The 72,089-nt window shown below is 41.4% G+C and overlaps 1 protein-coding gene across 4 annotated transcripts; it reads left to right on the forward strand.

The window, feature by feature from the left end:
* The first annotated feature begins 8,450 nt into the window (after positions 1–8,450).
* On the forward strand, positions 8,451–23,448 carry LOC109906823 (cytosolic phospholipase A2 zeta). 4 transcript variants are annotated; one of them, XM_031791915.1, is made up of 15 exons: positions 8,451–8,522; positions 8,929–9,014; positions 9,543–9,650; positions 9,928–10,070; positions 10,313–10,508; positions 10,721–10,826; positions 11,227–11,367; positions 11,555–11,632; positions 15,711–15,893; positions 15,976–16,143; positions 17,682–17,753; positions 17,921–18,004; positions 19,287–19,441; positions 20,048–20,222; positions 22,697–23,448. In XM_031791915.1, exons 2-15 carry the CDS (start codon positions 8,988–8,990, stop codon positions 22,879–22,881), a joined length of 1,821 nt encoding a protein of 606 aa, XP_031647775.1. In that variant the 5' UTR covers positions 8,451–8,522; positions 8,929–8,987; the 3' UTR covers positions 22,882–23,448. The 4 variants fall into 4 exon arrangements, with proteins under 4 accessions (XP_031647775.1, XP_031647777.1, XP_031647778.1 ...); XM_031791917.1 differs by having other exon boundaries at positions 8,451–8,550; positions 22,697–23,277; XM_031791918.1 differs by having other exon boundaries at positions 8,451–8,550; positions 8,959–9,014; positions 22,697–23,277.
* The last annotated feature ends 48,641 nt before the right edge of the window (positions 23,449–72,089 follow it).

Here is a 72,089-nt window from a genome sequence, read left to right on the forward strand (position 1 = left end):
GCAGGAGACAGCTCAGAGCATTCTAGAGAGCTGAGTGCATTCTGGAGAGAGACCGCCAATGGCCTATCTTTGCCACACACCCCTCCCCTTCTTCTCTTCTTCCCCTTCTTCTCTCAACATTTCAAAATACTAAAAAACACTATCTTCACACGTATTTAAGATGCATTTCTTTTCACTGACAGCCGTTTCTCAGTAATCAGCTGGGCCTATTGCCAAGTGCTCCGCCCAAATTGCGGGCTTCCCAAATAAGCATATAGACCTACATGCTTGTGATTTGAAACAATCCACAGCTTTGAAAGAAGCTAATGATCCTCTGTGTCTGAGTCTTACTCTCTGGTGATGTTTTTTTAAATGATTGTATTTATTTCTGTATAGAAAGGAGTAGACTAATGTATTTATATTTACTTTAGGCTGCAGTGACTAAGCTACTGTTACCGAATCTAATCCTATTCTTACTCATATCAAATACTGTTGTGTGCCTGGTGTATAAGTGAGGATATTGACTCTTCTACTTGAGCATGCCTTTGTGTCTATTTCCGCGGGGCTACGGGCCAGAAGGTTGAGGGTTCACGCCTGTCATTACAATCCAGTGCTTTTTATTCTCATAGGACACGAGGGCAAATCTATGGTTCATATAAAATAACATCTAGGCCTATTTATTTTTAATGAGAACCAATGCTTGTGGACAGCAAAGGATAACCATGTACCTTTTATAATGATTGTTCACACACTTGGCCACTCCATATATGGGTTAGCTGAAAACGTCACGATACCGATGCTTGGCCAGATAGCTACCAACAATGACAAGAAACTGTCATGTGGGGAATCGTAAGTGACTGGTTTCAGCTACTTTATGCCTCCTTCAAATGTTCACATACTAACCGGAACTAGGAAACGCTGACATTACCGACTTGCTAATTCATTGAACGTGGTGGCCTTTACAGTACAGACAGTATTAGCAGCATCCCCACACCCAAACAGCTACCGGCGGCTGTACCAATATGGCTCAAATTCGCTAGCTAGCTAACCAACAACTGTAACGATGTATTTGAGACAAGTGCTGATTGTGCAAATGTATTTATGTTTTCAATAAACATAGTTAACATGTTATCAACAATCTAAGCGAACCCCGTCTGTTTTGTCTCATAGTTGCACACGCGTTGGATTTTATGCTAAACAACTATATCGGTTTAAAGTTTAGTCACGGCTGACCTGATAGCGGGGTCGAGGATGGTTTTGAATTACACTGCGATCCATATAGATCACAGAACCATAACACGTTCCCGTTGCATGCCATCGAATAGAAGTTTCATAGTACTTAAGTTGTTACGAGTGTAATGATATTAGTAGGACACGTGTCATCCCATCAGCTTTGAGAAAAAAAGTGGGATCAGAGTTACTACTATTATTATGACTGAGTGGGATCAGAGTTACTACTATTATTATGACTGAGTGGGATCAGACTTACTACTATTATTATGACTGAGTGGGATCAGAGTTACTACTATTATTATGACTGAGTGGGATCAGAGTTACTACTATTATTATGACTGAGTGGGATCAGAGTTACAATTATTATTATGACTGAGTGGGATCAGAGTTATTACTATTATTGTGACTGAGTGGGATCAGACTTACTACTATTATTATGACTGAGTGGGATCAGAGTTACTACTATTATTATTACTGAGTGGGATCAGAGTTACTACTATTATTATGACTGAGTGGGATCAGAGTTACTACTATTATTATGACTGAGTGGGATCAGAGTTACTACTATTATTATTACTGAGTGGGATCAGAGTTACTACTATTATTATGACTGAGTGGGATCAGAGTTACTACTATTATTATTACTGAGTGGGATCAGAGTTACTACTATTATTGTGACTGAGTGGGATCAGACTTACTACTATTATTATGACTGAGTGGGATCAGAGTTACTACTATTATTATTACTGAGTGGGATCAGAGTTACTACTATTATTATGGAGGGAGGAAGAAATACAACAGAGATATTGTGTGATGATAAGGTAGAGCATTGGGACAGTAACTGAAAGGTTGCTGGTTCAAATCCCTGAGCAGTCAAGGTTGAAAAATCTGCTGTTCTGCTGTTGAGCGGGGCAGATAACCCCCAACAACATCTACACTGTGGATGTCGATTTAGGTTGCAGCCTGCAGCTCTCTGATTCAGATGGTCTGGGTTAAATGCAGAAGACACATTTTGGTTGTGAAACTGACTAGTTATGCCCTTTGCCTTTTAGAAGAGTTCTCTGGAAGAGGGAGGAGGAAGAAATGAAACTGAGGTGTGTGTTGATAAGGGAGAAGGGTTCTCTGGAAAGGGGAAGAGGAGGAGGAGGGAGGAAGAAATTAAGCAGAGGCGTGTGCTGCTAAGGTAAAAGGGTTCTCTGGAAAAGGGAAGAGGAGGAGATACAACAGTGTTGTGTGTCTGTTAATGTGTATTCATATCTGAACTTAAAGGAAAACAAGTTTTACCTGGAGCCAACAAGCATGTCCCTTCAAGTCGAGCACAGATACAACAGTTAGAGGTGTTGTGTGTCTGTTAATGTGTATTCATATCTAAACTTAAAGGAAAACAGGTTTTTACCTTGAGCCAAAAAGCATGTCCCTTCAAGCCGAGTACAGATACAACAGCCAAGACAAGATGCAAGGGTTTTTGACAGTTTTAGAAAGTCATTTTATTGATCTGAACTACCCAGTTTCAGAACGTCTCCTGTCGGCTGTTGGCGACTCCAAAATTCAATGTGTAAAACCTTAGCTTTTAGTCTGAAGCAATTCTGTTCAGTGTTGAAACTACAATCCCACTCCGCCCTTAGACAAATTCAACTGAGTATTAGTGTATCTCAAGAACAGTTGATCATTACTTGTATCAGTTCAAGGGGGCCTGAAAAAGGCAGATCAACCTTATCAAACAGGCTAAACACAGCTAGGTGATGTTATCTAAGCCCAAGCAATAAGGATTTGACAGTTTAGGTGGCATCCTCAGAGTCAAGGCCTCAACTTTCACTGGGTACGGGGGCGACATGTCCTCCCCACATTTTGTAAAGTGATATAAAAAGAGGCAGCGGTGTGCTTTAGGACCATGCGGACGCCTCCGATCGGTCAGGTAGGCTGTTTGGAGTGTTTATCTGACTGGATAAGAAAATAAATAATGATAACAATAATCATGTTCCCCCCACTTCTAAAAACCAAAGTCGAGCCCTTACTCAGAGTCTAGGTATGGTACCTCACTCTATCTCAACCTAACAAGCTTCCTGCTGTCCGGGTCAGCACTTCCACCATAGACATTTTAATGATAATCTCTCCTGGATTAAATCCTTTCCCTGCTCCTACTAATGCAATAGTACAATAGGCTGGGTCTAGGTTACTTTAATGCAGAAACACAGATTTTTATCAGTTTAGAAGCAGTTTCATTTGGTAAAATGATCAAATTCCCCCATGGGTGGAATGTAATTTATATTGTTCATCAATTCATAATTAATAAAAATTATTTCAAAAAACCTGTTGAAGATCTGGTGTTTCTATTTCAAATGGTTTTGTTATATTTCAGTCTTCTGTGATGTATACAGTGTAATATTGGGATGCAATCTCAATAATGAATACATTTCAACTCTATACCTGACAGGACACAGGTGTCTTGTTTTGTTTAAAGCCCATAACCATGTGTGTGAGGTGTCTACTTTTGTTTCAAAGTAGTTACCAAGAAACACTCTGGGTGGCCCTGATTCAGCCCACTGCAGTAAAAGGCTAACTAGATGCTAAAAATCCTCAATCAATTAACCTAATTAAGGACCTTAAGTAAAACAACTGATGAAAAGAGTCCGGAAAAACGACACAGAGATTAATCGAAATTCCCAAACGGCCATAAAAGTCTGGATTTTACCGCAAAAATCACACATGCATGATACATGTAGATACGGTGCCTTCAGAAAGTATTCAGACCCCTTGACCTTTGACACATTTTGTCACGTTACAGCCTTATTTTAAAATGTATTAAATAAATACAAATCCTCAGCAATCTACACACAATAGCCGATAATGACAAAGCAAAAACAGGTTTGTAGAAATAACAGAAATACTATATTTACATAAGTATTCAGACCCTTTGCTATGAGACTAATAATTGAGCTCAGGTGCATCCTGTTTCCATTGATCATCCTTGATATGGAGTCCACCTGTGGTCATTTCAATTGATTGTACATGATTTGGAAAGGCACAAACCTGTCTATATAATGTCCCACAGTTGACCGTGCATGTCAGAGCAAAAACAAAGCCATGAGGTCGAAGGAATTGTCCATAGAGCTCCGTAACAGGATTGTGTTGAGACACAGATCTGGGGAAGGGCACCAAAACGTCTCTGCAGCATTGAAGGTCCCCAAGAACACAGTGGCCTCCATCATTCTTAAATGGAAGACGTTTAGAAGACTCTTCCGAGAGCTTTCCGCCCGGCCAAACTGAGCAATCGGGGGAGAAGGGCCTTGGTCAGGGAGGTGACCAAGACCCTGATGGTCACTCTGACAGAGCACTAGAGTTACTCTGTGGAGATGGGAGAACCTTCCAGAAGGACAATCAGGCCTTTACGTTAGAGTGGCCAGACGGAAGCCACTCCTCAGTAAAAGGCACATGAGAAACCACTTAGAGTTTGCCAAAAAAGTCAGCTAAAGACTCTCGGACCATGAGAAACAAGATTCTTTGATTGGATGAAACCAAGATTGAAGTCGTTGGCCTGAATGCCAAGCATCACATCCGGAGGAAACCTGGCACCATCCCTACGGTGATGCACGGTGGTGGAAGAATCATGCTGTAGGATGTTTTTCAGCAGCAGGGACTGGGAGAATACTCAGGATCGAGGCAAAGATGAACAGAGAAAAGTACAGAGAGATCCTTGATGAAAACCTGCTCCAGTGCTCTCAGGACCTCAGACCAGGGTGAAGGTTCTCCTTCCAACAGTACAACGACCCTAAGCACACAGACAAGACAACGCAGGAGTGGCTTTTGGACAAGTCTATGAGTGTCCCAGGCAAAGGCGGGACTTAAACCTGATCGAACATCTCTGGACTTGAAAAAAGCTGTGCAGCGATGCTCCTCATACAACCTGACAGAGCTTGAGAGGATCTGCAGAGAAGAATGGGAGAAACTTCCCAAATACAGGTGTTCCAAGCTTGTAATGTCATACCGAAGAAGACTCGAGGCTGTAATCACATCCTAAGGTGCATCAACGGAAACAAAGGATCTGAATAATTATATAAATGTAATATTTCAGTTTTTTATTTTTTATAAATTAGGATACATTTATTTTTGCTTTGTCATTTTGGTTATTGTGTGTAGATTGATGAGGAAATAAAACTATTTAAAGCAAGTTTAGAATAAGGCTGTAACATATCAAAATGTGGAAAAAGTCAACTGGTCTGAATACTTTCTGAAGTTAATGTTTTCATGATACGTTTAGCGCCTTTAACTCACATTCTTATAGGACTACCAATAAACTGTTTAAAAAAAATTAAAGATGGTGTCTAAACAAGAAAAACACTTGAGACGATGTTCATTTCATTCACTGGAGAATCCCAAAAATGTCTATCACTTTTGAGTTATACTTTGCTTTCATACCTTATATTTGTATTTTTCTGTTGAAGCATCTAAGCCCTAAAAAATAGCACCACTCCAGTTTCCCAAGGAAGTGTCACTGATAAGATGGCGTCGGAGAAGAAGGCTGACGTTTTACGTATTCCCATCCAATTGTGTTTTTTGTTTGTTTCTTTGCGTTGTATGTAACAAATTTTTTTAAACTTATTTTGTACATAATGTTGCCGCTATCGTCTCTTTTGACCGTAAATAACTTCTGGACATCAGAACTGTGATTACTCACCACGGACTGGCAGAATCCTTTTTTTCCTTTAACGATTCCAACTAGCCCGACATGAATGATATACTGCTTTCCCGGGAACAGGCCCAGATCCCCGTCATCTGCGTAAAGAGAAGGCAGAGAAAAGGGGGCCGGAGGGCAGGCTGCCTTCTGAGAATTTGTAGGCTATCGAATAAACCCCCACTTCCTTCCATTCTGCTAGCAAACGTGTAATCTTTGGAAAATAAAATCGATGACCTACGCAGAAGATTAAACTACCAACGGGACATTCAAAACTCTAATATCTTATCCTTCCCGGAGTCATGGCTGAACGACGACATTATCAACATACAGCTGGCTGGTTATACGCTGTACCGGCAGGATAGAACACAGTGTCTGGTAAGATCAAGGGGCGGCGGACTATGTATTTTTGTAAATAACAGCTGGTGCAGGATATCTAAGGAATTTTGGAGCTTTTGCTCGCCTGAAGTAGAGTATCTCATGATAAGCTGTAGACCACACTATCTACCTAGAGAGTTGTCATCTGTATTTTTTCGTAGCTGTCTACATACCACCACAGACTGATGCTGGCACTAAGACCGTATTGAATGAGCTGTATTCCGCCATAAGCAAACAATAAATCGCTCACCCAGAGGTGGCGCTCCTAGTAACCGGGGACTTAAATCCGTCTGACCAAATTTCTATCAGCATGTTACATGTTCAACCAGAGGGAAAAAAAACTCTGGACCACCTTTACTCCACACACAGAGATGCATACAAAGCTCGCCCTCACCCTCCATTTGGCAAATCTGATCATAATTCTATCCTCCTGATTCCTGCTTACAAGCAAAAATTAAAGCAGGAATACCAGTGACTCAATCAATAAAATAGTGGTCAGATGAAGCAGTCCCTGTGCCCAAGAACACTAAGGTAACCTGCCTAAATGACTACCGACCCATAGCGCTCACATCAACACCATTATCCCAGAAAACCCTAGACCCACTCCAATTTGCATACAGCCCCATCAGATCCACAGACGATGCAATCTCTACTGCACTCCACACTGCCATTTCCTACCTGGACAAAAGGAACACCTATGTTAGAATGCTATTGATTGACAACAGCTCAGAGTTCAACACTATAGTTCTCTCATAGCTCATAAATAAGCTAAGGACCCTGGGACTAAACACCTCCCTCTGCAACTGGATCCTGTACTTTTTGACAGGCCGCTCCCAGGTGGTGAGGGCAGGTAACAACACATCCGCCACACTGATCCTCAACACAGGAGCCCCTCAGAGGTGCGTGCTCAATCCCCTCCTGTACTCCCTGTTCACTCATGACTGCCAGGCACAACTCCAACACTATCATTAAATTTGCGGATGACACAACAGTGGTAGCACTGATCACGGACAACGAAGAGACAGCCTATAGGGAGGAGGTCAGAGACCTGGTCGTGTGGTGCCAGGACAATAACCTCTCCATCAACGTGATCAAGACAAAGGAGATGATTGTGCACTACAGGAAAAAGAGGACTGAGCACACCCTCATTCTCATTGACGGGACTGCAGTGGAGCAGGTTGAGAGCTTCAGGTTCCTTGGCGTCCACATCACCAACAAACTAACATGGTCAAAGCACCACAAGACAGTCATGAAGAGGGTACGACAAAACCTATTCCCCCTCATGAGGCTGAAAAGATTTGGCATGAGTTCTCAGGTCCTCAAAATGATCTACAGCTGCACGATCGGGAGCATCCTGACTGGTTCCATCACTGCCTGGTATGGAAACTGCTCGACCTCCGACCGCAAGGCGCAATAGAGGGTAGTGCGTACGGCCCAGTACATCACTGGGGCCAAGCATCCTGCCATCCATGAGCTTTATACCAGGCAGTGTCAGAGGAAGGCCCTAAACATCGTCAAAGACTCCAGCCACCCTAGTTATAGACGGTTCTCTCTGCTACAGCATGGTAAGTGGTAACGGAACGCCAAGTCGAGGTCCAAGAAGCTTCTAAACAGCTTCTACCCCCAAGTCATAAGATTCCTGAACATGTAATCAAATGGCTACCAAGACTATTTGCATTGCCACCCCCCCCTATCATCTACATATTACCTCAACAAACCGGTGCCCCCGCACATTGACTCTGTACCGGTACCCCACTGTATATAGTCTCGCTTTTGTTATTTTACTGCTGCTCTTTAATTACTTGTTAATGTTATTTCTTAATCTTATCCATCTTTTTTTTAAACTGCCATGTTGGTTTGGGGCTTGTAAGTAAGCATTTCCCTGTAAGGCCTGTTGTATTCTGCACATGTGACTAATAGAATTTGATCTGATAACAAAGAAATACTCACTACCATAGAAAAGGGCCATGTTAAGTGTTTCCTGCATTATTCTATGTAACTGTCAACCTTAAGGGTGTGTGTGTGTGTGTGTGTGTGTGTGTGTGTGTGTGTGTGTGTGTGTGTGTGTGTGTGTGTGTGTGTGTGTGTGTGTGTGTGTGTGTGTGTGTGTGTGTGTGTGTGTGTGTGTGTGTGTGTGTGTGTGCGTGTAATTGGGCCTATATAAGATGACAGAGGATGGGACTAGAGTGTGGAGATCAAGAGGAGATCAACTGGAGGTGAAGATTAAGACTGGACTAGTCTGCTGTACTGTACATCTCTGGTAAGACTTCTCTGTCTAAACACTGCAGGTAGACTTTGTGTGTTTTATTGTTTATATATATTATATTGTTCATGTTGTAAAACACTGTGACAATCTGTCTTTGTAAAAAGTGCTGTATCAATAAATATTGTTGATTGTTGTGTAATAGAATGATGCAGGTGATCTTTATTCCAATCAGTCTAGAGTCTTTGGCATCTAGTTTTGCAGTCACATTGATAGATGTGTTTAGGACACAAAAACTATTATATTAGAATGTCTTTGGGTTTCAACTGAGCCCTATATCTCCTTAGACCCAAATCTGAGAGTTTAGGGAGTAATTGACCTTCACAGTACTGTTATCAGTATTATAATATTTTTTTACGCAAATAACATCTTATTGAGAGTTTTCTGACCCTATGACATGCAGAAAAACCAAGGCATTGGTTTGTGTTTAAAGGACCTGTTTTAGTGGACTCAGAGAGAACAATGTTGAAACAAACAGATACTCCTGAGGTAAGAAACTCATCATCACAATATAGTAGGACATTTGTCTGAAATAAACCACACAATATTATGTTTGGTTCTCGTCAAATACTTTGCTACTGCGTTGCTGATATCGTTCAAATATACATTGAACACAACCCCTTTCTGTTGCTGTCAATACTAAGCTCACCAAATTAAATCATAATGAAAGGAAACTTACTTCATTATGTTGATGTTTACACAATATAACGATGACATTTGTCTGCAACATACCAAACTGTACTGTAATACATATATATGAATATGCATCCAGAATTAAGTAATATAATATACTTTCCTGACTAAGTGAGAGTATAATATGTCAGAATTATGTTTTATTTATCTTACAATAACTTTTTATGAAATGCCATGTTACTTTAGAAGTGTTATGGCTCAATTAAAGACATTGAATAAAATAGTTTTTCTTACCTATCAACACTTCAGTTCACCAAACTATATCATTATGAAATAATATCCTGTACACATACATTTTTCTGTCTCTTTCATTCATTCTGTCAGACTGTGCGTCTGTCTCACTCCATCAATGATGAAGAGATAAAGTATGTGAAGGAGAGGAAGACTCTGATTAAGAAGTGGCTGAAAGGTCAGGGTATCGACTGTGAACTGGTGGGTAGTCCTGTCTTCTCTATCGATCACTATCTCTGGTACTCATGCTCTTTCTCTAACTCCTCCCTCTCTCCACAGCCAACTACATACGGAGCCCACTCCCATGTCTCCAGCTGCCTGTTGTTAGCCCAACCCCCCCTTCTTTCTTATTTAAAATATGATGGGACACTGATGAGAAATTCTGTAGATTTGATCTTCTTTTTAATTCTATCTCTCTCTGTCACTGTCTGTCTGTCTCTGTCTGTTTCTCTCTGTCATCTCTCTCCCCATATCTCAGGAGGATGTTCCTAACATAGCGTTTCTGGGGTCAGGTGGAGGAGAGAGGGCAGCAGTGGGCATGCTGGGATCTCTGCATCAGCTGGGACAGGACAACCTGCTGGGCAGCCTCCTCTACATGTGTGGGGTGTCAGGCACCACCTGGTATACACACACACACTTACTATTGTTCTTAGCAGGAAAGTTCATTTTGAATGACCTAAAACAAATAATTTTTCTCTATCTCTCTCCCTCCCTCAAAATCACTCACCCAATCACTGACACACACACACATGCACACATGCACACACACACACACACACACACACACACACACACACACACACACACACACACACACACACACACACACACACACACACACACACACACACACACACACACAGGTGCATGTCATCCCTGTACAGTGATCCAGATTGGTCATTGAATAAGCGTTGTGATGAGGTGATAAAGATGCTGAAGGGTCCTACAGTGGACTTGAGCAAGACTGTGGAGTGGCTGAAATCGAGGAAAGCACTAAACCAGGAATTCAACCTCACTGACTTCTGGGGTGCCTTCACTGCCTCCTATTTCATGAAAGAGGTCAGTGTATGGTTGTGTGTGTTTTTCCGTGTCTGTCTGTCTGTCTGTCTGTCTGCCAGCCAGTGTGTGTGGACGTCAGTGTATGGTTTATGTATGTGTCCATCTGTCTTTCTCTCTTTCTCTCCCTCTGTTGAGCTGATTACTCCCCCACCCTTCTCTCCCCCATCTTTCCCCCCCATCTCTTCCATTTTGTTCTCTGTCTCCTGTATCAGATGAACACTCGCTGTCTCTCTGAAGAAGCTCACAGGAACAGCACCAACCCCTACCCCATCTACAGCGCCATAGAACTGGAGCACAACCAAATGGGCTGCACTAAAGGTGACTGTTATGAGACGTTCATTCAAACTTCAGAGTAAAAATTTATGTTATTTGAGTAAAGCTCCTATTGCTTGATTCTGATACTCGGGTAGCATCTTTGTAAAACAAGGTTCCAAGTCGAACGTTTCAGAGTTCCGAGTGCACTGTGAACGCAGCATCAATCAATACAATGTATTTGTATTGAGCTTTTTACAAAGACAATTGTTTCAAAGTGTTTTACAACCAGAACAACAAAAATAATATAAACATTTAATACAATATGAACAAACACTCTACTGTAGATGCCCCAAAAGCAAGCCAGGCATTAGTCTGAGTCCCAGTTGGGCTTTGTTTAGAAGTAGTGCACTATATAGTGAATAGGGCGTCATTTCAGATCATTTTCCCACACTGTTGTCTGTAGGGGTGTGGTTTGAGATGACCCCCCACGAGAGTGGCTTCTCCGGATTGGGAGCTTTCGTCTCCACTTCCTTTCTTGGGAGCCAGTTTGAAGGCGGGACTCTGACAGAGAAGAGGAAGGAAATGGACATGGTTCTGCTGCAAGGTGGGGCACGCACAGACACACACAGAAGCACATGCACACAACCACACACGCACGCAAACATACCCCCCCACACGCACACACACACACACACAAACACACACAACTTTGTCCCCAGTGTTGATATCATAGTTTTCTTTCAAAACTCTTATAGATTATTAATTGCTGTTTGTTTGTTGTTGCTGGGCAGGTATCTGTGGGAGTGCCATTGCAGATGAGCAGAGGAACATTGCGGAGGTAATACAATGGATCTGGGACTTACTGGGAGGTAAGCTTCAACGCAGCATGCTAGTTAGCCTGCAAGGCTAGTGTGTAAGATTGTAATTTTGGGGGGGGGGTCATTAAAACAATGTTCCCTTTGCATTCATTTGTGATAAATATCTTAAATGTTTTTAATTAGGTAAGACTTCTTGCAATACGGTAGTCTTTCACCCCTCCCTTTACTCCCAACCAACCAGACGATAAAACATCCATCAGACAATGTTAGAGAAAAAATGTAAAAGAAAAGTCAAGACGAAAGAATAAAAATGAACATAGTGCCTGTATGTATAATACAACCCAGGAACAGACCCAGTACAGAAACACAAAGAAACAACAATGAAGAGAATCACCTTCAATCAAAAAGAAACACAAACATAAAACAATACTACAAAACAATAGTAGACAATAAAGTAGTGGACAATACTAGACAATTAACTACATGACAATACTAGACAATTAACTACATGACAATACTAGACAATTACCTACATGACAATACTAGACAATTACCTACATGACAATACTAGACAATTACCTACATGACAATACTAGACAATTACCTACATGACAATACTAGACAATTACCTACATGACAATACTAGACAATTACCTACATGACAATACTAGACAATTACCTACATGACAATACTAGACAATTACCTACATGACAATACTAGACAATTACCTACATGACAATACTAGACAATTACCTACATGACAATACTAGACAATTACCTACATGACAATACTAGACAATTACCTACATGACAATACTAGACAATTACCTACATGACAATACTAGACAATTAACTACATGACAATACTAGACAATTACCTACATGACAATACTAGACAATTACCTACATGACAATACTAGACAATTAACTACATGACAATACTAGACAATTACCTACATGACAATACTAGACAATTACCTACATGACAATACTAGACAATTACCTACATGACAATACTAGGCAATTACCTACATGACAATACTAGACAATTACCTACATGACAATACTAGACAATTAACTACATGACAATACTAGACAATAAACTACAGGACAATACTAGACAATAAACTACAGGACAATACTAGACAATAAACTACAGGACAATACTAGACAATAAACTACAGGACAATACTAGACAAACTAGAGAACAATACTAGACAATAAACTACTGGAGAATACTAGACAATAAACTACTGGAGAATACTAGACCATAATATACAGGACAATACTAGACAACAAACTACAGGACAATACTAAACAATGAACTACAGGACAATCCTAGACAATAAACTACAGGACAATACTAGACCATAAACTACAGGACAATACTAGACCATAATCTATAGGACACTACTAGACCATAAACTACAAGACAATACTAGACAATAAACTACAGGACAATACGAGACCAAAACCTACAGGACACTACTAGACCATAAACTACAAGACAATACTAGACAATAAACTACAGGACAATACTAGACAATAATCTACAGGACAATACTAGACAATAAACTACACGACAATACCTAGAAGCCGGTCTTTGGGTGTTGCTAGACTCGAGACTTAGTCGAGGCCATTATCACAACGGGTTATGTTTTCATAATTTTTTTTTATTTGATGAATTTATTCATACTATTTCATCCTTCCAGAAGATATAGTCCCAACACAAATCTAGGGTTTCTACCCAAGCCGGTTGTGTCACGGTCGTTGGAATAAATGGACCAAGGCGCAGCGTGCGTAGAGTTCCACATGTTTTAATAAATTAAACTCACCAAAAACAAACAGAACAAACGAAACGTGAAGTAAATGCAATTTTTAAAGGCACTACACAAAAACAAGATCCCACAAAAACCCAGTGGGAAACGTCTGCCTAAAAATGACCCCCAATCAGAGACAACAATAGACAGCTGCCTCTGATTTGGAACCATACCAGGCCAACATAGAAATACAAAAACTAGACTACCCACCCTAGTCACACCCTGACCTAACCACATTAGAGAATAAAAGGCTCTCTAAGGTCAGGGCGTGGCAGGTTGGTCGTTCATTCGATAGGTTCAGTTGCTAAAGACGCGACCCAGTTGTTCAGTCTTTTTGTTCTGTATCTATGAGCGCGACCCAGTCGTTCAGTATTTTTCTTCTTTATCTATGAATCGTATCTATGAGTCTTTTTCTTCTGTATCTATGAGTCGTTCGTTCTAAATGTTCCATTGCCATACTGGCTGGGAAATATCTTATCTCTTATATCTCTTCCTTGCTAGCTAGGTCTAGTATAAGACAGTAGTTTTGGAATTGTTAGTTAGATTACTTGTTGGTTATTACTGCATTGTCGGAACTAGAAGCACAAGCATTTCGCTACACTCACATTAACATCTGCTAACCATGTGTATGTGACAAATAAAATTGGATTTGATTTGAACTACAGCGAACTTACAGTCTAATCGAAAAGTAGCTGCATTTGCATTTGTTTAAGCTGTTTTCTAGTGACAGCTATGTTTTTCGATCAAATCAAATTTTATTTGTCACATGCACATGGTTAGCAGATGTTAATGCGAGTGTAGCGAAATGATTGTGCTTCTAGTTCTGACAGTATTATCTAACAAGTAATCTAACAAAATCACAACGACTACCGTATACATACAAATGTAAAGGGATGGAATAAGAATATGTACATATAAATATATGGATGAGCGATGACCATGTGGCAGAGGCAAGATGCAATAGATGGTATGAAATACAGTATATACATATGAGATGAGTAATGTAGGATATGTATACATTATTAAAGTGGCATTATTAAAGTGACTATTGATACCTTTATTAAATCCATTTATTAAAGTTACAAGTGATTTGAGTCTGTATGTTGGCAGCAGCCTCTATGTTAGTGATAGATGTGTTGTCTCTCGGTCCCAGCTTTGATGCACCTGTACTGACCTCGCCTTCTAGATGATAGCAGGGTGAACAGGCAGTGGCTCGGGTGGTTGTTGTCCTTGATGAACTTTTTGGCCTTCCTGTGACATCGGGTGGTGTAGGTGTCCTGGAGGGCAGGTAGTTTACCCCCGGTGATGCGGTGTGCAGACCTCACTGCCCTCTGGAGAGCCTTGCAGTTCAGGGCGGTGCAGTTGCTGTACTAGGCGATGATACAGCCCGACAGGATGCTCTCGATTGTGCATCTGTACAAGTTTGTGAGGATTTTAGGAGACAAGCCAAATGTCTTCAGCCTCCACGGCTGTGACTATAATCGAAGATAATTATTTTGGGATACATCCCACAGCTAACACCATCACTTCAAACTGAAGCTTGAAAGACTGCAAACTAGCTCCATTTCATTTAATTTGACCTGTTTTCAATATTCATTTCTATGTATATATCAATGAAAATAGTACTGGTTCATGATTTAGACTGGCGGGGAAACACTGTCTGCCTGTCTGTCTCGTCCCGACACCCAACACGTTCATTACTATGGGACAGCTGGAGATTGAATATCTGAAACAATGTTGAAAAAGTCAGAGACAAGACAGCAAGGTTTATACAAATCTCTGCTGTTGAAAACTAAGCTTTTATAGTGGAGATCAAGTTTATAAAGTGTCTGGCTGATGAGACAGTGGAATGTGCAGTCAGATGGAACAGAGTAAATAGGCATTTTAATGTCATGGATTTAGCCGGTGGTAATTTGTGGAATAGACCCTGGCTGGAATGTGGTTTTAACCAATCAGCATTCATGATTAGACCCACCCGTTGTATAATAGACAAACGACATGACAATAGTAAAAACAACTACAGGACAATAGTAGACATTTTATAATGGGTGGGTCTAATCCTGAATGCTGATTGGGTAAAACCGCATTCCAGCAGGGGATGGGAGATGGACCAGAGGACGCGGGTGGGAGGACCTATAGGAGGTCAGGCTCATTGTAATGGTTGGAATGGAATAGGCCAAGAGGACATCCTCAAAACCAAGAACGACACTTGAGATTTACATGCCTCTACCAGGGCTACTTATCATGAGAGGAGGTTATGTTTCCAAATCACCTCTGCTACACGTGACCAACCTGTTCTGTTCTGCAGGGCACGAGAGCATGATGTTGAAGGAGAACATGAATATGGTTGAGACAAGCGGGAAGGTAAAGGTGTGTGAGTGTGTGCCCTCCCGAGTGGTGAGGTGTGTGTCTGAGCTGATGGAGTACGCTGAGGACCCAGATCCACTGAAGACAAGGGAAGTCATCACCACACTGGGACAACTACTGGAAGGTGAGGCACACACTTATACACACACATGTGCACAAAGACACCATAATCATGATCCTAGTGATAATGTGTATAATGACTCTAGGTCTTGTGAGCAGTAAGGGTGAGATGCTGTGGAACATGGACCCTGAGAGCTGGAAGAGAACCAGCCTGGTGGAGAGAAAGAAGTTCATAGAGACAGTCAGTCTGGAGCTCATCCTCTCCTCAGACAGCTGGGCAAAAGACTGGAAGGACCAGCGCTGCACCTGCAACGGTAACAAAGGCATTTTATTACTCCAACACCAGGTTAGCCCGTTGAACTACAGCGGTTCCAAAAATATTTTTGGTCTGGCTGACTGGGAGAACACTTTGAAGAACCTTTATGGGTTCCATGTACTGTCAAACCCCATTAAGTTCCATGTATAACATTCTGTGGAAAAGGTTCTACATAGAACTTAATAGGGTTCTACATGAAACCCAAACTGGTTATCAAAGGGTTCTCCCACAGAGACAACTGAAGAACCCTTTATAGGTAGGTAGCACTATGTAGTACTTTTATACTTAGAGGCATTAGACCCTACATCTGCACAGGTAACACTAACTTCCACTGTACCACTTCTATTACCTGACTTTGCCTTCATGACTCAAGACCTTGTTAGTTCACTGAGCTGATGCCTTGGAGCTGAGTTTTTTACAGAAGGTTTGGGGACCTGGATGTAAAATGCAGAATGGTTATGTGGTAATATGGTCTTAGTGTAAGAGGGTATATGGTACTAAGTAGTTATAAACAGTGAACATCTGTATCTAGTACAGCTCCAATAGGGGAGGCTGGTGGAGGGAGAAATCAGAGGACAGGTTATTGTAATGTTTGGGAATGGCATCATGAACGGCATCAAACACATATCAAACACGTGTTTGGTACGATTTCTCAATCAGTTCCATCCGTTACAGTGAACCCATGATCCAATTTCTCCCGCCACCAGCCCCCTGTGGTTCAGCATCGTGTCATGGGGCGGCAGGGTAACCTAGTGGTTAGAGCATTGGACTAGTAACTGGAATGTTGCAAGTTCAAATCCCTGAGCTAACAAGGTACAAATCTGTTGATCTGCCCCTGAAAAGGCAGTTAACCCAATGTTCCTAGGCTGTCATTGAAAATAAGAATTTTCAATGACAGAACTTGCCTGGTTAAATAAAGGTTAAATAAAAAATGTCCAGCCGCCCAGTCACTTATAGGATACGTGTTCCTGCTGTAGGGTATAGTGGTTACTGGCTAAGTGTGTGTCCACGCATGTATCAGACAATAACAACCAGCAGAGGGATACAAATGGAAGATTGGCTTGCCGGGTAGATTGGGGTATGTGAGCGGGCGTACAACAATGACTTGAATCCTTAAATTCAGGAGTTCAAATCAGCATCGAGTCAATTTTGACAAAAGTCCTTTCAGTGTTTTTGTTTGCTAATTCTTGTTGCTTATACACATTTTTGATAGTACCTTCAAATTACCTTTATCCAAGCCACTCCAAGTTAATACCTAATCCTAATCTCTCAACGTTAACGCCTAATCCTAATCCTAATGCTAACCACTCAAAGTTAATGCCTAACCTTAACTAGTGATGTTAGGTTTGATACTGGAGCTCTGAGGCATGTGTCGAAGTCTCTAAGCCGCTAACTTTGAAGCAGTGTGCCGATACGTGTATTATTTTATCAAAAGTACGACATCAATGACGCCTGAAGCTTCATTTTTATCACGTGCTGTTTCAAACCGTGTGTTACATGCCAGACCATGAGGTCATTTTGTCTTATTCTCTGCAGATGGATCAAAGTATATGAAGACTACGAGACAGACGGTTAATTTGTCAATAACAAACTTCTGGATCTTTGATGGTAATGTTTTTTTTATTACCTTTCTGTCCAGTATGATTACTATGGAAGGTGTGTGTGTGTGTGTTCCCTTAAAAGAAGGATACAGAATACATGCTCTCTTCATCACTGAGATAATTTTTGACCAGTTGATATGAATAATTGGATATTGGTGTGTGTGTCTCCTCCAGGCTGGTGGATTCTACAGAACATTTCCCCTCTGGTCCAAACATGGGAATGGGGAACCACATCCAACTTCCTCTTTAAGGTCCAAGGTACAGTAACATCAGACCTCTTCCTAACATGATAGCATAACTAGTATCAGTCATCAGGATCTTATGTTTCCCTCCAAAATAGCAACTTTCTTGGTTCTCTCTTCTCGCACTCTCTCATCCCCCGCTCGCTCGCTCTCTCTCTCTACCCCTGCTCGCTTTCTCTACCCTCCCCCGCTCGATCTCTCTACCCTCCTCCGCTCACTCGTTCTCTCTACCCTTCCCCGCATGCTCGCCCTCTCTACCCTCCCCCACTTGCTCGTTCTCTCTACCCTCCCCCGCTCGCTCGTTCTCTCTACCCTCCCCCGCCTGCTCGTTCTCTCTACCCTCCCCCGCTCGCTCGTTCTCTCTACCCTCCCCCGCCTGCTCATTCTCTCTACCCTCCCCCGCCTGCTCGCCCTCTCTACCCTCCCCCGCCTGCTCGTTCTCTCTACCCTCCCCGGCCTGCTCGTTCTCTCTACCCTCCCCCGCCTGCTCATTCTCTCTACCCTCCCCCGCCTGCTTGTTCTCTCTACCCTCCCCCGCCTGCTCAATCTCTCTACCCTCCCCCGCCTGCTCGTTCTCTCTACCCTCCCCCACTCGCTCGCCCTCTCTACTCTCCCCCGCCTACTCGTTCTCTCTACCCTCCCTGGCCTGCTCGTTCTCTCTACCCTCCCCCGCCTGCTCGTTCTCTCTACCCTCCCCCGCCTGCTCGTTCTCTCTACCCTCCCCCGCCTGCTCATTCTCTCTACCCTCCCCCGCTCGCTCGCCCTCTCTACCCTCCCCCGCCTGCTCGTTCTCTCTACCCTCCCCCCGCCTGCTCGCCCTCTCTACCCTCCCCCTGCTCGCTCGCCCTCTCTACCCTCCCCCACCTGCTCATTCTCTCAACCCTCCCCGTCTGCTCGTTCTCTCTACCCTCCCCCGCCTGCTCGTTCTCTCTACCCTCCCCCGCTCGCTCGCCCTCTCTACACTCCCCTGCCTGCTCGTTCTCTCAACCCTCCCCGCCTGCTCGTTCTCTCTACCCTCCCCCGCCTGCTCGTTCTCTCTTCCCTCCCCCGCTCTCCCTCCTTACCCTCCCCGCACTCCCTCTCTACCCTCCCCCCTCGCTCGCTCTCTCTACCCTCCCCCGCTCGCTCTCTACCCTCCCTCCCCCGCTCGCTCTCTACCCTCCTGCCCCCGCTCGCTCTCTAACCTCCCTCCCCCGCTCTACCCCCCCCTCGCTCTAGCTAAGTGCTCGCTCGCTCTCTACGCCCCCCTCACTCTCTACCCCTCCTTTCAATGTACCTCTCCATCTCCATCTCCCCAGATGCTAGAGTTCCGGAGAGCATGCGACTCAAAGAGAAGATTCACCTGGTAGACGCTGCATTAAAGATCAACTCTCCCTACCCTTCCGTCCTGCGCACTTCGAGGAAGGTCGACCTCATCATCTCCTTGGACTTCAGCGAAGAAGACCCATTTGAGGCAAACACACACACGCACACATGTATTCCTATTCAAGCCTTTCAGAAGAATATGAAGTGCCTAGGTAGTAGTGACCCTCTCTCTCTCTCACACACACACACTCTCTAGGAAGTAGTGACCCTCTCTCTCTCCCCTCTCTTGCTCACTCTCTAGGTAGTAGTGACCCTCTCTCTCTCCCCTCTCTTGCTCACTCTCTAGGTAGTAGTGACCCTCTCTCGCTCTCCCCTCTCTTGCTCACTCTCTAGGTAGTAGTGACCCTCTCTCTCTCTTGTGTGCTGTCTAGGTAGTAGTGACCCTCTCTCTCTCCCCTATCTTGCTCACTCTCTAGAGAGTAGTGACTAGGGCATGTGTCAAACTCATTCCACAGAGGGAGTGTCTGAGGGTTTTCACTCCACCCTTGTACTATATTGATGAATGGTCACTAATTAGTAAGGAAGTCCCCTCACCTGGTTGTCTAGGTCTTCATTGAAAAACCAAAAACCTGCAACCACTCGGCCTAGGGAGTAGGGCCTAGTGAGAAGGAAGTAGTGCCCAGGAATTAGGGACTAAGGGCTGGTTTGGAGAAGGACATTGACATAACCATACTACTGGTCCTGCTCCTCACAGACGGTGTTTAGTGCCAAACAGTATGCGGATGAGCTGAAGCTTCCCTTTCCCCCAGTGAAGGAGAGTGTGAGGGAGGAGAAAGACCATCCTCAGGACTGCTACGTTTTTGAGGGGCGACACCCTGAAGAGCCCACCGTCATGCACATGCCCCTGTTCAACCTGCAGAACTGCCAAGGTGTGTGGTAGTCATCATAGTAGTCAGTGTCTCTGTCTGTTATACTTGTCTCTCTGACTACGCCCTTTTCTGACTTCGTTTTTCTCTGTGTCATGTCTTTTTCCTTTATATCTGCACCAACTGTCTGCGTTTTATGATGGCATTAGTATTGTTTATCAGGAGCCACATTTGCTACAGCTACTCTTCCTGTGGTTCACACAAAACACAATGGTAAATCTAAACAAACTTAAAGATACCAAAAACAATTTAGTCCAATGTTTATTAAATATCCCGTGGCTGTCCATGGTAATCATTTCTGTGTGTGTATGTGTGAACAAGTAAAATGGAAAATGTTGACTCACCCTACTTGTAGACTAGTTGAACACCAATGCCATCCTCTCATGTTGACATAACGGTCTATGGCTTTTAGTTTTTGTTGTCATAGGCTACCTAGCTAAAATTCTTGCTTGCCTAACTTCCTTGCATGGGCAACCATGACCCAGCTAAATTAGCTAGCTAGTTAACATGAGACTACTAGACTACATATAGACCGTAACCCATCGCCATCTTCACCCATTAAACAGCATAGCTTTGTTTTTATTACTTCTAAACAAAATAACTTTTTGGGGTTCTCATATGCTTACAATGATGTTTTGATTCTTGCTTGAACACTAAGATTATATTTGGTTGTGATCTTTGCAAAATAACTATTTTCGATATAGCAGTTATCTAGAATGCTAACGATCATTGAAATAGCAGGACATTCATACAAACCTTAAAATCCAATTATAATCCAAAAGTAGTGTGAAATGCACTCATAAGCAACATGTAGAGGCTTTTCTTGCTGGCGTTCTATAAGAACTCCCCCTTGTTCTGACACCAGGTTGCACGCCTCGCCCTCGTGTGGGAATGTTTGTAAACACAGAAACAAGTCTATTGAACCTCAATCATGTCAAGCCAGTGGCACAACATATTCATTTATGGTTACATCAGAATCGGCATCATAATCCTTGGCCTGTAGAGAGAATTAAGTCAAAACCCCATCTCCATCCATGGTTTAGGAAAGGGACGATTTAGCAAGCAAGCTACTGCAGGACATCAACACAAGCAGACCAGAAACTAACGTTTTTCTGAAAATGACGTTTTTCTTAGGAAAGGATTTGATTGGTGTATATCCAAACTGGCCTCCCTTGGGGTGCGTTTTGCTGCACTAGTGTAACAGATGTGAAATAGCTAGCAAGTTAGCGGTGGTGCGTGCTAAATAGCGTTCCAATCGATGACGTCACTTGCTCTGAGATATTGAAGTAGTGGTTCCCCTTGCTCTGCAAGGGCCGCGGCTTTTGTGGAGCGATGGGTAACGATGCTTCGTGGGTGACTGTTGTTGATGTGTGAAGAGGGTCCCTGGTTCGTGCCCGGGTATGGGCGAGGGGACGGTCAGTTATACAGTTATACTGTTACACTAGGATAACCCAATGTTGAGATCAGCTCAATGCTGATAGGTTAATTATTTTTAAAACAATGATAAAGGAAGTCCAAAATGCTTGCTGGCATCACTCAATCAAATGCTACTGCTGCAACATGTTATACTCTTTGGGTCCAGGCAGCATCCGATGCATGAGCTACACATACTGACACAGAGGGGCGCTGTTTCCCTCCCTCAGATGATTTTTCCGGTGAGATTCAGCCACTTACGAAGTGACCTGAAAAGTATAAAAACACAGAAGCTATGTTCGAATACCCATACTAACATACTGTATACTACATACTTAACGTGTATATACTATTAGTTTACAGTATGTTAAATAAAACTAACGGGATCCTTTCAGTTGAGTGTACTATCGCTTCGCATGTCGACCAGACGTTGATGCTGTTGCTATGCAACCGCGTGTTAGCTTGTTAGCATAACAAATCACTAGCTAGACTTTGGGTTTGTTTGTAAATTCAATCGGGAGTGTCAGGGAGTTGTCAGCTTGTCCATTCGGAAATTCAGAGCGTTTCGCTCTCAGAACACTTTAATTAAGCTTCTTTGCCAACGTTTACTGACACCGGCCACATTCAATGGATGTTGAGCGTTCGTAAATTTATTCATTCTGTGCTCTGGTATAGTCAGATGAGAGTGCTCAGAAATCGGAGTAGATAGCCAGAGCGAATTTACGAACACACCTGCAACACTATACCACTTAGCTAAGCTTTTGAATGACGTGAATAATCAAGTCAATAAACATTTGGCAGTTAGTAAATATACTGGATGTTTGATGTATTAGTAGCCAACTAACATTACAGTGGGTAGCTGACATACCTGTTACATAGTGCTGTAATTACATGCTATTCGGTTTTTATAGTGTAGCTAATAAAATGTAACTTATTTGAAAGGTCATGACTTTATTACATTGCTGAACATTTTCTTAAGGACACACCTCAAATATGTCCACCTCTCCCATCTAAGCACAAGCCAGCTGATGTAAGACATGTACATTGTTCTGTTCTCTTCCTAGACAAGGACGAGATTAAGAAGGAGGGGGAGAAGTACACAACGTTCCAGTTTCACTACGGTGTGTCTGAGATCGACCACCTCCTGGAGAAGGCCCAGGCCAACATGAGGAACAACAGAGACAGGATCCTGGAACAGATCAAAATGGCCATCCAACGCAGAAAGAAGCGCATGTCAGTGGCTCAATAGTTTTTAATCAGAGGTGGAAAGTATCTGTACTTTACTATTAATATTTGACAACTTTTACTTCAAGGCATTACTAAAGAAAATAATATACTTACTCTATGCATTTTCTCTGACTGCCGACATTAGCTTGTTACATTTTGAATGCTTAGCAGAACAGAAAAAGTCTAATTCATGCACTTATCAAGAGGACATGCTTGTTCCTCCCTACTGCCTCTGATCTGGCAGACTGATTAGAAGCACCTGCTGTGCATCGGTTGCTCACCTGTGTTCCCTACAAATGCTGTCTTGAATCAAAAGGATTTGTACCTACACACTGGAGAAAGTTGCAGAGTCTGTGTATGTTATCCCTAATGCAGTGAAAATAATACAAAATAATATTAAAAAATATGTTTTATGCGACATCTGTTTGAGTTGGGACACATCACACTCTTTGTCTGCTTCTGAGAGAGTGTGATTGTCCTCTTTTTGATTAGGACTCACTAAACACATCCATTGTTTGATGTCTGAGTGTTGGCGCGTGCCCCTGGCTATCTGTGAAAAATAAAATGGTGCCGTCTGGGTTGCTTAATATAAGGAATTTGAATTTATTTATCCTTTTCCTTTTGATACTGTTCCTGGAGAGCCTCCCTCCTATAGGTTTTTGCTCCAGACCTTGTTCCTGGGATTGGAGTGAAAACCTACAGGAGGGTAGCACTTAAGGAACAGAGTCGGAGAGCCCAGGTCTATATGCTTCGGACACAAAGACTATTCTTTTTCTCATAGACTAGGAGTTTTCAACTCTGACCCTACGAGGTCCGGACCCTGCTGGTTTTCTGTTCTAACTGATAATTGCACCCACCTGGTGTCCCAGGTCTAAATCAGTTCCTGATTAGAGGTGAACAATGAAAGCAAAACGCACTGGCTTCGAGGTCTAGAGTTGAGTTTGAGGGTCATAGACTAATGACTTGTTGACCTTTTAGACTACGTATGCATAACTAAATGTGAATATGCATGTAGGTCTATAGGCCTATATGTAGGTGTATGGGCCTGCATATGTATAGGCCTATACTGGTAGGGCTACATATAGGTGGATAGGCCTCCTACATACACTGCACATTGGAGTATAGCCTGCATCTCACGTCTCATTTTCTCGATCAGTGCAGCAGCATACTGTGGACACAGACCTCATTACGGACTTCCTGCAGGTACTAATGATCACACTCACTTCCCCTCGTTTCTATTTGGCTGTATGGGCCCGTGAGGTAGTTGGCGCCAATTGGTTTTTGCAGGAAACCGACTACTGCTGATACCCTACTAGAGGGGACACGGTAGTTACTCAATAGAATGGGCCCCTTGAGGATTATTATTCTAGTGTGTGTGTATGTGTGTATGTGTGCATACGTCTGCATGCATGTGCATTCATGTGCCTGGGTGTGTATGTGAGTGTGTGCGTGCGAGCGAGCGAGAGACCAATATCATATTACCCTTATTACCCTGATTGCTCATCATATTACCCTGATTGCTACACACATCAAACATGAAACTGTGGTAGAGCCCAACAGCACTCTATGGATCTTAAACTCAACATTTGTAATGAGACAACTACAGTGTTCTATTCACAGAATTAGAATGAGTTGAACAGGCATCTCCTACAGCTTCTATTTACATTATCTATCCTGCATGTGGGCTGTTGATAATCAGGGACGGTGGGCAATAGAGAAACTGGAGAGACACAAACACAGTCAATTAGCAGTTTTAAGACCTCCCACCCACTGCTCTCACTCTTTGCTGTCTCTACATGCCCCAAAATGTTACTTCTCTACCGACCCTACAACAGAGAGTGTGGGGGTGTGTGGTTCTCACTTCACAGGAGAGATAGAGACCCACTCTCTACTCAGGTTCCTATGATTGTGCATGTCTGGATTAAATCATATTATCTCCATTATAGAAAATTCAGCAACATTTCAGTTACTTGCATTGCCCCTTTAAACAGGCTAGATTAGATATTGATTTGACCTCGTTTCACGGGAATTAAAACGTTTTTCATGCTCCAAAAGGCCTATGCAGTTTAGCCAAATGTATTCCATAAGAAAATGAACAGATTTCAGACAGGCATAAAAATGTATCCTACATGGGGCATCTCCTCACTGTCCTTTTGGGAAACCCTGTCCTACCCACTGACCTGCATTGTGGATGGTGTTTCCCCCACCCCTCTGAATACCCCTCTGTTTGTATGACTGACGGGTTGGTGGCGCAGTGATTTTACGTATAGCAATACTGCCACCCTGTGGCGTAAGGTAGGGATGACATCGTGGATCGCATTCAGGAGAGGATTATAGCAAATACAGTGATTTGTGTGGATTTGTGAGCGTGCAATATGTCACTATAATTGGTTGTCTACTACGTTGAATATTTATTAGCTTTTTGTGGTTTACTTGACAGACGTATGTGTATGTACATTACACATTTTTGTTATGCATTCAGGCTGTATCACAACCGGCAGTGATTGGGAGTCTCATAGGGCCAACAGCACCACCTGTTGGTGAGATGGTAAATCTGATATAATTTGTGTTACAATAAAAAACTATGATAAACTCTTTTCTGTTGCATTAATGATATACATTGACATGTTTTGCTCATGATATGATCTATTCAGTTGTGGGGGATTAGAGTCGGACATGCTCTTGCTGTTTAGAATTTAGTTTGAGTTAAGTTGGGTCTCTCTCCCTCTCTGTCCCGCTCGCCTCTCTTCTCGCCCCTTTGTAGTGGATATCATGTGATCTGGAGTGGTGCTCGCAATAGTTTTCCACTTTTTAAAATTAGTTTACAATTCTAAACTTGTCGAAAAGGAAATGGGAACAATATAAAATAAGGAGCATGGCATTCTTTCACCTTTGTCTCGCAGGCCTGCTCCTTTCCATGTCAAACACGTATGTGTAGGCCCACCAGCCCCAGTCTAGCAAGCAGTACAGTGAGTGGTGCTTTCCACCTGCTGGTGCTGGATTTAGGTGAATGCTTTTCTCCAGGATGGATCACATAGCTGTCCATTTGTGCTCAGTTTTAACAGGCACAATCTTAGTGACAACACCCCTCTCGCTATCTCTCTCTCACACACATATCCGTTGAAATTATGCATTACAAAGAAGTGTGCGCTCTGTTCACAACTGTCTATTCCTAGGCAGCGCGTGAGTTTCAAGTTTGGGGAAGCTTACAATTTATCCTACCATTTCTCCCGATCTGTTTCAGTTATTTTCATGAGTGAAATTTCATGGAAGAGTTTAATTTCAATAATAACGTTTTCGTTTCTCAAAATCATTGTCACGTGGTTAATAATTAAAGAATTAAGAATTCAAATGATACAAATCCTAGAGTTAAAACTCCACTGATGGCAGAGCACCAGCCTCTGCCATATGGACACGTTGATTCACCGTGAGCCATTGACAGCTAAAGAAATGAGCGCATGGAACTAAGAGAGAGCCTAGGCCAATGCAGCAATAGGCCTATAATTGTCAACTGATTAAAAATAGCCTGCAGTAAACCAACAAATAAACAAACAGAAAATATCCAGATGAAAATGCAGGTTCTTTCAATGCATTAATCTCTCTACTCTGCCTGTCTGCCTCCCTTTATATCTGTCTTGACTTGAGCTCTTTCTATCTGTCTTGGCTTGAGCTCTTTCTATCTGTCTAGACTTGAGCTATTTCTATCTGTCTTGGCTTGAGCTCTTTCTATCTGTCTTGGCTTGAGCTCTTTCCATCTGTCTAGACTTGAGCTATTTCTATCTGTCTTGACTTGAGCTCTTTCTATCTGTCTAGACTTGAGCTATTTCTATCTGTCTTGGCTTGAGCTCTTTCTATCTGTCCTGACTTGAGCTATTCCTATCTGTCCTGACTTGAGCTATTTCTATCTGTCTTGACTTGAGCTATTTCTATCTGTCTTGACTTGAGCTATTTCTATCTGTCTTGACTTGAGCTATTTCTATCTGTCTTGACTTGAGCTATTTCTATCTGTCTTGGCTTGAGCTCTTTCTATCTGTCTTGGCTTGAGCTCTTTCTATCTGTCTAGACTTGAGCTATTTCTATCTGTCTTGACTTGAGCTCTTTCTATCTGTCTAGACTTGAGCTATTTCTATCTGTCTTGGCTTGAGCTCTTTCTATCTGTCTAGACTTGAGCTATTTCTATCTGTCTTGACTTGAGCTATTTCTATCTGTCTTGACTTGAGCTATTTCTATCTGTCTTGACTTGAGCTAACACTAGTGAAGTGTAACAGTGTAGACTATCAACTCAATCAACTGGGTCTGGCAGAATGACTGCATTTATGGAGGTCCAGCCTGAAGCTGTCAGTACTGAACTTGCCTCAGAGTTTTTCCCGTGCCAGTAAGCTCGAGACAGAGACATGATTTTACTAGCTAGTGAAATGGCTAGCTAGTTAGTTGTGGTGTACTCTAATAGCGTTTCAATCGGTGAGGTCACTTGCTCTGAGACCTTAAAGTAGTGGTTCCCCTTGCTCTGCAAGGGCAGCGGCTTTTGTGGACCGATGGGTAATGATGCTTCGAGGGTGACTGTTGATGTGTGCAGAGCGTCCCTGGTTCGTGCCCGGGTCGGGGCGAGGGGACGGACTAAAATCTAAACTGTTACATAATGTCCACTGGATATATGGGATCCTCAGAGCATGATATTTTGGCCTGGTAATTATCAAGGGGGAGTGTTGGAAAGATTTGTCAAATACGGTGAGGAACTATAATCACTTAAGATGAATACAAAAACAGACCTAGTTGACTTACTCTGTGAGGTGAAGAAAACAATTACTGAGAAGCTCAGCTGATTTGTGGAGGTGAATTAAGACAATCAGAAATCAGACATCCATCCCCAAATGGACACTTTCCTACATTTGCAAGCAGCAGGCCAGTTAGTCTACTTATAAACGTGCTCAGCCTACTTCTATACGTGCTCAGTCTACTTCTATACATGTTCAGCCTACTTCTATACGTGCTCAACCTACTTCTATACGTGCTCAACCTACTTCTATACGTGCTCAACCTACTTCTATACGTGCTCAGTCTACTTCTATATGTGCTCAGTCGACTTCTATACGTGTTCAACCTACTTCTATACGTGCTCAGCCTACTTCTATACGTGCTCAGTCTACTTCTATACATGTTCAGCCCACTTCTATACGTGCTCAACCTACTTCTATACGTGCTCAACCTACTTCTATACGTGCTCAACCTACTTCTATACGTGCTCAGCCTACTTCTATACGTGTTCAGCCTACTTCTATACATGCTCAGTCTACTTCTATACGTGCTCAGCCTACTTCTATACGTGTTCAGCCTACTTCTATATGTGCTCAGCCTACTTCTATATGTGCTCAACCTACTTCTATACGTGTTCAGCCTACTTCTATACATGCTCAGTCTACTTCTATACGTGCTCAGCCTACTTCTATACGTGTTCAGCCTACTTCTATACGTGCTCAGCCTACTTCTATATGTGCTCAACCTACTTCTATACGTGCTCAACCTACTTCTATATGTGCTCAACCTACTTCTATATGTGCTCAGCCTACTTCTATACGTGTTCAGCCTACTTCTATACATGCTCAGTCTACTTCTATACGTGCTCAGCCTACTTCCATACGTGTTCAGTCTACTTCTATACGTGTTCAGCCTACTTCTATACGTGCTCAGCCTACTTCTATACGTGTTCAGTCTACTTCTATATGTGCTCAGCCTACTTCTATATGTGTTCAGTCTACTTCTATATGTGCTCAGCCTACTTCTATACGTGTTCAGCCTACTTCTATACATGCTCAGTCTACTTCTATACGTGCTCAGCCTACTTCCATACGTGTTCAGTCTACTTCTATACATGTTCAGCCTACTTCTATACGTGCTCAGCCTACTTCTATACGTGTTCCGTCTACATCTATACGTGTTCCGTCTACTTCTATACGTGTTCCTTCTACTTCTATACGTGTTCAGCCTACTTCTATACGTGCTCAGCCTACTTCTATATGTGCTCAACCTACTTCTATACGTGTTCAGCCTACTTCTATACATGCTCAGTCTACTTCTATACGTGCTCAGCCTACTTCTATACGTGTTCAGCCTACTTCTATACGTGCTCAGCCTACTTCTATATGTGCTCAACCTACTTCTATACGTGCTCAACCTACTTCTATATGTGCTCAACCTACTTCTATATGTGCTCAGCCTACTTCTATACGTGTTCAGCCTACTTCTATACATGCTCAGTCTACTTCTATACGTGCTCAGCCTACTTCCATACGTGTTCAGTCTACTTCCATACGTGTTCAGTCTACTTCTATACATGTTCAGCCTACTTCTATACGTGCTCAGCCTACTTCTATACGTGTTCCGTCTACATCTATACGTGTTCCGTCTACTTCTATACGTGTTCCTTCTACTTCTTTACGTGTTCAGCCTACTTCTATACGTGCTCAGCCTACTTCTATACGTGTTCAGTCTACTTCTATACATTGGGGCGGCAGCGTAGCCTAGTGGTTAGAGCGTTGGACTAGTAACCGGAAGGTTGCGAGTTCAAACCCCCGAGCTGACAAGGTACAAAAAAATCTGTCGTTCTGCCCCTGAACAGGCAGTTAACCCACTGTTCCCAGGCCGTCATTGAAAATAAGAATGTGTTCTTAACTGACTTGCCTGGTTAAATAAAGGTAAAAAAATAAAATAAAAATAATAATAATAATAATAATAATAATGTTCAGCCTACTTCTATATGTGCTCAACCTACTTCTATACGTGCTCAACCTACTTCTATATGTGCTCAACCTACTTCTATATGTGCTCAGCCTACTTCTATATGTGCTCAGTCGACTTCTATACGTGTTCAACCTACTTCTATATGTGCTCAACCTACTTCTATATGTGCTCAGCCTACTTCTATATGTGCTCAGCCAACTTCTATACGTGCTCAGCCTACTTCTATACATGTTCAGCCCACTTCTATACGTGCTCAACCTACTTCTATATGTGCTCAACCTACTTCTATACGTGCTCAGCCTACTTCTATACGTGTTCAGCCTACTTCTATACATGCTCAGTCTACTTCTATACGTGCTCAGCCTACTTCTATACGTGTTCAGCCTACTTCTATATGTGCTCAACCTACTTCTATACGTGTTCAGCCTACTTCTATACATGCTCAGTCTACTTCTATACGTGCTCAGCCTACTTCTATACGTGTTCAGCCTACTTCTATACGTGCTCAGCCTACTTCTATATGTGCTCAACCTACTTCTATACGTGCTCAACCTACTTCTATATGTGCTCAACCTACTTCTATATGTGTTCAGTCTACTTCTATATGTGCTCAGCCTACTTCTATACGTGTTCAGCCTACTTCTATACATGCTCAGTCTACTTCTATACGTGCTCAGCCTACTTCCATACGTGTTCTGTCTACTTCTATACATGTTCAGCCTACTTCTATACGTGCTCAGCCTACTTCTATACGTGTTCCGTCTACATCTATACGTGTTCCGTCTACTTCTATACGTGTTCCTTCTACTTCTATACGTGTTCAGCCTACTTCTATACGTGCTCAGTCTACTTCTATACGTGTTCCGTCTACTTCTATACGTGCTCAGCCTACTTTTATACGTGTTCAGTCTACTTCTACATGTGCTCAGTCTACTTCTATACATGTTCAGCCTACTTCTATACGTGTTCAGTCTACTTCTATACGTGCTCAGCCTACTTCTATACGTGCTCAGCCTACTTCTATATGTGTTCAGTCTACTTCTATACGTGCTCAGTCTACTTCTATACATGTTCAGTCTACTTCTATACGTGTTCAGTCTTCTTCTATACATGTTCAGCCTACTTCTATACATGTTCAGCCTACTTCTATACATGCTCAGTCTACTTCTATACATGTTCAGTCTACTTCTATACGTTTTCAGTCTACTTCTATACGTGCTCAGTCTACTTCTATACATGTTCAGTCTACTTCTATACGTGTTCAGTCTTCTTCTATACATGTTCAGCCTACTTCTATACATGTTCAGCCTACTTCTATACATGCTCAGTCTACTTCTATACATGTTCAGTCTACTTCTATACGTTTTCAGTCTACTTCTATACGTGCTCAGTCTACTTCTATATGTGTTCAGTCTACATCTATACGTGTTCCGTCTACTTCTATACATGTTCAGTCTACTTCTATACGTGTTCAGTCTACTTCTATACGTGCTCAGTCTACTTCTATATGTGTTCAGTCTACATCTATACGTGCTCAGTCTACTTCTATATGTGCTCAGTCTACTTCTATACGTGTTCCGTCTACTTCTATATGTGTTCAATCTACTTCTATATGTGCTCAGTGTACTTCTATACGTGCTCAGTCTACTTCTATATGTGCTCAGTCTACTTCTATACGTGCTCAGCCTACTACTATACGTGCTCAGCCTACTTCTATATGTGTTCAGTCTACTTCTATACGTGCTCAGCCTACTACTATACGTGCTCAGCCTACTTCTATATGTGTTCAGTCTACTTCTATACGTGCTCAGTCTACTTCTATACGTGCTCAGTCTACTTCTATACGTGCTCAGCCTACTTCTATACGTGTTCAGCGTTCTTCTATATGTGCTCAGCCTACTTCTATATGTGTTCAGCCTACTTCTATACGTGTTCAGCCTACTTCTATACAGCGCTGCATTTTGGTCCTCCTCTCCTTCCCAGGAGGAAAACCGTGACAGAATTACTCATCTCATATATTTATACTGTATTTTATACCATCTATTGCATCTTGCCTCTGCCACTCTGTCATTGCTCATCCATATATTTATATGTATATATTCTTATTCCATTCCTTTACTTAGATGTGTGTATTAGGTAATTGTTGGGTAATTGTTTGATTACATGGTAGATATTGCTGAACTGTCGGAACTAGAAGCACAAGCATTTCGCTACACTCGCAATAACAACTGCTAACCATGTGTATGTGACCGATTTTGATTAGAAATTATACAAAGATACATTGTGCTCTTATACAGAAATACTAATGCAACATAGGATCCTAAGCCCTTCCCTCAGAATGATGGAGGCCAGGATTAATCTGCCATATGGGATAAATAACTGGAGATCGGTTCTCCCTGGCAATGACAGACAGGCACATAGGCACTAATCATAAAATGGAATGCAGTCCTTAGGGTATCACCAAGCCATCGTAAATCTACTGTCAGCTTTAAACCTCAGAAGAACAAGATATGTGAAAGTACTCATATAGGAACACATTCTAATATTAAAGTAATGTGTTTAATGTAATTCTACGACATGGTACAAACACCTTTTACTGAATGGAAATGTATGGATCAAACACCTTTTACTGAATGGAAATGTATGGATCAAACACCTTTTACTGAATGGAAATGTATGGATCAAACACCTTTTACTGAATGGAAATGTATGGTTCAAACACCTTTTACTGAATGGAAATGTATGAATTAAACACCTTTTACTGAATGGAAATGTATGGTTCAAACACCTTTTACTGAATGGAAATGTATGGATCAAACACCTTTTACTGAATGGAAATGTATGGTTCAAACACCTTTTACTGAATGGAAATGTATGGATCAAACACCTTTTACTGAATGGAAATGTATGGATCAAACACCTTTCACTGAATAATGAATGTCTGTTGTTTCTCTCCCATGCTCTTCTGTCGGTTACTGCACTGAAAGCTAATGTTGTTTTAAATCACTTGCCCTAAATGTTGTTGGGATAAAGAATGTCTAGTCAGCCATGATAGACTTTTGCACTATGAAAGTATTTCTTACTCTTTGTGTATTTCTCTGCCTCCATAAATAAATACCTTTTATTAAACAGATCATCTGATGATTCATCATTTCCTTGATACTTGAACAAATAATAATAACTGATAATACATTAGACTTACATTAGACATATATGTGAACCACTGCTTTTAATCAGGGCAAGGTGACCGGTAACATGACCGAATACAAACAGTGTAGCTATTCCCTCCGCAAGGCAATCAAACAAGCTAAGCGTCAGTATAGAGACAAAGTAGAATCTCAATTCAACGGCTCAGACACAAGAGGTATGTGGCAGGGTCTACAGTCAATCACGGATTACAAAAAGAAAACCAGCCCCGTCACGGACCAGGATGTCTTGCTCCCAGGCAGACTAAATAACTTTTTTGCCCGCTTTGAGGACAATACAGTGCCACTGACACGGCCTGCAACCAAAACATGCGGCCTCTCCTTCACTGCAGCCGAGGTGAGTAAAACATTTAAACGTGTTAACCCTCGCAAGGCTGCAGGCCCAGACGGCATCCCCAGCCGCGCCCTCAGAGCATGCGCAGACCAGCTGGCTGGTGTGTTTACGGACATATTCAATCAATCCCTATCCCAGTCTGCTGTTCCCACATGCTTCAAGAGGGCCACCATTGTTCCTGTTCCCAAGAAAGCTAAGGTAACTGAGCTAAACGACTACCGCCCCGTAGCACTCACTTCCGTCATCATGAAGTGCTTTGAGAGACTAGTCAAGGACCATGTCACCTCCACCCTACCTGACACCCTAGACCCACTCCAATTTGCTTACCGCCCAAATAGGTCCACAGACGATGCAATCTCAACCACACTGCACACTGCCCTAACCCATCTGGACAAGAGGAATACCTATGTGAGAATGCTGTTCATCGACTACAGCTCGGCATTTAACACCATAGTACCCTCCAAGCTCGTTATCAAGCTCGAGACCCTGGGTCTCGACCCCGCCCTGTGCAACTGGGTACTGGACTTCCTGACGGGCCACCCCAGGTGGTGAGGGTAGGCAAAAACATCTCCACCCCGCTGATCCTCAACACTGGGGCCCCACAAGGGTGCGTTCTGAGCCCTCTCCTGTACTCCCTGTTCACCCACGACTGCGTGGCCACGCACGCCTCCAACTCAATCATCAAGTTTGCGGACGACACAACAGTGGTAGGCTTGATTACCAACAACGACGAGACAGCCTACAGGGAGGAGGTGAGGGCCCTCGGAGTGTGGTGTCAGGAAAATAACCTCACACTCAACGTCAACAAAACTAAGGAGATGATTGTGGACTTCAGGAAACAGCAGGGGGAACACCCCCCTATCCACATCGATGGAACAGTAGTGGAGAGGGTAGCAAGTTTTAAGTTCCTCGGCATACACATCACACACAAACTGAATTGGTCCACCCACACAGACAGCATCGTGAAGAAGGCGCAGCAGCGCCTCTTCAACCTCAGGAGGCTGAAGAAATTTGGCTTGTCACCAAAAGCACTCACAAACTTCTACAGATGCACAATCGAGAGCATCCTGGCGGGCTGTATCACCGCCTGGTACGGCAACTGCTCCGCCCACAACCGTAAGGCTCTCCAGAGGGTAGTGAGGTCTGCACAACGCATCACCGGGGGCAAACTACCTGCCCTCCAGGACACCTACACCACCCAATGTTACAGGAAGGCCATAAAGATCATCAAGGACAACAACCACCCGAGCCATTGCCTGTTCACCCCGCTATCATCCAGAAGGCGAGGTCAGTACAGGTGCATCAAAGCTGGGACCGAGAGACTGAAAAACAGCTTCTATCTCAAGGCCATCAGACTGTTAAACAGCCACCACTAACATTGAGTGGCGGCTGCCAACACACTGACTCAACTCCAGCCACTTTAATAATGGGAATTGATGAGTAATGATGTAAAATATATCACTAGCCACTTTAAACAATGCTACCTAATATAATGTTTACATACCCTACATTATTCATCTCATATGTATACGTATATACTGTACTCTATATCATCTACTGCATCTATATGTAATACATGTATCACTAGCCACTTTAACTATGCCACTTTGTTTACATACTCATCTCATATGTATATACTGCACTCAATACCATCTACTGTATCTTGCCTATGCCGCTCTGTACCTCTGCTCTGTACCTCCGCTCTGTATCACTCATTCATATATCTTTATGTACATATTCTTTATCCCCTTACACTTGTGTGTATAAGACAGTAGTTTTGGTATTGTTAGTTAGATTACTTGTTGGTTATTACTGCATTGTCGGAACTAGAAGCACAAGCATTTCGCTACACTCGCATTAACATCTGCTAACCATGTGTATGTGACAAATAAAATGTGATTTGATTTATGTGAAAAGTACTGGAAATAATATCCTAAATTGAAATGGAATTTATCCCAACCCTGGTCTTAACCATGAAATAACACCTTTGCCCTAGTCATCATTGTGTTGTGTGGTGAAAAGATAAGGCAGGACGACCCACTAGTACACAATCGATTCCTCTCCGTTACGTATTTTCTCTCTTCATCATTGATTGAGTGACACAGAAAAAGTATATTATTTCATGGTGATACCATCTGGTGAAGTAAAGTGTTGATAGCTAAGGATAAAGGAGGGAGGAGCAAATACAACAGAGATATTGTGGGATGATAAGGTAGAGTGTTGGGACAGTAACCGAAAGGTCGCTGGTTTCAATCCCCGAGCCGGCAAGGTGGAAAGATCTGCTGTTCTGCTGTTGAGCAAGGCAGATAACCCCCAACAACATCTGCACGGTGGACATTGATTTAGGTAGCAGCCCACACCTGGGTTGGGTTAAATGCAGATGAAACATTTTGGTTGAATGCATTCAGTTGTACAACTGACTAGTTATGCCCCTTGCCTTTTAGAAGGTTTCTCTGGATGAGGGAGGAGGAGGAGGAAGAAGACATTAAATAGAGGTGTTTGCTGATAAGGTAGAACAGTTCTCTGGAAAAGGGAGGAGGAGGAAATTAAACAGAGGTGTGTGCTGATAAGGTAGAAGGGTTCTATGGAAAAGGGAGGAGGAAGAGGAGGAGGAGGAGGAGGAGATACAACAGTTAGAGGTGTTGTGTGTCTGTTAATGTGTATTCATATCTAAACTTAAAGGAAAACAAGTTTTACCTGGAGCCAAAAAGCATGTTCCTTCAAGCCGAGTACAGATATTACAGCCAAGACAAGATGCAAGGGTTTTTGACAGCTTTAGAAAGTCATTTTATTGATCTGAACTACCCAGTTTTAGAAAGTCATTTTATTGATCTGAACTACCCAGTTTCAGAACATCTCCTGTCAGCTGTTGGCGACTCCAAAATTCAATGTGTAAAACCTTAGCTTTTAGTCTTAAGCAATTCTGTTCAGTGTTGAAACTACAATCCCACTCCGCCCTTAGACAAATTCAACTGAGTATTAGTGTATCCCAAGAACAGTTGATCATTACTTGTATCAGTTCAAGGGGGCCTGAAAAAGACAGATCAACCTTATCAAATAGGCTAAACACAATAAGGATTGACAGTTTAGTGGGAATCCTCAGAGTCAAGGCCGCAACTTTCACTGGGTACGGGGCGACATGTCCCCCCTACATTCTGAAATTGCATTTTTGTCCCCCCCAGCTTTATCATTGGAATGTGATATAAAAAGAGGCAGCGGTGTGCTTTAGGACCATGCGGACGCCTCCGATCGGTCAGGTAGGCTGTTAGGAGTGTTTATCTGACTGGATAAGAGAATAAATAATAATAATAATATTCATGTCCCCCCCACTTCTAAAAACCAAAGTCGAGCCCTTACTCAGAGTCTAGGTATGGTGCCTCACTCTATCTCAACCTATCAAGCTTCCTGCTGTCCGGGTCAGCACTTCCACCATAGACATTTTAATGATACTCTCTCCTGGATTAAATCCTTTCCCTGCTCCTACTAATGCAATAGTACAATAGGCTGGGTCTAGGTTACTTTATTGCAGAACACCGATTTGATTCAGTTTAGAAGCAGTTACATTTGGTAAATTGACGAAATTCCCCCATGGGTGGAATATAATTTATATTGTTCATCAATTCATAATTAATAAACATTCTTTCAAAAAACCTGTTGAAGATCTGGTGTTTCTATGTCAAACGGTTTTGTTATATTTCAGTCTTCTGGGATGTATACAGTGTAATATTGGGATGCAAACTGAAAATGTAATACATTTTAACTCTATATCTGACATGATTTAAAGCCCATAACCATGTGTGTGAGGTGTGTACGTTTATTTCGAAGTAGATACCAAGAAACACTCCCTGATGTAGCCCAATGTGGTAAAAGGCTAACCAGAAGCTAAAAATCCTCATTCAATTAACCTAATTAAGGACCTTAAGTAAAACAACACTGATGAAACGAGTCTGTAAAAACAAAACTGAGTTTAATAGAAATTCCCAAATGGCTATAAAAGTCAGGGTTTTATCGCAAATATCACACAAGCTTGATATATGTAGATACAGTGCCTTCAGAAACTATTCAGTCCCCTGGCTATGATTCTCGAAATTGAGCTCATGTGCATCCTGTTTCCATTGATCATCCTTGAGATGTTTCTACAACTTGGATTCCACCTGTGGTCAATTCAATTGATTGGACATGATTTGGAAAGGCACACCCTTGTCTATATAAGGTCCCACAGTTGACAGAGCATGTCAAAAACAAGGAATTGTCCGTAGAGCTCCAAGACAGGATTGTGTCAAGGCACAGATCTGGGGAAGGGTACCAAAACATCTCTGCAGCATTGAAGGTCCCCAAGAACACGGTGGCCTCCATAATTCTTAAATGGAAGAAGTTTGGAACCACCAAGACTCCTCCTAGAGTTGGCCACCTGGCCAAACTGAGCAGTCAGGGGAGAAGGGCCTAGGTCAGGGAGGTGACCAAGAACCCGATGGTCACTCTGACAGAGCTCTAGAGTTACTCTGTGGAGATGGGAGAACCTTCCAGAAGGACAACAATCTCTGCAGCACTCCACCAATCAGGCCTTTATGGTAGAGGGGCCAGACAGAAGCCACTCCTCAGTAAAAGGCACATGAAAACACACTTGGAGTTTGCAAAAAGTCACCTAAAGACTCTAAGACCATGAGAAACAAGATTCTTTGTTCTGATGAAACCAAGATTGAACTCTTTGGCCTGAATGCCAAGCATCACGTCTGGAGGAAAACTGGCACCATCCCTATGGTGAAGCATGGTGGTGGCAGAATCATGCTGTGGGGTTGTTTTTCAGTGGCACGGACTGGGAGACTCGTCAGGGTCGAGGCAAAGATGAACAGCGGAAAGTACAGAGAGATCATTGATGAAAAAAATGCTCCAGAGCTCTCAGGACCTCAGACCGGGGTGAAGGTTCACCTTCCAACAGTACAACGACCCTAAGCACACAGACAAGACAATGCAGGAATGGCTTCGGGACAAGTCTTTGACTGACACAGCCAGAGCCCAGACTGAAACCTAATCAAACATTTCTGGAGAGACTGGAGCGACACTCCCCATACAACCTGACAGAGCTTGAGAAGATCTGCAGAGAAGAATGGGAGAAACTTCCCAAATACAGGTGTGCCAAGCTTGGCTGTAATCACTGCCAAAGGTGCTTCAACAAAGTACTGAGTATATGGTCTGAATACTTATGTAAATGTAGTCTTTCAGTTTACATGTTTTTTATTATAAATTAGTACAAATTTATAATAAATCTCATTATGGGTCATTATGGGTTATTGTGTATAGATTGATGAGGGGAGAAAAACAATTTAATCATTTTTAGAATAAGGGTGTAACCTAACAAAATGTGGAAAACGTCAAGGGGTCTGAATATTTTCTGAAGTTAATGTGTTCATGATCCTTTTAGTTTCTTTGAATCACATTCTTATAGGACTACCAATAAACAATTTTTAAAATAAAAGATGGTGTCTAAACAGGAAAACCACTTGAGACAAAGTTTATTTTATTCACTGGAGAATCAAAAAAATGTCTGTCACTTTTGAGTTATAATTTGCTTTCATACATTATATTTGTATTTTTCTGTTGAAGCATCTAAGCACTAAAAAATAGCAACACTCCGGTTCCCAAGGAAGTGTCACTAACTAAGAAATACTCACCACCATAAAAAAAGGGGCATGTTAAGTGTTTCCTGCATTTTTCTCCGTAACTTTCACTCTTATTGCAAGATGGCGCCGACACAGATGGTCGTCTCGCTTGAAGTCCTTAGGAAACTATGCAGTAATTTGTTTTATGTATAATTTCTTACAATGTCCAGTCTCTAGACAACAAGATGGATGAAATTAGGGCACGAGTTGCCTTCAAGAGAGACATCAGAGATTGTAACATTCTCTGTTTCACGGAAAACATGGCTAACTTGGGATATGTTGTCAAAGTCGGTACAGCCCCCGTGTTTCTTCATGTGTTGCGCTGAGAGAAACAAACATCTCCCTGGTAGGAAGAAAGGTGGGGGCCTCATGATTAAGTAACATGGCAGTTCAATTAAAAGTTATTTGAATATAAATAAAAGGTCATTCTGATATCTTATACTCTCACTCTGTCAGGAAAGTATATTTTATTCCTTACTTCTGGATGTATATTCATAGCTATGTATTACAGCACGGTGTGGTATGTTGCAGATAACAGTCATCCTCATATTCTGATGACTTTCTTATGAGTGTGTACACTATACAGTATCAGTCAAAAGTTTGGGCACACCTACTCATTCAAGGGTTTTTCTTTATTTTTACTATTTTCTACATTGTGGAATAATAGGGAAGACATCAAAGCTATGAAATAACACATATTGAATCATGTAGTAACCAAAAAAGTGTTAAACATATCTAATTATATTTTAGATTCTTCAATGTAGCCACCCTTTGGCTTGATGACAGCTTTGCACACTCTTGGCATTCTCTCAACCAGCTTCACCTGGAATGCTTTTCCAACAGACTTGAAGGAGTTCCCACATATGCAGAGCACTTGTTGGATGCTTTTCCTTCACTCTGTGGTCCAGCTCATCCCAAACCATCTCAATTGGGTTGAGGTCGGGTGATTGTTGAGGCCCATCTGGTGCAGCACTCCATCACTCTCCTTCTTGGTCAAATAACCCTTACACAGCCTGGATGTGTGTTGAGTCATTGTCCTGTTGAAAAACAAATTATTTTCCCACTCAGCGCAAATCAGATGGGATGGCATATCGCTGCAGAATGCTGTGGTAGCCATGCTGGTTAAAGTGTGCCTTGAATTCTAAATACATCACAGACAGTGTTCACCAGGAAAGCACCATCACAAACCCTCCTCCATTCAATATGTGTTATTTCATAGTTTTGATGTCTTCAACATTATTCTACAATGTAGAAAATAGCAAAAATAAAGCAAAACTCTGGAATGAGTAGGTGTGTCCAAACTTTTGACTGGTACTGTACATAAACATAAGGAAGTAAGTTTCCTTTCATACAATTTGGTGAACTTCATATTGACAGCAACAGAAAAGGGCTTTATTCAATATATATTTTAGCGATATCCGCAATGCAGTAGCATAGTATTTCAATAAGAAGATATTTTATAATATTGTGTGTTTTTTTTTCATACAAATGTCCTATTCTATATTGTGAAGATGAGTTTCTTACCTTAGGAGTATCTCTTGGTTGCAACATTGTTCTCACTGAGTCAACTAAAACAGATCCTTTAAACACAAACCAATCCCTTTGTTTGTATCCATGTCATAGGGTCAGAAAAAACTCTTGATAAGATCTTATTCATAGTAAAAATACATTAATAATAATATTACTGTGATTGTCAATTACTGTAATTATCACATTTGGGTCCAAGGACTTATAGTACTCAGTTGAAACCCAAAGACATTCTAATATATATTTATATGTCCTAAACATATCTATCAATGTGACTTCAGAACTAGAAGCCAAAGACTCTAGACTGATTTGAATAAAGGTCACCTGCGTCATTTTATGCAGATTATCACAAAGGGCTTTACAACAATATCATATATATATAATCAATAAAATAATAAAACTACACACAAAGTCTACCTGCAGTGTATAGACAGAGAAGTCTTACCAGAGATGTACAGTGTAGTACAGCACACTAGTCCAGTCTTAATCTTCACCTCCAGTTGATCTCCTCTTGATCTCCACACTCTAGTCCCATCCTCTGTCATCTTATATAGGCCCAGTTATATATATATATACACACGCACGCACACACGCACGCACACACGCATACCCGCCCGCCCACATGCCCGCACGTGCACACACACACACACACACACACACACACTTACACACACTTTGAGTGACAGATACCGTGATAATGCGCAGGAGACACTTAACTGTTGCTCAGTAACACTTAATTAGTGACACATCCTTGGGGAACAGGAGTGGTGCTTATTTGCTTATACTGAACAAAACCAGTAGACCTACACCAACATGTCAATGTTCTTGTAGAACAACATCACATGTTGGAACGTAGGCTATACCACATGATTTCAAGTTAATTCATTCAATTGTCTGACTGGTGGTAATTATAATGGTGTAACAGCCTACAGTTTTCCTGACGTTTTGTTTTCATTATTGTGATAGGCTCATGTTTTACCGGTACGGCGCACCCCAACTATTTATTTTTCCGGTATGCATACCGGACCATACCACCTTACTTTCACCCCTGGAAGTGCTATAATTTGACATTTCTGAACGTTCAATGCCAGATAATTCAAGTTATCTTCATGAAAGTAGCTGATGTGGTTACTGAAACAGAGATGCCTCTTGATTTGCTATTAGATATTTCTGTTCTGATTTCAATGGTATTCACAAATGACGTGGATTTAAGCCTCCTCATCATAAGCTCCACAAACAGCTGATTTGCCTGCTTCAACATGGCATCACACTGCTTCAACATGCCATCACACTGCTTCCTCCATTCCTGAAGAGGGTGGCTTGAAGCATCATCGTCAAAAGCCCCACAAACCCCGTTGCCTGCTTCAACATGGCATCACACTGCTTCCTCCATTCCTGAAGAGGGTGGCTTGAAGCATTATCACAACCTCCACAAACCCTGCTGCCTGCTTCAACATGGCATCACACTGCTTCCTCCATTCCTGAAGACGGTGGCTTGAAGCATTATCACAACCTCCACAAACCCTGCTGCCTGCTTCAACATGGCATCACACTGCTTCCTCCATTCCTGAAGAGGGTGGCTTGAAGCATCATCGTCAAAAGCCCCACAAACCCCGTTGCCTGCTTCAACATGGCATCACACTGCTTCCTCCATTCCTGAAGAGGGTGGCTTGAAGCATCATCGTCAAAAGCTCCACAAACCCCGTTGCCTGATTCAACATGCCATCACGTTGCTTCCTCCATTCCTGAAGAGGGTGGCTTGAAGCATCATCGTCAAAAGCCCCACAAACCCCGTTGCCTGCTTCAACATGCCATCACGTTGCTTCCTCCATTCCTGAAGAGGGTGGCTTGAAGCATCATCGTCAAAAGCCCCACAAACCCCGTTGTCCGCTTCAACATGGCATCACACTGCTTCCTCCATTCCTGAAGAGGGTGGCTTGAAGCATTATCACAAACTCCACAAACCCTGCTGATTCAACTCTGGTTTACATCACATGAAGTGCAGCCTAGCAGGTACCTCTCTCTTGTTATAAAACCTTAGTTTTTTCATATCTCTTCGAACATTAAAGTTTTTAAAGACTAAACAGAACAATGTGGGGATCTGGCCTTGAGCTTGGACCCCGAACTGCAGATGCAGCTTTAATTAGGGGTCCTAGCACCGTTCTTAGTACATTTTTACTAAACAGTATGTTGTAACACGGATGTGGTACAATTAGTACATAGTATGTAGCTTTAGTAAGCAGTAGACAAGACAGATTTTGGACACAGACTCTGTACTAGTCTAAAGACAATTTGTGAAAGAGTAGTCGTTGTGTTCCAAGATGGCCACTCCACTTACGGCTATAACGGCCATTTACAATTTGTCAAATTGAATGTAAATCTGCAGGATTGTAGAACCCACTAACAGTAACTGTTATTACTATTAGGCCTACTTCTACCACACTGCACAACAAAGGAAAAACACAGTGACTACTGATTTGGTCAAATTGTTGATTTCATGTAATGGTCAGGTAGAGTATGTTATCTGATTTATGTGGTATTTAAATCAAATCACATTTTATTTGTCACATGCACCCAATATAACAGGTTACCTGCTTACTTACCAGCCATTAAGCAACAATGCAGAGTTGTTTTTAAGTAAGTAAAGTAAGTAAGTTATTTGCTAAATAATATAATATATAATAAAATAATGAGTAACACAATAAAATAACAATAATGAGACTATATACAAGGGGTACTAAGTCCATGTGCAGAGGTACAGGTTAGTCAAGGTAATTGAGGTAATATGTATATGTAGCAAAGGTTAAAGTGACTATGCATAGATAATGAACAGGGAGTAGCAGCAGCATCTGTGAGGAGTGTGAGGGAATGTGTGTGTGTGTCATCAATATAAATGTGTGTGTGTACACTGAAGAGCTAGCTCGCTGTAGCGTATGCTTTCAGTATAAGATTCATTCTCTAATCCTTTGATTGGGTGAATAACATGTCAGTTCATGCTGCAAGAGCTCTGATAGGTTGGAGGACGTCCTCTGGAAGTTGTCATAATTACTGTGGAAGTCTATGGAAGGGGGTGAAAACCATGAGCCTCCTAGGTTTTGTATTAAAGTCAATGTACCCAGAGGAGGACGGACGTTAGCTGTCCTCTGGCTACATCATGGTGCTACCTTACAGAGTGCTGTTGAGGCTACTGTAGACCTTAATTGCAAAACAGTGTGTTTTAAATAATTATTTGGTGACAGGAATATATATAGTATAGTTTGATATAAAAAGGATCACTTCTTAAGTGTTTTACCATTTTCATTTTTATGATATTCACTGTGGAGGATGGTCCTCCCCTTCCTCCTCTGAGGAGCCTCCACTGGCGTATAGGGGATGTTGTTCCCACTGTTATGATTAAAACCTATCCAAACCAAAAACCTTAGATAGATGACAGCATTCTCGTAAAACTGAAAGCGCAAACTACCTCATGCCAAGGGGACTGGGAATACTATTGAATACAAACAGTCTAGTTATGCCCTCTGTAAGGCAATCCAACAGGCAAAACGTCAGTACAGAGACAAAGTGAAGTCACAATTCAACGGCAGGAACTCCAGACAATCAAGGTTTACACCAACGTCTTGCTTCCGGTCAAGCTAAACACCTTCTTCGCCCGGTTTGAGGATAACGCAGTGCCACTGACGTGGACCGCTCCCAAGGACTGCGAGCTCTCGTTCTCTGTGGCCAGCGATTTGAGTAAGACATTTAAGTGTGTTATCCCCCGCAAAGGCTGCCGGCTCAAAAGGCATCCCTAGCCATGTCCTCAAGTCAATTGCAGACCAGCTGGCCAAAAAGCTATCACTAGCCAGCTGGCTTCCAACCAGTTACATAACCCTGTAGCTTAGACGTGGCTTCCCCTTATACATAGACTTGGAATCACAGGTCACATTAATAATGTTTAAATAATGTTTACAAACTGCTTTACTCATCTCATATGTATTTACTGTATTCTACTGTATTTTAGTCAATGCCACTCCGACATTGTTCAATCTAATATTTATATATTTCTTAATTCCATTATTTTATTTTTAGATGAGTGTGTATTGTTGTGAACTGTTATATATTACTGCACTGTTGGGGCTAGGAACACAAGCATTTCGCTACACCCGCAATAACATCTGCTAAATATGTGTATGTGGACCTGATTACCAACAATAACGAGACAGCCTACAGGAAGGGTGTGAGGGCCTTGGCAGAGTGGTGCCACGAAAATAACCTCTCCCTCTCAACACTAATAAAACCAAGGAGCTGATCGTGAATTTCAGGAAACAGCAGAGGGAGCATTCTAAACCGTCTGCAACCACAGGGCTCTCCAGAGGGTGGTGCGGTCTGCCCAACACATCACTGGGGCTCCAGGACATCTACAGCACCCGGTGTCACGTCTTGGAAATACGTACTGGAAAATACATCTTTTCAACATAATTTTGCTTACTGGGACTATTCTAGATTTGGGTGGCGGCATTTTTTGGTCTCGCCTATTGCAACCCTGCACACACACACACTAAAATGATCCATTTGCGATATAGGGTACTAGGGGGTAACTAGGAGTGCTAGCTAGCAAACTTACTACCAGATCGTCAGAGGTCAAATATATTAAAAAGATAATGTAAGTTCATTGTAGTTGTAAATGTGTCCACTAGTGACTGATAGCTTTACAGTTAGTGTTACTTTACAGCCTTTTAGCTATTTTACACAGCATTTTATGTCATATTACTGGATAGCTATCTACGTTTTTAAGAGAGAGCTTTTCAATTGGCATCTCTCCCCCTGTTTTCAGTCACAGGTGGGGACTGGTTTGGTGTGAGCAGTGCAGGAGGTGGGCTCATGAGTTTGATCCAATTTGATGGGGGATAGCTTTATTTGTGACCTACAGGTACAAATTAGAATCATGCAATAGCAGAGCAGAGGAGAGTTACCACATCAATGTTACACTGAGTTAATTCGTTAAGCTATTGTTATTAAATGTTATATTCCAATGTTATTAGTTACATTTCATTCCAATATTATATTGCAATTTTTTATGAAGTTTTTAGGAATTAAAAATAACTGTTGAAAACCTTTTGCTCCTGAATGTCATTTTGAAGACTGCTGAGATTTATTCAAATAATTGTATTATTCAAATAATATTTAGTGCAATTGTGCATAATGGATTATATGGAAAAGGAACAACAAAGAAAGAACAAAGAAAATGTATGTGCATGTGAGGTAGTAGTTACATCAAATCTCCTCATAGAAGGGATATTAATGGTGACGTGCAACACCATTCCCAAGCCGCCCCCCCTCCCCTCCCCCCTCCCCCTCCGCAAGAAGTCTCCATCCCCCTAAAGTTTTTGTCGCAATGCCTCTCCCGTTCCACCCAGTCCTATGTTTACAACCCGACTTGCACGCATTGCATGAAATTAAAATTGAGTTAACGGAATATGTTTTTGATGACATCATTTCGAAGATGAGCAGTGTGCATTCAATTCCCTGTTTGAAAAGAAAACCTGGTTGAGACCCCTGCCTCCATTTATAGCACCCTACTCAACTCCTCTCTATTCGTTGATAGAATCTGTGTCTCTGGTCAAATCTGTCTATTTAAATAGAGAGTCTGATTTATTGAGACTTGCAGATTATTATTACCTCTAACATTTTACACTAGAATTAGCACTGAATTTAGCATTAGCTCACCATTAGCCCTGATGTACAGTACATGTAAGTAATTCACATTTCCTTTCTCTCTCTGATGACACAGTTAATACCTGATGCCCATTGGCTCCAACCCCTTTCCTATGGGGCCAATCAGCATGCCGCATTGGTCACTGCTGACTCCAGGAAAGAATGGCAGAATGGCAGAACGGCAGGGATATTACCACGCCAGGCAACAGAATGGCAGTCCTTGGTGATACCACCAGACCCAGCAACCGTCCCAAGTACCAGCCCAGGGACAGAACGCACCACCTCCCCCTATGGCTTTCCCCGGGTCAGTGTACCTCTGTCATAGTAATGATAGTCATAATACTAGTTTAGATTTTTTTGTTGACTAGATTACATTTATACAGAGCTTTCCCAGATGCTGGAAGTGTTTGTTGTGTGAAGGTGTGTTTGAGTGTGTGTGTGTGTGTGTGTGTGTCTGGGTTGGGGGACAACTTACCACTGACACAACCTCTGACACTAGGTCGTCTTCTTCTCCCCCCACAGGTATTTCCTGCTTCCCATAGCCTGTGCTCCCTCCCCTCTCCCACCACACAGCGCCCCCTATGGACTACCCCAGACCCCGAAATAGTGGTGCGCGGGTCATCTGTTTGTTCACCCGCCCCACAATTGCTAATAACCCATCATAATGTCATAAATCGATAGAATGAATGCTTAAATCTAGTTGACATCTGTGAAGTTTGTTTTCTCTTTACTCTTTTCTCTCTGCTTTTCTCATGCAGCAAAGACATTTAGGGAACGAGAGAAAATTCAATAACAAAAAAATTATCTAAATGGGCAAGATTTTAAGTGCAAAATTTCCAAATGACATCAATTTGTCCGATTTTTTACTTCTTAGGTCTAGGCCCCTTTATTCTCAATTTCCGCCTGAATGATGTGCCCAAAGTAAACTGCCTGTTACTCAGGCCCTAAAGCCAGGATATGCATATAATTGGTACCATTGGAAAGAAAAGACTTTGGGGTTTGTAGAAATTTTTAAATAATGTAGGAGATTATAACACAATAGATATGGTAGGAGAAAATCCAAAGATCAACCAGCTTTAGTACGGGGAAACAGTCTTGGACATTTGTATTTGCACGTGCCAAGAAGACAAGACGCACCTGCTAAAATCGGTTTCCTATTGAACATAATTCTTTCTGTAAGAAATAATATAGTTTGATGACATTTTAAGGTATCTGAGGAATAAATAGAAACTTATTTTGACTTGTTGAAAAAGTTTAGGGGTAGATTTTCGGATTCCTTTCTCTGCAAGTTGAATGAGTGGATTACTCAAATCGATGGCGCCAACTGAACAGACTTTTTAGGTTATAAAGAAGGATTTTATCTAACAAAACGACATTAAATGTTATAGTTGGGACCCTTTGGATGACAAATCATAGGAAGATTTTTTTAAAGTAAGTGAATATTTAAATCGCTATTTGTGAATTTATGAACAATCTGTGCAGGTGGAAAAATATTTTGATGTGGGGAGCCGTCCTCAAACAATTGCATGGCATGTTTTTGCTGTAATAGCTACTGAAAAACGGATAGTGCAGTTAGATTAACAAGAATTTAAGCTTTCAACTGATATAAGACACTTGTATGTACCTAAATGTTTAATATCCATAATTGTTATGGTTATTTATTTGAATTGCACACCCTCCAGTTTCACCAGAATTTGTCCCGCTAGTGGGACGCTTAAGGAAAGCTGTTGAAATGACCTAACATGTTTTGATAAGATTTCAGTTTGGCTTGGATGCATAGGCGGTTGTGGTTGAAATACTGTCAGATTTTATGACGCTGATTAAGATTTGTCCCTGTAGGGGCACTCTGAAGAACCCTTTTGGGATCCATGTAGAACCATTTTGGGTTCCATTTAGAAACCTCTGTGGAAATGTTCACCATGAAACCCCAAAAGTTTCTTCAAATGGTGCTCCTACCATTGGCTCCTACAGCAGCCTGGTCTTACAGACGTAACATGAACATCTAATCAAATCAAATTGTAATAGTCACATACACAGCAGATGTTAATGCGACTGTCACGAAGTGCTTGTGCTTCTAGTTCTGACAGTGCAGTAATATCTAACAAGCAGTCTAACAATTTTGCAACAACTACCTAACACACACAAATGCAAAGGGGTGAATGAAAATATTTACACATAAATGCAAATCCGGGACACTGAAATTAGTATGATATGTTACGTTTGGTATAGTTACATAAGACAGATGCTGGGTGTTTGGTCAGTGTGGGTGGGTGGGCGTATAATGCGAATGTCTAGCAAACCAAAAGGTTGCGAGTTTGAATCTCATCACGGATAACTTTAGCATTTTAGTTCACTAGCAACGTTTCGACTGCTTACTACTTTTTTTAGCAACTTTGCGACTACTTAGCATGTTAGCTAAACATTCCTCTGACATCATCCTTTTTAGATAACCCTTCTCTTAACCCTAACCTTAACCCTTTCACCGATCTCCTAATCCTAACCCCTAGCCTACCTAACATTAGCCAGCTAGCTAACGGTAGCCATCTAGCTAGAATGTAAACATCATAAGTGGCATTGTTTGAAGTGGCTAATGATACATGTTTTACATCAATTTCCATCAATTCCATTATTAAAGTGGCTGGAGTTGAGTCAGTGTGTTGGCAGCAGCCACTCAATGTTAGTGGTGGCTGTTTAACAGTCTGATGGCCTTGAGATAGAAGCTGTTTTTCAGTCTCTCGGTCCCAGCTTTGATGCACCTGTACTGACCTCGCCTTCTGGATGATAGAGGGGTGAACAGGCAGTGGCTCGGGTGGTTGTTGTCCTTGATGATCTTTGTGGCCTTCCTGTGACATCGGGTGGTGTAGGTGTCCTAATCTAGTAAATAATGAGTGGACAGGCACAGTTTAATATTTTCTAGTTGTTAATTCCATCACTGGACATCGCTGGCCTCCACCAGGCAGGGAGCAATAACATCATCTTCTAACATAACACATACTAACCTCACATGGCAACTGAGGTACTTGCTCCCTACTGCCATCTGTTGGATTACTAGAGGATTGCACCATGAATTACACTTACTCTTTTAAAATCAAATCAAATTTGATTTGTTGTGTACAAATACTGTGTTTAGCAGATGTTATTGCGGGTGTAGCGAAATGCTTGTGTTCCTAGGTCCAACAGTGCAGTTATATCTAACAATACACAATAATAAACACTGTATGTAAAAGTAAAAGAATGGAATTAAGAAATATACTATAGAAATATTAAGACGAGCAATGTCGGAGTCTGGAGCATAAATGTAGATGTGATGGGACATATGGGCATTATGTGGATAGATCATACATATGAAATGAGTAAAACAGTCTGTAAAAATTATTAAATTGCCCAGTTTTCCACTATGAAAGTGACCAGAATTCCATTATGAAAGTGACCAGTGTTCCATTATGAAAGTGACCAGTGTTCCATTATGAAAGTGACCAGTGTTCCATTATTAAATTGACCAGGTTTCCATTATTAAATTGACCAGTTTTCCATTATTAAATTGACCAGGTTTCCATTATTAAATTGACCAGTTTTCCATTATTAAATTGACCAGTTTTCCATTATTAAATTGACCAGTTTTCCATTATTAAATTGACCAGAATTCCATTACGAAAGTGACCAGTTTTCCATGTCTATATACAGTACATAGGGCAGAAGCCTGTAAGGCGCAGGGTTGAGTAACCGGGTGGTAGCCGACTAGTGACAGTGACTAAGTTCAGGGCAGGGTACTGGGTGGTGGCTAGCCAGTGATGGCTATTAACAGTCTGATGGCATTGAGATAGAAGCTGTTTTTCAGGCTTTTGGTCCCAGCTTTGGACCGAAAGCTGTACTGACCTCGCCTTCTGGATGATAGCGAGGTGAACAGACCATGACTTGGGTGGCTGCGGTCCTTGATTATCTTCTTGGCCTGGGCAGGCAGTGTGATGCATTGGGCAGACTGCACCAGCCTCTGGAGAGCCCTGCAGTTGCTGACGGTTCAGTTGCCGTACCAGGCGGTGATACAGCCCGACAGGATGCTCTCAATGGTGCATCTGTAAAAGTTTGTGAGGTTGAAGATGAAATTCTACAGCCTCCTGAGGTTGAAGAAGCACTGTTTTGCCTTCTTCGCGACACTGTCTGTGTGGGTGGACCATTTCCGATTGTCAGTGATGTTTGCAGAGGAACTTGAAGCTTTTCACCTGCTCCACTGCGGCCCCGTCGATGTGGATGGGGGCGTGCTCCCTCTGCTGTCTCATGAACTTCACGATCAGCTCCTTCGTTTTGTTAACGTTGAGGGTGAGGTTATTTTCTCAGCACCTCCTCCCTGTAGGCTGTCTCGTCATTGTTGGTAATCAGGCCGACAACTATTATGTAATCTGCAAACTTGATGATTGAATTGGTGGCGTGCGTGGCCACGCAGTCATGGGTGAACAGGGAGTAACGGAGTGTGCTGAGCAGGCACCTATGTGGGGCCCCTGTGTTGAGGATGAGTGTAGTGGAGGTGTTGATGCCTACTTTCACCACCTGGGCACGGCCCGTCAGGAACTCCAGAACCCAGATCAGATCTATTGGGGCAGTAGTCAAATTTCAGTGGGTCTATGGGGTCAGGTAAGGTGGAGGTGATATGATCCTTAACCAGCCTTTCAAAGTTAACACACTTAAATGTCTTACTCACTATGCTATCCTCAAAAAGGGTGAAGAAGGTGTTTAGCTTGTCTGGGATTAAGACACTGCTGTGTGATGCATTTTCCAGGACTGTTTCAGTATTATTACATAGAAACTACCATCTACCATCTGCACCATGAATGTGTGCAGGTAGCCTAGTAAAGGAGACCTTTGAAGTGATTGTTGACATGTGTGTGCACACATAGGAGATCCCATACCAGGAAGTAATGAATTCTACTTTCACCCCTGAGCACTTCATAATTAAATGAGACAATTAGAAAACAATGAGACTTTTGACACACGTAAATCAAGTCTTATTTGCATGTGCTCCAGTGTTAACATTGTTGTTGGTTGCCCAGTCATTGAGGTTATTCACTAATCACAAAGTAGCATGACATGACAAAAAGAGACAGAGTTTTGCATAGCAGTCAGGGCAAATACTGTATATACTGTAGCAGCATTAAGGTACATCAGTAAGGCTGAGTGACACTGAGGATTGAGTGACATTAAAACAAAATATGAGGCAAGTGACATGTCATGTTGGTACAAGTGAATGTTAAATGGGCATAGGTGTAGGTCTACTGGTATTATTCAGTATGATAACATCAGCCCCCAAATATCCTACCACTCCTGTTCCCCAAGGATGTGTCACTAATTATGTGTTACTGAGCAACAGTTAAGTTTCTCCTGAGTATTATCCCAGTATCTGTCACTCCCAGCGTGTGTGAGTGTGTGTGTAACTGGGCCTATATAAGATGACATAGGATGGGACTAGAGTGTGGAGATCAACTGGAGGTGAAGATTAAGACTGGACTAGTCTGCTAAACTATACTATCTGGTAAGACTTCTCTGTCTAAACACTGCAAGTAGCTTTTGTGTGTAGTTTTATAATTTTATCGATTATTTATATATATATATATATATATATATATATATGATATTGTTATAAAACCCTTTGACAATCTGTCTTTGTAAAAATTGCTATATAAATAAATGTGATTGATTGTTGTGTAATAAAATGACGCAGGTGACCTATATTCAAATCAGTCTAGAGTCTTTGGCTTCTAGTTCTGAAGTCACATTGATAGATATGTTTAGGACATATAAATATATATTAGAATGTCTTTGGGTTTCAACTGAGTACTATAAGTCCTTGGACCCAAATGTGATAATTACAGTAATTGACAATCACAGTAATATTATTATTAATGTATTTTTACTATGAATAAGATCTTATCAAGAGTTTTTTCTGACCCTATGACATGGATACAAACAAAGGGATTGGTTTGTGTTTAAAGGATCTGTTTTAGTTGACTCAGTGAGAACAATGTTGCAACCAAGAGATACTCCTAAGGTAAGAAACTCATCTTCACAATATAGAATAGGACATTTGTATGAAAGAAACCACACAATATTATAAAATAACTTACATGACGAACCACAGATCTTAGGAACAGTTCACAAAGGGACTTTATAATTGAGAAAGGACTATCCCTTAGCCAGATAACATTCGCTATACATTATTGTTCAGTTTGGTCCCTAAGACGAGGTTCTAATCTCATTCCTGGTACTTCATAGCACAAAACCATTACCTCATGTTATCTGGAATGCTCTTTAGGTTTAATCACCCAAAGACATTGTGAATCTCCTCTGTAAGTGCTATCTCATAGAGGCCCATCCTCAGTAGAACACACCCACAATAGTTAACAGAATACTCTATTTTGTCAAATAAAACAACCATTATAATGCAATACAAGCATTATAACCTAATCTTGCAATTTTCCACGACAACTCTTGGCATTCTCTCAACGTGCTTCATGAGGTGGCCTGGACTGCATTTCAATTTCATTTCAATTTTATTTCCTTCTTAATTTGTTTGTTTGAGCCAATCAGTTCAAATCCAATCAAATTTATTTGTCACATACACATGGTTAGCAGATGTTAATGCGAGTGTAGCGGAATGCTTGTGCTTCTAGTTCCGACCATGCAGTAATACCTAACAATTTCACAACAACTACCTTATACACACAAGTGTAAAGGAATGAATACGAATATGTACATAACAATATATGAATGAGTGATGCGCGAATGGCATAGGCAAGATGCAGTAGATGGTATAGAGTACAGTATATACATATGAGATGAGTAATGTAGGGTATGAGAACATATTAAGTGTTGTTTAAAACTTCTTAAGGATGAGACGGGCTGAAGTCCCGTTAATGGGATCGATTTGACAACAGCCAGTGAAAGTGCAGGGCGCCAAATTCAAACAACAGAAAACTCATAATTAAAATTCCTCAAACATACAAGTATTTTACACCATTTTAAAGATACACTTGTTGTTAATCCCACCACAGTGTCCAATTTCAAAAAGGCTTTACGACGAAAGCATACCATGCGATTATGTTAGGTCAGTGCCTAGTCACATAAAAACACAGCCATTTTTCCAGCCAAAGAGGAGTCACAAAAACAGATAGATACAATTAATCACTAACCTTTGATGATCTTCATCAGATGGCACTCATAGGACTTCATGTTACACAATACATGTATCTTTTGTTCAATAAAGTTCATATTTATATCCCAAAATCTCAGTTTACATCGGCGCATTATGTTCAGTAATGTTTAGCTTCCGAAACATCCGAGCCACATCAATTTCACATCAATGATGATGAAAATACAAGTGTTATGCATGGAAAAGATATACTTCTCCTTAATGCAACCGCTGTGTCAGATTTCAAAAAAGCTTTACAGCGAAAGCACACCATGGAATAATCTGAGTACAGCACTCAGAGACCAAAACAAGCCATACAGTTTCCCGCCATGTTGTGGAGTCAACAGAAGTCAGAAATAGCATTATAAAATATTCACTTACCTTTTTTACATTTTTAATTTTACCTTTATTTAACTAGGCAAGTCAGTTAATAAGAACAAATTCTTATTTTCAATGACGGCCTAGGAACAGTTGGTTAACTGCCTGTTCAAGGGGAAGAACGAAAGATTTGTACCTTGTCAGCTCAGGGATTTGAAAATGCAACCTTTCGGTTACTAGTCCAACACTCTAACCACTAGGCTACCCTGCCGCCCCTTTGATGATCTTCATCGGAATGCACTACCAGGAATCCCAGTTCCAAAATAAATGTTTGTTTTGTTCGATAAAGTCCATCATTTATGTCCAAATCCCTCCTTTTTGTTTTCGCGTTTAGTTCACAAATCCAAATTCACAAGGCGCGAGCACTAGGTCCAGACGAAAAGTCAAAACAGTTCCATTGTAGTTCGTAGAAACATGTCAAACGATGTATAGAATCAATCTTTAGGATGTTTTTATCATAAATCTTCAATAATGTTCCAATCGGACAATTCCTTTGTCTTTAGAAATTAAAGGGAACACAGTTCGCTCTCATGGCCACGCGCGTGACTTAGCTCATGGCATTCTGCCAGACCCCTTAGTCAAACAGCTCTTATTCACTCCCCCTTCACAGTTGAAGCCTGAAACAAGGTTCTAAAGACTGTTGACATCTAGTGGAAGCCTTAGGAAGTGCAATCGGACCAAATTTACACTCTATTTTGGATAGGCAAGGACTTGAAAACCTACAAACCTCAGATTTCCCACTTCCCGGTTGGATTTTTTTCTCAGGTTTTTGCCTGCCATATGAGTTCTGTTATATTCACAGACATCATTCAAACAGATCTAGAAACTTCAGAGTGTTTTCTATCCAAATCTACTATATTATGCATATCTTAGCTTCTGGGCCTGAGTAGCAGGAAGTTTACTCTGGGCACCTTATTCGTCCAAGCTACTCACTACTGCCCCCCCAGCCATAAGAAGTTAAAGTGGCTAGTGATACATTACATCAAGTTGGCAAGATGCAGTAGATGGTATAGCATACAGTATATACATATGAGATGAGTAATGTAGGGTATGTAAGCATTATATAAAGTGGCTAGTGATAAATTGATTACATAAATGTTTCCATTACTAAAGGGGCTAGAGTTGAGTCAGTATGTTGGCAGCAGCCACTCAATGTTAGTGGTGGCTGTTTAACAGTCTGATGGCCTTGAGATGGAAGCTGTTTTTCAGTCTCTCAGTCCCTGCTTTGATGCACCTGTACTGACCTCACCTTCTGGATGATAGCAGGGTGAAAAGACAGTGGCTCGGGTGGTTGTTGTCCTTGATGATCTTTTTGGCCTTCCTGTGACATCGGGTGGTGTAGATGTTCTGGAGGGCAGGTAGTTTGCACCCGGTGATGCGTTGTGCAGACCTCACTACCCTCTGGAGAGCCTTAGGGTTATGGGCGGAGCAGCTTCCGTACCAGGCGGTGATACAGCCCGACAGGATGCTCTTGATTGTGCATCTGTAAAAGTTTGTGAGGTTTTTTGGTGACAAGCCGAATTTCTTCAGCCTCCTGAGGTTGAAGAGGCGCTGCTGCGCCTTCTTCACAATGCTGTCTGTGTGGGTGGACCATTTCAGTTTGTCCGTGATGTGTACGCCGAGAAACTTAAAACTTTCCACCCTCTCCACTACTGTCCCATCAATGTAGATAGGGGGCTGCTCCCTCTGCTCTTGCCTGAAGTTCACGATCATCTCCTTTGTTTTGTTGACATTGAGTGTGAGGTTATTTTCCTGACACCACACTCCGAGGGCCCTCACCTCCTCCCTGTAGGCCGTATCATCGTTGTCGGTAATCACACCTACCACTGTAGTCAGTTGTGTTGTGACAAAGTAGGGGTGGTATACAGAAGATAACCCTATTTGGCAAAAGACCAAGTCCATATAATGGCAAGTACAGCTCAAAAAAACTAAGAGTAATGACAGTCCATCATTACTTTAAGACATGAAGGTCAGTCAATTTGGAAAATGTCAAGAACTTTTAAAGTTTCTTCAAGTGCGGTCGCGAAAACCACCAATCGCTATGATGAAACTGGCTCTCATGAGGACGGCCACAGAAAAGGAAGACCCAGAGTTACCTCTGCTGTAGAGGATAAGTTCATTATAGTTAACTGCACCTCAGATTGCAGCCCAAATAAAATGCTTCACAGAGTTCAAGTAAGAGACACATCTCAACATCAACTGTTCAGCGGAGACTACGTGATTCAGGCCTTCATGGTCGAAGTGCTGCAAAGAAACCACTACTAAAGGACACCAACAAGAAGAAGAGACTTGCTTGGACCAAGAAACACGAGCAATAGACATTAGACCGGTGGAAATCTGTCCTTTGGTCTGATGAGATTTTTGGTTCTAACCGCCGTGTCTTTGTGAGACGCAGAGTAGGTGATCAGATCCCCGGATGTGTGATTCCCACCGTGAAGCATGGAGGAGGAGTTTGGGGGTGCTTTCCTGGTGACACTGTCTGTGATGTATTTAGAATTCAAGGCACACTTAACCAGCATGGCTACCACAGCATTCTGCAGCGATACGCCATCACATCTGAGTGGGACAATAATTTGTTTATCAACTGGACAATGACCCAACACAACTCCAGGCTGTGTAAGGGCTATTTGACCAAGAAGGAGAGTGATGGAGTGCTGCATCACATGACCGGGCCTCCACAATCATCCGACCTTAACTCAATAGAGATGGTTTGGGATGAGTTGGCCTGCAGAGTGAAGGAAAAGCAGCCAATGTGGGAACTCCTTCAAGACTGCTGGAAAATCATTCCTGGTGAAGCTTTGAGAGAATGCCAAGAGTGTGCAAATCTGTCATCAAGGCAAAGGGTCGCTACTTTGAAGAATCTAAAATATAATTTGATTTGTTGAACTATTTTTTGGTAACTACATGATTCCATATGAGTTATTTCATAGTTCAATGTCTTATTTATTATTCCACAATGTAGAAAATAGTAAAAAATAAAGGAAAACCCTTGAATGAGGAGGTGTCCAAACTTTTGACTGGTACTGTATAGTGTACACACTCATAAGAAAGTCATCAGAATATGAGGATGACATTTGTATGTAACACCACACCGTACTGTAATACATAGCTATGAATACGCATCCAGAATTAAGGAATAAAATACACTTTCCTGACAAAGTAAGAGTATAAGATATCAGAATCAACTAACTTTTCATTGAAATGCTATGTTACTTTAGAAGTGTTATGGCTCAGTTAAACCAAACTGTATCATCTTTTTTTCTGTCTCTCGTTCATTCTGTCAGACTGTGCGTCTGTCTCACTCCATCAATGACGAGGAGGGAAAATACGTGACATTGAGGAAGACTCTGATTAAGAAGTGGCTGAAAGGTCAGGGTTTCAACTGTGAACTGGTGGGTAGTCCTGTCTTCTCTATCGATCACTATCTCTGGTACTCATGCTCTTTCTCTAACTCCTCCCTCTCTCCACAGCCAACTACATATGGAGCCCACTCCCATGTCTCCAGCTGCCAGTTGTTAGCGCTGCCCCTTATCCTTAAATAACACACTGTATGATGGGATACTGATGTAAAATCCTTTAGATTTGATCTCTCTCAGTCTCTCTCTCTCTGTCTTTCGTTCTCTCTATATCTCTCTCTTTATTCCTCTCTTTCTGGCTCTCTCTCCCCATCTCTCAGGAGGATGTTCCTAACATAGCGTTGCTGGGGTCAGGTGGAGGAGAGAGGGCAGCAGTGGGCATGCTGGGATCTCTGCATCAGCTGGAACAGGACAACCTGCTGGGCAGCCTCCTCTATATGTGTGGGGTGTCTGGCACCACCTGGTACACACACACACACACACACTTATTTACTATTGTTCTTAGCAGGAAAGTTCATTTTGAATATGCTAACTATCTTGCACTCTCCTTCACTCACTCACTCACTCACACACACACACACACACACACACACACACACACACACACACACACACACACACACACACAGGTGCATGTCATCCCTGTACGGCGATCCAGCCTTGTCTTTAAGTGAGCGTTGTGATGAAATGATAAAGAAGCTGAGGGGTCCTAAAGTGAACTTGAGCAAAGCTGTGGAGTGGCTGAAATTGAGGAAAGAAGAAAACCAGGACTTCAACCTCACTGACTTCTGGGGTGCCTTCACTGCCTCCTATTTCATGAAAGAGGTCAGTGTATGGTTGTGTTTGTGTGTTTGCTTGTGTGTCTGTCTGTCTGTCTGCCAGTGTGTGTATTTGTGTGTCTGCCTCTGTTGGGCTAATTATCCCCCCCATCATCTCTTCACCACGGTTGTTCTCTCTTTCCCCCCCTCCCCCCATCTTTCCCTGTCTCTCCACCCCCCCAATCTCTCCACTCCCATCTCTTCCCCCTTGTTCTCTCTCTCCTGTATCAGATGCACACTCGCTGTCTCTCTGAAGATGCTCACATCATCAAACCCTACCCCATCTACAGCGCCATAGAACTAGACTGCCGCAAACAGGATGACACTAAAGGTGACTTATGCAGGGTTCATGCAAACTCGGAAATTCTGAACTTTCTTAGTTTCCTAGTTCCGAGTGCATAGTGAACGCAGCATCAATCAATCAAATGTAATTGCATTACATTTTTAACCAAGACAATTGTCTCACAGTGCAAGAACAATACAAATAATATAAACAACTCATGCAATATGAACCACATGAACAAACACTCATCTGTAGACACCCAAAAAGCAAGCCAGGCATTAGTCTGAGTCCCAGTCGGGCTACATAGGGAATAGTTTGTCATTTCAGACAAAGCCAATTAATGTAAATTTCTGTCATTTACCAATTTTCTGTAGGGGTGTGGTTTGAGATGACCCCCTACGAGAGTGGCTTCTCCGGATTGGGCGCTTTCATCCCCACTTCCTGTCTTGGGAGCAAGTTTGAAGGTGGAGCTCTGAGAGAGAAGAGGAAGGAAATGGACATGGTTCTGCTGCAAGGTGGGGAACCCACAGACACACACATGTACAAGCAAACGTGTGCACACACCCACACATCAATTTATTGTTGTTTGTTTGTTGTTGCTGGGCAGGTATCTGTGGGAGTGCCTTTGCAGACAAGCAGATAAACAATGATGAGGTAGTAAAACGGATCTGGAGCTTGTTTGGAGGTAAGCTACAGTACAGCATGCTAGTTAGCCTGCTAGTTGTTAAGTGATAATGCCAGTGAAGCCGGTGTTTGGAGGATATTTTGGCACAGGAGTTGTTAGGCTCGAGACAAAGCCGAGGGTTGGCGAACTGTGCCGAGGACTTAATCACTTTTATACAATGGGTTAGCTACATATTCAAATAATGATTGACATATTTTTATTAAAAACATTTTGATGAATTTATTAATACTATTTCATCCTTCCACAAGATATAGTCGCAACACAAGTCTAGGGTTGCTACCCAAGCCGGCTGGTCGGTTAAGTTGTTAGAGACGTGACCCAGTTGTTCAGTCTTTTTGTTCTGTATCTATGGGCGTGACCCAGTTGTTCAGTCTTTTTGTTCTGTATCTATGGGCGTGACCCAGTTGTTCAGTCTTTTTGTTCTGTATCTATGGGCGTGACCCAGTCGTTTGTTCTGTATCTATGGGCGTGACCCAGTCGTTTGTTCTGTATCTATGGGCGTGACCCAGTCGTTTGTTCTGTATCTATGGGCGTGACCCAGTCGTTTGTTCTGTATCTATGGGCGTGACCCAGTCGTTTGTTCTGTATCTATGGGCGTGACCCAGTCGTTTGTTCTGTATCTATGGGCGTGACCCAGTCGTTTGTTCTGTATCTATGGGCGTGACCCAGTCGTTTGTTCTGTATCTATGGGCGTGACCCAGTCGTTTGTTCTAAATGTTCCTTTGCCATACTGGCTGTGATCAGCTTTAGTATTGCAGGTAGATTATAGCTTCCAACAATGTAATTGTCTTCATCGCTTCCAATCCCCCATATATTTTTTAAAAACACACACACACACACACACACACACATACATACATACAGTGGGGAGAACAGTACCTTTATAAAATGTATACAATTCCTTTATTACCCTCCAACCCTACCACCCCTCCCCCAATTGGAGCAAACTAGTGAACAACAACGCTAAGGCCTGTATTTCCAGCTTATACATACTATATACAGTCTATTTTACAATAGTTATATATATATTGTTATTACTCCTGTCCCTCCTTTACTCTCAACCTCTCCCATCTATTTCTGATGTCCATCCGGTTTGATTTCTAATTGCCATATCTTTCAAACTGTACTTTTTCAAAACAGTTCTTAACCTGTATACGTTTTACTGGCACAGTATGTTTTACATGAGTTATCTTGTTGTTATTAGTTGTTATTAGTCCCAACCTTCAGCTCCATTTAACCCCTTCCATCTATCTCTTAACACCATCCATATTGGATTTCTATTTGCCATATATTTTTCTACTGTGCTGTGATGATTCACAAAAGTTCTGAACCTTTCTATTCTCATTGTTTTTACAGATTGTAAATTGAAAATAAACTGTTTTGTTAAAAGTATTATTATATTATTGATCAATTGACTATGACTTTTCAGATCGCCCAGTAGTGCCATCTGCAGGGATTGTTCCAGGTAAATGTTGCAATTCTTCAACCATTCCTGGACCTGTGACTTTATGGACAGTACCAAAACACATGATCCAATGATTCCTCCTCTTCACAGCAATATCTGCATTGCTGGGAAGGTTGTATCCCCCATATAAATAACATTCTATTGGTTGCGAGAATTAGTATAATAATTTAAATTGAAAAGTTTTTAATCTGGCGTCATTTTGCGTATCAGTTCAAAAACCATGTGCCATGGAATCGGTACGTCAAATATTTCGCAATCTATATGGCACAGCTGTCAATGTCTTGGTCCTTAAATGAAACTGATACTTTTGTATTTATCACAATTTTCTTTAACCAATTCTGGGTTCCTGAGAAGCGCAGCGGTCCAAGGCACTGCATCTCAGTGCTAGAGGTGACACTATAGTTCCTTGTTCGATTCCATGCTGTATCATAGCAGCTGGCCCAGTGTCGTCCGGGTTTGGCCATCATTGTGAATAAGAATTGTTTCGTAACCAACTTGCCTAGTTAAGTACCGTTTTTTTTTTTTAGTTCCTTCCATTTTTGCGGTAATGCTGCAATTAGTTGGTTGTAATTTTGGTTAGAGCAGACATTTCCATATGTTTTTGTTAGCTGCATGTGTGACATAACTCCACCACTCATATTTATGATATCATCTACAAAGATGATACTTATTTATTTTTAAACAAATGTTTTTTTTATTATCAATTAATATATTTGAGTTTAACCACAATATTTGGTGTATTATTTGTTCTGTCTTTTCTGGTGGATTATATTTAAATTGCAAACAACCAAGATGATTGTTTTAATCTCTACCTGGCACACCCGAAGGGGACTAGCCACACCTCCGAGCCTGGTTTCTCTCTAGGTTTCTTCCTAGGTTTTTTGCCTTTCTAGGGAGTTTTTCCTAGTCACCGTCGATCTACATCTGCATTGCTTGCCGTTTGGGGTTTTAGGCTGGGTTTCTGTATAGCTCTTTGTGACATCAGCTGATGTAAAAAGGGCTTCATTAATACATTTGATTGATTGCAAAATAGCAATATTTTCAAATAACTCAAAGTGAGAGGTTAATCTGAATAAAGGGAAAAATGTCTTTTTTTGAATATAAGGTGAGGCATTCTTACTAATTTGCTAGAGAACCAGTTAGGTCTTTAAGTATAACTTTTGTATGACTGAAACCTTTAGTGAGATGTCTAATGCTTGAATATTTAATCATTTCTTCCCTCCAAATTCATATTCATTATATAAATAGACCCATTTAATTTTGTCTGGCTTGCGGTTTCAAATAAAATTCTATATTTTTATCTCATATAATTTAAACCCTGTTGGCTAGGTGTAAGCAAGACCATAAGCAAATAGGTCAACTGGGAAAAGACTCAAAAGTTAATCAGGGTAATATTTCCACAAATAGAAAGGTATTTACCTTTCCATGGTAGCAAGATTTGATCTATTTTTGCTTTGACTTTTTATTAAAATGATTGGAATGAGAATGTCTTTCTTTCTGGATATTTATACAGAGTATATCCACATCACCGTCAGACCATTTTAATGGTAAACTACATGTTAATGTAAAAATAGTATTCTTTAGTGATCCAATATGTAATATTTATCACACACAGGTATCACAATTTGGTTGTAATCCAGAGGTTCGAAAAATTATCCAGATCCTCTATGAGACTGTGGAGGGATCCAAGTTTTGGACGTTCTTATCCCTTGCTTGCTAACTAGCCAATTGCTGCTAATTACAGTCACGGCAAAAAGCCAGAATAACAGCAATGTACCCGCATTTGCATTTGTTTAATTAAGCTGTTTTCTAGTGACATTATTTGAGTACATCCATAACAGTGGGCTAATGAGGCACAATTTTTCCTGGCATAGAAATTTGCTCACGTGTCAAGGAGATCGAATTGGTAAATTGAAACAATTTTGCAAATGTCGGAGATAGACAGCAAGGTTTATACAAATCTCTGCTGTTGAAAACTAAATGTTAGTCTAAAAGAAATGTGAGATTATGTCTAGATGCTTTTATAGTAGAGATCAAGTTCATAAATTGCCTGGCTGGGCTGATGAGACAGAGAATTACGTAGTCAGATGGAACAGAGTAAACAGCTATTTTAATGTCATAGATTTAGCCGTGGAATCGACACCGGCTGGAAACTGGTTTTACCCAATCAGCATTCAGGATTAGACCCACCTGTTGTATTATAGACAATAAACTATGGGACAATAGCAGACAAACTACAAGACAACACTAGACATTAAACAGGTGGGTCTAATCCTGAATGCTGATTGGTTAAAACCGCATTCCAGCTGGTGTGGGGAGGTAAATTGACCAGAGGAGGCTGTTGGGAGAACCTATAGGAGGTCAGGCTCATTGTAATAGCTGGAAAGGAATTGGCCAAGAGGACATCCTCAAGGTCCGAGGGCGGGACTTGAGATTTAGATGTCTCAGACAGGGTTACCTCATCATGAGAGGAGGTTGTGTTTCCAAATCACCTCCACTACACCTGACCAACCTGCTTTGTTCTGCAGGGTACGAGAGCATTAAGAGGGAGGAAGAGGAGGTGTGTGAGTGTGTGCCCTCCCGAGTGGTGAGGTGTGTGTCTGAGCTGATCAAGTACGCTGATGACCCAGATCCACTGAAGACAAAGGAAGTCATCACCACACTGGGACAGCTACTGAAGGGTGAGTGAGTGAGACACAGAGAGACAGACAGACACAGACAGACTCATGAACTGTTTGATAATGTGTATAATGACTCTAGGTCTTGTGAGCAGTAAGGGTGAGATGCTGTGGAACATGGACCCTGAGAGCTGGAAGAGAACCAGCCTGGTGGAGAGAAAGAAGTTCATAGAGACAGTCAGTCTGGAGCTCATCCTCTCCTCAGACAGCTGGGCAAAAGACTGGAAGGACAAACGCTACACCTGCAACGGTAACGAGACAACTGCTCTGTCCACAGATACCACACAAAAATAACAAACAAAATAACCATGCCCAACGTATTTCAAAGTGGAACATGTCCCTAAGCCTAACAAGGGAAAAGAAAGGCTATAGCTCTGGGTAGCAAGTGGCACTACCCTACCCAAATCTCTCATTGGAGGTACACAGCAGACTGAACTCTGCTCCTCGAACCATTATCCCAACAGTGAGAGGAGCAAGAATTCCCAGCCTGTGCAGGGGCCTGGAAACGAATCAATGTTACTCCAACGCAGCACATAACCAATTATCCACCGCAGCGGCAAGTTTAACAAACAGAGGCAACCAACACTGGGCTTACCAAACAGTGCAACTCAAAACAGCTGTACCAAAAGCTGCAAACAAGCAGCTACAGAGTTTATCAAACAAGCAGCTACAGAGTTTATCAAACAAGCAGCTACAGAGTTTATCAAACAAGCAGCTACAGAGTTTATCAAACAAGCAGCTACAGAGTTTATCAAACAAGCAGCTACAGAGTTGATCAAACAAGCAGCTACAGAGTTGATCAAACAAGCAGCTACAGAGTTGATCAAACAAGCAGCTACAGAGTTGATCAAACAAGCAGTTACAGAGTTGATCAAACAAGCAGCTACAGAGTTGATCAAACAAGCAGCTACAGAGTTGATCAAACAAGCAGCTACAGAGTTTATCAAACAAGCACCTACAGAGTTTATCAAACACTAACTCCACATTTTCTCCCAAACAAAATACACTTACCAGTTAGCTTAACGAGACTAGAATTAGGCCTACTGGCATACTTTTCCATGCAACGCACCATTTGATGTTGTCACAGGACAACCAAAATATCTGATACTTCTCTAAGGCACTATACCAAACACTTATAAGACTATGCAGCGAATACCAACTAAAGCGCATCCCAATTAGCATTAATCCCTTATAATGCAACAAAATACTATACACAAAAATGTCTAGGAACCAACCATATAATCCCAGATGAGCCATCACTTGTCATGAACCGGCTCGTATCCCGTAACAAAAAGGGAGACAACGCAGAGATCATGGAATAACAAAAATATATGTATTAACAGAGGTAAACTAGGGGAGGCTGGTGGAGGGAGAAATCAGAGGACAGGTTATTGTAATGCTTGGGAATGGCATCATGAACGGCATCAAACACATATCAAACACGTGTTTGGTATGATTTCTCAATCAGTTCCATCCGTTACAGTGAACCCATGATCCAATTTCTCCCGCCACCAGCCCCCTGTGGTTCAGCATCATGTCCAGCCGCTCAGTCACCTATAGGATACTTGTTCCTGCTGTAGGGGATAGTGGTTACTGGCTAAGTGTGTGTGCACGCACATATCAGCCAATAGTAACCAGCAGAGGGATAGAAATGGAAGATTGGCTTGCAAGGTGGTAGATTGGGGTTGGTGAGCGGGCGTACAACAATGACATGCAACCTGAACGTCAGGAGTTCAAATCAGTTTCTGGTCAATTTTGACAAAAGTGCTTTAAGGTTATTTGTTTTCTAATTATTGTTGCTAATGCACATTTTGACAGTACTTTCCTTTGACAATTTACCGTTATCCAAGCCACTCCAAGGTAATGCCTAATCCTAATCCTAACCACTCAAAGTTAACGTCAAAGTTAAGGTTTGATACTGGAGCTCTGAGGCATGTGTCGAAGTCTCTAAGCAGCTAACTTTGAAGCAGTGTGCCGATGCGTATTATGTTATCAAAAGTACAACATCAATGATGTCTGAAGCTTCATTTTTATCACATGCTGTTTCAAACCGTGTGATACATGCCAGACCATGAGGTCATTTTGTCTTATTCTCTGCAGATGAAGCGATGTCCAGGGAGTCGATGAGAACATCGAAAAAGCCAGACAAAGTGCCAATAACAAACTCCTGGCTCTCCGATGGTAATGTTTTTTTTTCATTAAATCAAATCAAACTTTATTTGCCACGTGCCAAATACAAGTTGTATAGACTTTACCATGAAATGCTGACTTACAAGCCCTTAACCCTTAACCCTTAACCCTTAACCAACAATGCAGTTCAAGAAAAAAAACGTACCTTTTCCTTTCTATCCAGTATGTACTTACCTTTAACTTTCTATCCAGTATGTACTTACCTTTACCTTTCTATCCAGTATGTACTTACCTTTACCTTCTATCCAGTATGTACTTACCTTTACCTTTCTATCCAGTATGTACTTACCTTTACCTTTCTATCCAGTATGTACGTACCTTTACCTTTCTATCCAGTATGTACTTACCTTTACCTTTCTATCCAGTATGTACTTACCTTTACCTTTCTATCCAGTATGTACTTACCTTTACCTTTCTATCCAGTATGTACGTACCTTTACCTTTCTATCCAGTATGTACTTACCTTTACCTTTCTATCCAGTATGTACTTACCTTTACCTTTCTATCCAGTATGTACTTACCTTTACCTTTCTATCCAGTATGTACTTACCTTTACCTTTCTATCCAGTATGTACGTACCTTTACCTTTCTATCCAGTATGTACTTACCTTTACCTTTCTATCCAGTATGTACGTACCTTTACCTTTCTTTCCAGTATGTACTTACCTTTACCTTTCTATCCAGTATGTACTTACCTTTACCTTTCTATCCAGTATGTACTTACCTTTACCTTTCTATCCAGTATGTACTTACCTTTACCTTTCTATCCAGTATGTACGTACCTTTACCTTTCTATCCAGTATGTACTTACCTTTACCTTTCTATCCAGTATGTACGTACCTTTACCTTTCTATCCAGTATGTACGTACCTTTACCTTTCTATCCAGTATGTACTTACCTTTACCTTTCTATCCAGTATGTACTTACCTTTACCTTTCTATCCAGTATGTACGTACCTTTACCTTTCTATCCAGTATGTACTTACCTTTACCTTTCTATCCAGTATGTACTTACCTTTACCTTTCTATCCAGTATGTACTTACCTTTACCTTTCTATCCAGTATGTACGTACCTTTACCTTTCTATCCAGTATGTACTTACCTTTACCTTTCTATCCAGTATGTACGTACCTTTACCTTTCTATCCAGTATGTACGTACCTTTACCTTTCTATCCAGTATGTACTTACCTTTACCTTTCTATCCAGTATGTACTTACCTTTACCTTTCTATCCAGTATGTACTTACCTTTACCTTTCTATCCAGTATGTACGTACCTTTACCTTTCTATCCAGTATGTACTTACCTTTACCTTTCTATCCAGTATGTACGTACCTTTACCTTTCTATCCAGTATGTACGTACCTTTACCTTTCTATCCAGTATGTACTTACCTTTACCTTTCTATCAGTATGTACTTACCTTTACCTTTCTATCCAGTATGTACTTACCTTTACCTTTCTATCCAGTATGTACGTACCTTTACCTTTCTATCCAGTATGTACTTACCTTTACCTTTCTATCCAGTATGTACTTACCTTTACCTTTCTATCCAGTATGTACTTACCTTTACCTTTCTATCCAGTATGTACGTACCTTTACCTTTCTATCCAGTATGTACGTACCTTTACCTTTCTATCCAGTATGTACGTACCTTTTCCTTTCTATCCAGTATGTACGTACCTTTTCCTTTCTATCCAGTATGTACTGTACGTACCTTTACCTTTCTATCCAGTATGTACGTACCTTTACCTTTCTATCCAGTATGTACGTACCTTTTCCTTTCTATCCAGTATGTACGTACCTTTACCTTTCTATCCAGTATGTACGTACCTTTACCTTTCTATCCAGTATGTACGTACCTTTACCGTTCTATCCAGTATGTACGTACCTTTACCTTTCTATCCAGTATGTACGTACCTTTACCTTTCTATCCAGTATGTACGTACCTTTACCTTTCTATCCAGTATGTACGTACCTTTACCGTTCTATCCAGTATGTACGTACCTTACCTTTCTATCCAGTATGTACTTACCTTTACCTTTCTATCCAGTATGTACTTACCTTTACCTTTCTATCCAGTATGTACGTACCTTTACCTTCTATCCAGTATGTACGTACCTTTACCTTTCTAATCCAGTATGTACTTACCTTTACCTTTCTATCCAGTATGTACTTACCTTTACCTTTCTATCCAGTATGTACGTACCTTATCTTTCTATCCAGTATGTACTTAGCGCTTTACCTTTCTTATCCATATGTACTTACCTTTACCTTTCTATCCAGTATGTTACTTACCTTTACCTTTCTATCCAGTATGTACGTACCTTACCAACTTTACCTTTCTATCCAGTATGTACGTACCTTTACCTTTCTATCCAGTATGTACGTCCTTCCTTTCTATCCAGTATGTACGTACCTTTACCTTTCTATCCAGTATGTACGTACCTTTACCTTTCTATCCAGTATGTACGTACCTTTACCTTTCTACCAGTATGTACGTACCTTATTACCTTTCTATCCAGTATGTACGTACCTTTACCTTTCTATCCAGTATGTACGTACCTTTACCTTTCTATCCAGATATGTACGTACCTTTACCTTCTATCCAGTATGTTACGTACCTTTACCTTTCTATCCAGTATGTACGTACCTTTCCCTTTCTATCCAGTATGTACGTACCTTTCCCTTTCTATCCAGTATGTACGTACCTTTCCCTTTCTATCCGTATGTACTACCTTTACCTTTCTATCCAGTAAGTACGTACCTTTACCATTCTATCAAGTATGTACGTACCTTTACCTTTCTATCCAGTATGTACGTACCTTTACCTTTCTATCCAGTATGTACGTACCTTTACCTTTCTATCCAGTATGTACGTACCTTTACCGTTCTATCCAGTATGTACGTACCTTTACCGTTCTATCCAGTATGTACGTACCTTACCTTTTCTATCCAGTATGTACGTACCTTTACCTTTCTATCCAGTATGTACGTACCTTTCCTTTCTATCCAGTATGTACGTACCTTTACCTTTCTATCCAGTATGTACGTACCTTTACCGTTCTATCCAGTATGTACGTACCTTACCGTTCTATCCAGTATGTACGTACCTTTACCTTTCTATCCAGTATGTACGTACCTTTACCTTTCTATCCATATGTACGTACCTTTACCTTCTATCCAGTATGTACTTACCTTACCTTTCTATCCAGTTGTACTTACCTTTACCTTCTATCCAGTATGTACTACCTTACCTTCTATCCAGTATGTACGTACCTTTACCTTTCTATCCAGTATGTACTTACCTTTACCTTTCTATCCAGTATGTACGTACCTTTACCTTTCTATCCCAGTATGTACGTACCTTTACCTTTCTATCCAGTATGTTACTTACCTTTACCTTTCTATCCAGTATGTTACTTACCTTTACCTTTCTATCCAGTATGTACTTACCTTTACCTGTCTATCCAGTATGTACGTACCTTACCTTTCTATCCAGTATGTACTTACCTTTACCTTTCTATCCAGTATGTCTTACCTTTACCTTTCTATCCAGTATGTACTTACCTTACCTTTCTATCCAGTATGTAGTACCTTACCTTTCTATCCAGTATGTACTTACCTTTACCTTTCTATCCAGTATGTACGTTACCTCCGTATGTACGTACCTTTACCTTTCTATCCAGTATGTACGTACCTTTTCCTTTCTATCCAGTATGTACGTACTTTATCCTTTCTATCCAGTATGTACGTACCTTTACCTTTCTATCCAGTATGTACGGAATAACCGCCTTTACCTTTCTATCCAGTATGTACGTACCTTTTCCTTTCTATCCAGTATGTACGTACCTTTACCTTTCTATCCAGTATGTACGTACCTTACCTTTCTATCCAAGTATGTACGTACCTTTACCGTTCTATCCAGTATGTACGGACCTTTACCTTTCTATCCAGTATGTACGTACCTTTACCTTCTATCCAGTATGTCGTACCTTTACCGTTTCTATCCAGTATGTACGTACCTTTACCGTTCTAATCCAGTATGTACGTACCTTTACCTTTCTATCCAGTATGTACTTACCTTTAACTTTCTATCCCAGTATGTACTTACCTTTACCTTCTATCCAGTATGTACGTACCTTTACCTTTCTATCCAGTATGTACGTACCTTTACCTTTCTATCCAGTATGTACTTACCTTTACCTTTCTATCCAGTATGTACTTACCTTTACCTTTCTATCCAGTATGTACGTACCTTTATCTTTCTATCCCAGTATGTAACTTACCTTTACCTTTCTATCCAGTATGTACTTACCTTTACCTTTCTATCCAGTATGTACTTACCTTTATCTTTCTATCCAGTATGTACGTACCTTTACCTTTCTATCCAGTATGTACTTACCTTTACCTTTCTATCCAGTATGTACTTACTTTACCTTTCTAATCCAGTATGTACGTACCTTTACCTTTCTATCCAGTATGTACGTACCTTTACCTTTCTATCCAGTATGTACGTACCTTTCCTTTCTATCCAGTATGTACGTACCTTTACCTTTCTATCCAGTAGTCCGTACGTACCTTTACCTTTCTATCCAGTATGTACGTACCTTTACCTTTCTATCCAGTATGTACGTACCTTTACCTTTCTATCCAGTATGTACGTACCTTTACCTTTCTATCCAGTATGTACGTACCTTTACCTTTCTATCCAGTATGTACGTACCTTTACCGTTCTATCCAGTATTACGTACCTTTACCGTTCTATCCGATATGTACGTACCTTTACCTTCTATCCAGTATGTACGTAACCTTTACCTTTCTATCCAGTATGTACGTACTTTACCTTTCTATCCAGTATGTACGTACCTTTACCTTTTCTATCCAGTATGTACGTACCTTTACCTTTCTATCCAGTATGGTACGTACCTTTACCTTTCTATCCAGTATGTACGTACCTTTACCTTTCTATCCAGTATGTACGTACCTTTACCTTTCTATCCAGTATGTACGTACCTTTACCTTTCTATCCAGTATGTACGTACCTTTACCTTTCTATCCAGTATGTACGTACCTTTACCTTTCTATCCAGTATGTACGTACCTTTACCTTTCTATCCAGTATGTACGTACCTTTACCTTTCTATCCAGTATGTACGTACCTTTACCTTTCTATCCAGTATGTACGTACCTTTACCTTTCTATCCAGTATGTACGTACCTTTACCTTTCTATCCAGTATGTACGTACCTTTACCTTTCTATCCAGTATGTACGTACCTTTACCTTTCTATCCAGTATGTACGTACCTTTACCTTTCTATCCAGTATGTACGTACCTTTACCTTTCTATCCAGTATGTACGTACCTTTACCTTTCTATCCAGTATGTACTTACCTTTACCTTTCTATCCAGTATGTACGTACCTTTACCTTTCTATCCAGTATGTACGTACCTTTACCTTTCTATCCAGTATGTACGTACCTTTACCTTTCTATCCAGTATGTACGTACCTTTACCTTTCTATCCAGTATGTACGTACCTTTACCTTTCTATCCAGTATGTACTTACCTTTACCTTTCTATCCAGTATGTACTTACCTTTACCTTTCTATCCAGTATGTACGTACCTTTACCTTTCTATCCAGTATGTACGTACCTTTACCTTTCTATCCAGTATGTACGTACCTTTACCTTTCTATCCAGTATGTACGTACCTTTACCTTTCTATCCAGTATGTACGTACCTTTACCTTTCTATCCAGTATGTACTTACCTTTACCTTTCTATCCAGTATGTACGTACCTTTACCTTTCTATCCAGTATGTACGTACCTTTACCTTTCTATCCAGTATGTACGTACCTTTACCTTTCTATCCAGTATGTACGTACCTTTACCTTTCTATCCAGTATGTACGTACCTTTACCTTTCTATCCAGTATGTACTACCTTTACCTTTCTATCCAGTATGTACTTTTTACCTTTCTATCCAGTATGTTACCTTTACCTTTCTATCCAGTATGTACGTACCTTTACCTTTCTATCCCTTATTTACTATCCTTTACCTTTACCTTTCTATCCAGTATGTACTTACCTTTACCTTTCTATCCAGTATGTACTTACCTTTACCTTTCTATCCAGTATGTACTTACCTTTACCTTTCTATCCAGTATGTACTTACCTTTACCTTTCTATCCAGTATGTACGTACCTTTACCTTTCTATCCAGTATGTACGTACCCTTTACCTTTCTATCCAGTATGTAACTTACCTTTACCTTTCTATCCAGTATGTACGTACCTTTATACCTTTCTATCCAGTATGTACGTACTTTACCTTTCTATCCAGTATGTACGTACCTTACCTTTCTATCCAGTATGTACGTACTTTACCTTTCTATCCAGTATGTACGGTACCTTATACCTTCTATCCAGTATTACGGTACCTTTACCTTTCTATCCAGTATGTACGTACCTTTACCTTTCTATCCAGTATGTACGACCTTTACCTTTCTATCCAGTATGTACGTACCTTTACCTTTCTATCCAGTATGTACGTACCTTAACCTTTCTATCCAGTATGTACTTACCTTTACCTTTCTATCCAGTATGTACGTACTTTACCTTTCTATCCAGTAGTACGTACCTTTACCTTTCTATCCAGTATGTACTTACCTTTACCGTTTCTATCCAGTATGTACTTACCTTTACCTTTCTATCCAGTATGTACGTACCTTTCCTTTCTATCCAGTATGTACTTACCTTTACCTTTCTATCCAGTATGTACGTACCTTTACCTTTCTATCCAGTATGTACGTACCTTTACCTTTCTATCCAGTATGTACGTACATTTACCTTTCTATCCAGTATGTACGTACCTTTACCTTTCTATCCAGTATGTACTCACCTTTCTATCCAGTATGTACGTACCTTTACCTTTCTATCCAGTATGTACGTACCTTTACCTTTCTATCCAGTATGTACGTACCTTTACCTTTCTATCCAGTATGTACGTACCTTTACCTTTCTATCCAGTATGTACTTACCTT

This window comes from Oncorhynchus kisutch, linkage group LG16 (assembly GCF_002021735.2).
Source record: "Oncorhynchus kisutch isolate 150728-3 linkage group LG16, Okis_V2, whole genome shotgun sequence".
In the NCBI taxonomy this organism is placed as follows: Eukaryota; Metazoa; Chordata; class Actinopteri; order Salmoniformes; family Salmonidae; genus Oncorhynchus; species Oncorhynchus kisutch.

What these genes read in the sequence shown, in the direction of transcription:
- LOC109906823 (XM_031791915.1), top strand. Translation starts at nt 8,988, where the DNA reads ATGTTGAAACAAACAGATACTCCTGAG. An exon ending in GGACATGGTTCTGCTGCAAG is followed by an intron (nt 11,368 to 11,554) that starts GTGGGGCACGCA and finishes GTTGCTGGGCAG; the next exon opens with GTATCTGTGGGAGTGCCATT. An exon ending in CAACCTGCAGAACTGCCAAG is followed by an intron (nt 20,223 to 22,696) that starts GTGTGTGGTAGT and finishes TTCTCTTCCTAG; the next exon opens with ACAAGGACGAGATTAAGAAG.